We start from the raw sequence: 57,111 nt of genomic DNA on the forward strand, positions 1-57,111 counted from the left end.
TTGATGACATATATTGTAGCATACGTCACAGTATAGCATTCAAATGTCTGAGGACCTTTGAGAGTTTGTTTTTAAAGTACCTACTTTACCAGTTGTGAACAGTTTATGATATCTACTTATGTTTAGCCAGTGTGTGTAGTATACATTAACTCATTCAGCGCGTAAGGTTAAAGAAGAATTACAGTTGAATACATAATGGAACTCGTCACCCATTACTTGGCAGTCACACAATGTTCATATCTTTTGTTCTCGTCATATAATTCCCATCGACCTGTTTCTATTGGTAGTTTGTGCTTCCCAGTTTCAGAAACAGTAAAAGTTTAGAAATATAATCAGTGAAAAGTAAATAGTATATATCATCCTGTTCAAAAAGACAACACTTAATATTGGAAAAACTTGGACACTTTTAATTGACTCAATAGATGTACATTTGACAAAATCGTCAATTCTCACACAAGATCCTCCAAACACAGCTGCCAGATCTCTCAATCCACATTTCATCTTACTCAATGAAAGCTGCTGGCCGAACGACTGATTCTGATTTGGTGTGGTTGTTGTTGACATCCTGTAGGCTGGCGCCAGCACTCTAAGAGTTGCAAAGTAGTTCTTTCTGAAACCAGTTCAGACTTCAGATAAAATAATATCCATTTACTTCAATGAAAGTAGTGAATATATTGTCAACAAGAAAAGTAAAAAAAATACCCAAACATCTTGCAAGTGTTAATGGAAGTGGTTTGTAGTTGTTTGGTAACAAAGGCTTACCTTTCTTATAAACTGGCTTAATTACACCCCATTTAACCAACCATTCTTCTAGTGTCTTACCAGTATGAAATATTATTTTGAAGAATTTAAGCTAAACAGTCATATTTTCGCCTTATAATGCCGACGTGCTGTCAAATTTCAGGTTGACACAAGCCGACTTGTCGAGGTTCCTAGCTGTCGGACGGGCGCTCGTCTGAGTGATTGGACCCAAGCCGGGTCGGCTGGTCCGTCGCCGGCGTTTTCCCTCCCCGGCGTTACCCTCGCCGGGTGCTCCCTGGCGAAAATCCGTCTTTGTCCGGCGCAGGCGCACTCGTGGATAATGGGGTTACGCGAAAAGCAAATGTTTTCCGAAGGACCTTTTTTATTTTCTCTCTCTCTTATTACTCGACAACAACCATCGGTGGTACATGAGTTGTACAACAACAAAAACTACAGTAATAGATGTACAGCTTGATGACATATATTGTAGCATACGTCACAGTATAGCATTCAAATGTCTGAGGACCTTTGAGAGTTTGTTTTTAAAGTACCTACTTTACCAGTTGTGAACAGTTTATGATATCTACTTATGTTAAGCCAGTGTGTGTAGTATACATTAACTCATTCAGCGCGTAAGGTTAAAGAAGAATTACAGTTGAATACATAATGGAACTCGTCACCCATTACTTGGCAGTCACACAATGTTCATATCTTTTGTTCTCGTCATATAATTCCCATCGACCTGTTTCTATTGGTAGTTTGTGCTTCCCAGTTTCAGAAACAGTAAAAGTTTAGAAATATAATCAGTGAAAAGTAAATAGTATATATCATCCTGTTCAAAAAGACAACACTTAATATTGGAAAAACTTGGACACTTTTAATTGACTCAATAGATGTACATTTGACAAAATCGTCAATTCTCACACAAGATCCTCCAAACACAGCTGCCAGATCTCTCAATCCACATTTCATCTTACTCAATGAAAGCTGCTGGCCGAACGACTGATTCTGATTTGGTGTGGTTGTTGTTGACATCCTGTAGGCTGGCGCCAGCACTCTAAGAGTTGCAAAGTAGTTCTTTCTGAAACCAGTTCAGACTTCAGATAAAATAATATCAGTTTACTTCAATGAAAGTAGTGAATATATTGTCAACAAGAAAAGTAAAAAAAATACCCAAACATCTTGCAAGTGTTAATGGAAGTGGTTTGTAGTTGTTTGGTAACAAAGGCTTACCTTTCTTATAAACTGGCTTAATTACACCCCATTTAACCAACCATTCTTCTAGTGTCTTACCAGTATGAAATATTATTTTGAAGAATTTAAGCTAAACAGTCATATTTTCGCCTTATAATGCCGACGTGCCGTCAAATTTCAGGTTGACACAAGCCGACTTGTCGAGGTTCCTAGCTGTCGGACGGGCGCTCGTCTGAGTGATTGGACCCAAGCCGGGTCGGCTGGTCCCTCGCCGGCGTTTTCCCTCCCCGGCGTTACCCTCGCCGGGTGCTCCCTGGCGAAAATCCGTCTTTGTCCGGCGCAGGCGCACTCGTGGATAATGGGGTTACGCGAAAAGCAAATGTTTTCCGAAGGACCTTTTTTATTTTCTCTCTCTCTTAGTACTCGACAACAACCATCGGTGGTACATGAGTTGTACAACAACAAAAACTACAGTAATAGATGTACAGCTTGATGACATATATTGTAGCATACGTCACAGTATAGCATTCAAATGTCTGAGGACCTTTGAGAGTTTGTTTTTAAAGTACCTACTTTACCAGTTGTGAACAGTTTATGATATCTACTTATGTTAAGCCAGTGCGTGTAGTATACATTAACTCATTCAGCGCGTAAGGTTAAAGAAGAATTACAGTTGAATACATAATGGAACTCGTCACCCATTACTTGGCAGTCACACAATGTTCATATCTTTTGTTCTCGTCATATAATTCCCATCGACCTGTTTCTATTGGTAGTTTGTGCTTCCCAGTTTCAGAAACAGTAAAAGTTTAGAAATATAATCAGTGAAAAGTAAATAGTATATATCATCCTGTTCAAAAAGACAACACTAAATATTGGAAAAACTTGGACACTTTTAATTTACTCAATAGATGTACATTTGACAAAATCGTCAATTCTCACACAAGATCCTCCAAACACAGCTGCCAGATCTCTCAATCCACATTTCATCTTACTCAATGAAAGCTGCTGGCCGAACGACTGATTCTGATTCTGATTTGGTGTGGTTGTTGTTGACATCCTGTAGGCTGGTGCCAGCACTCTAAGAGTTGCAAAGTAGTTCTTTCTGAAACCAGTTCAGACTTCAGATATAATAATATCCATTTACTTCAATGAAAGTAGTGAATATATTGTCAACAAAAAAAAGTTAAAAAAATACCCAAGCATCTTGCAAGTGTTAATGGAAGTGGTTTGTAGTTGTTTGGTAACAAAGGCTTACCTTTCTTATGAATTGGCTTAATTACACCCCATTTAACCAACCATTCTTCTAGTGTCTTACCAGTATGAAATATAATTTTGAAGAATTTAAGCTAAACAGTCATATTTTCGCCTTATAATGCCGACGTGCCGTCAAATTTCAGGTTGACACAAGCCGACTTGTCGAGGTTCCTAGCTGTCGGACGGGCGCTCGTCTGAGTGATTGGACCCAAGCCGGGTCGGCTGGTCCCTCGCCGGCGTTTTCCCTCCCCGGCGTTACCCTCGCCGGGTGCTCCCTGGCGAAAATCCGTCTTTGTCCGGCGCAGGCGCACTCGTGGATAATGGGGTTACGCGAAAAGCAAATGTTTTCCGAAGGACCTTTTTTATTTTCTCTCTCTCTTATTACTCGACAACAACCATTGGTGGTACATGAGTTGTACAACAACAAAAACTACAGTAATAGATGTACAGCTTGATGACAAATATTGTAGCATACGTCACAGTATAGCATTCAAAATTTTAATGTCTGAGGACCTTCGAGAGTTTTTTTTTAAAGTACCTACTTTACCAGTTGTGAACAGTTTTTGATATCTACTTATGTTTAGCCAGTGTGTGTAGTATACATTAACTCATTCAGCGCGTAAGGTTAAAGAAGAATTACAGTTGAATACATAATGGAACTCGTCACCCATTACTTGGCAGTCACACAATGTTCATATCTTTTGTTCTCGTCATATAATTCCCATCGACCTGTTTCTATTGGTAGTTTGTGCTTCCCAGTTTCAGAAACAGTAAAAGTTTAGAAATATAATCAGTGAAAAGTAAATAGTATATATCATCCTGTTCAAAAAGACAACACTAAATATTGGAAAAACTTGGACACTTTTAATTGACTCAATAGATGTACATTTGACAAAATCGTCAATTCTAACACAAGATCCTCCAAACACAGCTGCCAGATCTCTCAATCCACATTTCATCTTACTCAATGAAAGCTGCTGGCCGAACGACTGATTCTGATTTGGTGTGGTTGTTGTTGACATCTTGTAGGCTGGCGCCAGCACTCTAAGAGTTGCAAAGTAGTTCTTTCTGAAACCAGTTCAGACTTCAGATTAAATAATATCCATTTACTTCAATGAAACTAGTGAATATATTGTCAACAAAAAAAAGTAAAAAAATTACCTAAGCATCTTGCAAGTGTTAATGGAAGTGGTTTGTAGTTGTTTGGTAACAAAGGCTTACCTTTCTTATAAATTGGCTTAATTACACCCCATTTAACCAACCATTCTTCTAGTGTCTTACCAGTATGAAATATAATTTTTATAATGCCGATGTGCCGTCAAATTTTAACTCATTCGCTTTCAGGTTGACACATATAAATCGTGGACATCCCACGGTATCATTTTATCGAGATGTGAAGACGACATGTCAGGTAGGTTTTGAAACCAAAGAACTACCCGTTTGTTGAAAAGTTTTGGAATCGTTTGATAGATATTCTGATCATTAAAACTTACGTCCTTGTTGTCAAACGGTCCACGTGGGAGGGTGTTTACATGCTGTCACCCGTTTACGCATTAACCAATGAAATGCATGTGTTATCATGACGTCATCTTGTCCTGTCAGATCACTCGTATAAGCTCCGCCCACTAGAGTGCGGTAGTTCCTACCGCAGATGCCCCTTTAAGGAGGATTTTAAGATTTGTATATTTGGTATATTTAAAAAAGCTGTCGCGGGCGGTCGGGTAGCCTAGTGGTTAAAGCGTTCGTTCGTCACACCGAAGACCCGGGTTCGATTCCCGACATGGGTACATTGTGTGAAGCCCATTTCTGGTGTCCCCCGCCATGATATTGCTGGAATATTGCTAAAAGCGGCGTAAAACAATATTCACTCACTCACTTGAAAAAGACGTCACTACTTAATTAACAGACACTTGCAAGTGTTAATACCCACCCCACACTAAATGCCCTGTTACACCCTAGTCCACAATGATTTGACATTAAGCTCATTTTGCTAATTTTGCTAATGAGCTGGTGTTAGTGTAGCAAGGTGATAAACATCAATGGCGGGGCAGGCTTTCATCATCATGTCTTCTGTAGAGCATGCTGAATCATTAGACAACTGTGACCAGTGGACCCATCGTGTATGTAGAATCAGTTTATTCTCAAAAAACACAAAAGGTGGTACAAGAGCATATTACAATAAACAATTATGTATATGTACAAAAAGCAGACGAGATGGCAGTTAGTAAACAACATGTGATTACCTAGCATTTTTAATACTAATGGACATTTTTACAATAAATCTCGATAAATTCTTTAGATCCTGTGTCTTTGTTGTTGATAAGAGGTTTACAAATTTTAGAATATTTGGCCATTCAGTAGAAATGTTTGCCTCTCTCTTTAAAAAATTTACATCTGAATAAGTAGTGAAATTCATCATCAATAGATGGAGAATAACATAATTTACAGGTTCTATTTTCATTTGGCCGATGGAAAAATATTCCAGTCTCATTAGGTAAATTATGATTACCGGTTCGAAATCGTAGTATTGGAATTGCTATTCGTTTTGGCAATAGAAGATATTTATCGAGAACCGGAGTGTCCTTTAAATGTTTATAATAGAATCCTTTAGAACTAGAATTAACGTCACTTCTCCATTTCTGAACAAAATGATCTTTAAGTATTTGCTCTACTTCTGACACTAGCCACTTTGTTGTGCAAATTGATGGATTGTTAAATACATAAGATAATCCAATACTGTCTACTATATTCATAACACATCTAACCGGACTTTCTGTAGCCCGATATCGAGACATTAGCCGGACTGAAGAAGACTAAGATGCTGAAAACTGAAGAACTGTATATATGTTAATATCCGTAGTTATCTGTGAATACCTGGAAAACATGAAATGGAAAATACATCAAATAATATGTAAATAAAGTCATCGTATCCCAATTGCGTGGATCGATGCTCATGATATCAGTCACTGGATTGTCTCGGCCAGACTCGATTATTTACAGACTGCTGTCATATAGCTAGGATATTGCTGAGTGCGGCGTTAAACAACGAATAACCAACCAACGTTATTAAAAATAGAGGTGCCGTTTTCGCCCGACACGTAGTAGCCGTTTTTTCCAAATGCGGTGCCGTTTTCGCCCGCGAAATCGGTGACGTTTTGCTGTCGTCACTTACAGTTCAACCACTCGTGTCAGACCTTTTTCCAGCACACAACCGTACTACAGTCACCCCAAATTAAAATGGCATTGTGATTTAACGTGTGCTTTCCGATATTATGCGTATTTCGCACATGGGCCCGCCAGACCATTTAGTGAGGTGGTCGAAAAGGGTATATCTAAAGAAGGCAACCAGGCGGGGTGTTTAGGGTTTGTTATTTAATTCAGGTGGCATCCTTGGAATTTTGAAATATGCCATACCTAAAAGTGTTGTTCTGAGTGTTTATAGATTTAGTATTTTTGTTTATTTGTAGATTGTTGGGTTATTTGTACGTTGTTTAATGGGTTTAGAAGAGTTGGTAGTGTCAACTGGTTGTTGGGTTCACTCCAATTGCAAGTTGTCAGACATCCCATCTGTCACACGACCCAGTCGTCAGGCAGACCAGTCAAGTGTGAAGAGGGCGCACTGGCACAAAGCGATCTTTGCGCTAACGTGATCGTAACGCCCTTACTTTAACATAGGCTTACGTTAGTCTTAACGCTAAGATCGCTTTGTGCAAGCGGGCCCAGTGTGACTGCTTGGTCTTGCCTACTAATTAATGAGCTGCTCGCAACTGTGGGTAGAGTACTACTCCAACTCGTTAAGTTTTTGTTTGGTTGGTTGTTTAACGCCGCACTCAGCAATATTCCAGCTCTATGGCGGCGGTCTGTAAATAATCGAGTCTGGACCTGACAATCCAGTCATTGATATCATGAGCATCGATCCACGCAATTGGGATCGATGACATGCATCAACCAAGTCAGCGAGCCTGATCACCCGATCCCGTTAGTCGCCTTTTACGACAAGCATAGTCGCCTATTATGGCAAGCATGGGTTGCTGAAGACCTATTCTACCCCGGATCTTCACAGGTCGCCGCTTTAGTGAAAGGTAATCAGGTAACTACTGCTTCATTGACCAACCTTGACTAATCCTGGTTTAAGCTGTCTGACAAATGGGGGGCCTGACAATTGGGAGCTTACTGGTTGTGTAATTGTGAGTATTGTTCTATGTTGTTTTAGTAATACGTGTTCGGGGAATTCTGTTTTCTTAAAAGCTACGTCAACAACCCTCGGCTTCCCGTGCGTACACAGTATAGTGGGCGTTACCTACATGCGCTGTTGAGTACATTTCAATGAGGGAAAAGCGTCGGTGGTGCGTGCCAAGCTCAGAACCTGCCGGACAAATCAACACGTCGGACCTCGACTCGCCGCCATATGACACTGCACTTTTGTGACTGAGGTAGGGTTAAATTTCATATTAGCTACTTATTATCAAACATATTTTATTGTCCAAAAAGTACTGTAAGTCCCCATGGACCCTAGCATGGTGATCTACCTTCAGCTGCTGGCGATCTGTAGCCCATTTTATATATCGTCATGTACTGTGCTATTCTATTCTATAATTCCTTACTAGTTTTATATCTTTTTCTGTGATAAATCTAGGGATTTTACTGTCCTTCGTTGACAGGTTTCTAAATAAGTTTCAATATATGTATAATGTTTAACTATTGATAGTCTCGATATGGCTGAAATATTGCCGATGTGACTTAAAATGTGACTCACTCACACTCACTATTGTCCAAAAGAGTTGCACCCGACTCGCCTAAAAAATATATATAATATTTTCGTATGAGCAAATATAACTTAGGTTAGGCCTAATGATCACAATTACTAGTATATTCATACACAAGTATGGAAATAATGAAAAAACAAAAACGTATCATCCATAGAATTTGTCTTCTGTCATATTTACATCCTAAAAACATACATTAAAAGATCACTTGAGTCTTTACATACCCCATGGGTTCGTTACATCCATCAAATAATAAATCCATAATTTATATCCTGAAGATAACACAACGTACGTTGCAGTTGCACCTCCACATGTTCACTAAACTGACATTTGTATATTTCCCCGGAGTTTCGATCAGTGATGTGATGTCACCGAGAGTGACACCGATTGTATCAAAACAACGCCATGACATCGTTCACTTAATCAGTCAGAGCCCAGTCGGTTACGCTATTGGGACCGACCGACCGACTAACATTGAGGTACATTATGTGTATAAAAACATTACTAATCCCCCCCAATCCCATCGGCATCTATTCCAAATCTCAAAATTCCCAAATTCTATATAAGCAACCCCTAAAACCCCCCTCTTGGGTTGCACAGACCACTTTCGCCCCTTTCGGAAACACATTAAATGGCCTGGCCGGGCCCGTGTGCGAAATACGCATCAGTCGGAAAGCGCACGTTTAATCTCCAAAGTAAGTAAGTAAGTAAGTATTACTATGTATTTCTGATAGTTACATACTTATTCTAAAATACAAAAATCGACCGTAGTTCGCTCAAAAAGTTTTTAGGCGAGTCGGGTCAAAATCTTTTTAGGCGCGTTGGATTTTAGGCGAGACGGGTCAAAATATTTTTAGGCGAGTCGGGTGTATCCCGTCCAAAAAGATAAAGGGATTGGGTACAAGTGCAACACTTATTACCGCCTTCTCCCTATATACAGTTAAACATAATATTGCATAATGGAAATGAACAATTTACAATTGAAGATTGACGTTATGGAAACATAGTGAGCAACATATATACAGTGCTCATATGCAGGATATGTACAATGTGCTGGAAAGTGAAGACAGTGTGTATCTCATCCATATGCAAATGTTATAACTTTAGTGTTTATATGTTGATTTAACAATATTAATGATTAACAGTTTGGAAAGAATAATATGCTTGATACTGAATCTGTTTCTATATATTTGTGTACAGATAAGAATATTTTTGTATTCAGGAAAACATTTAGGTTTGGGTCACCAAATAAAATACTATGTAGAGTCTTTTGTCCTCCAAGATTATCGATAGCTGTCAGTAATATCTCCCTAAAACCATCCTATAAGGTACCGTCGAAGAAATGGAATGAATTTTCACAAAGAGCTCGGCATTTACAGGAAATAAGTATCAGATAAGTTAACACGAAACAGGTCGGAATTTAGTGTGCTACAATTTTGTCTCAATCTAGTGTGCAATATGTTTGTAGATCTCTTACAATAAGAAGAGCAACTGTCCCTGACAACTGAGGCATATTCTAAAGTCGGTCTGATAAAAATTAGATATATGTTAGCCAAGTTTGATCTACTTCACCGATATTTAAGTTTTCTCATCGATGAAACCATGTTTTGTGCGCTTGAAATAATTTCATTGACATGATCGTTCCATTTTGTGTCTTGTGATAATGTAACACCAAGGTGCTTGTGACAGTCTACCCTTTCTATACATGTGTTATTGAAAACTATTGGTATTTCATCTGGGGTTTATGCGCGAAGAATATATACTTGGTTTTGCTGGGATTGAATTGTACCCAGTTATGTAATATGCATAGATCTTTATTTATGGAGTTTTCAATATGCTTAATATCTGGAGATGACATGCAAATGCTAGTATTATCTGAAAAAAACGTGTCACATTTCTCATAGCATATGTTTTTAATATAGATAAAAAATAATATTGGACCAAGGACTGACCCCTGTGGGACGCCAGTGTGTTGAATTGGAGAGACAACCGTTAACATTTACTTTTTGGCGTCTCTGAGATAGCTCTGGAACCATTTAAGCTGATTATCACTACTACCATATTGTCTTAACTTGTGTAATAAACCATTGTGCCACACTCGGTCAAATGCTTTAGAAATGTGATAGAAAACCATGCCAAAAATATTCATGCTGATCTTTCATGATGAAATATCTCGTGTGGTTGCAAAGTAGTTAAGTGTCCTGGTACAAATCCAGATTGGTATTTACACAGCAAGTTATGATAAATAAGATGATTATACAACCGCTTGAAAACGATTCGATAAAAAACTTACTGATGCAGGACACTAGTGGTACAGGTGCACACTTGGAATGGGAAGATGTATCCCCGTTCATATAGAGAGGGATGACATGTGCCAATTTCCACTGGTGTGGAAATTCGTGCTTAAGCAAAGATAAATTGAGTGAGTGAGTGAGTGAGTGAGTATGGTTTTACGCCGCTTTTAGCAATATTCCAGCAATATCATGGCGGGGGACACCAGAAATGGGCTTCACACATTGTACCCATGTCGGGAATCAAACCCGGGTCTTCGGCGTGACGAGCGAACGCTTTATCCACCAGACGACCCGACCGCCCCAAAAAGATAAATTGAACAATAGATACCATGGCGTGGCTATTGAATGGTCAATATGTTTCAATAAGCGATGATTAATGTTATGTGGAACACTAGCCTTGTTCACTGCAGGTGGCTTTATCAAATTGATTATTTCGTTATGTTCAACATGAAAATCTTGAATTTCAGCATCACATTTGTTAAACGTTTTCGGAATCTGAAAAAGCGGTAGGCATACTTGAAACATCAGTGACCAAAGTGGATATAGTTGTTGTAGTACCAGAATCTTTCAGAATAAATCTAAGTAATTTCCAATAGTTGGAGTTATTTTCTTTGGATACAGTTGATAAAAACCCATCTAAGTTACAATGGAAGTCCTATTTGGCTTGTTTGCGGAGATTATTAACAGTATTTTGTACCTTAGAAATTCATCTGGTTTCCCGGGTAATTTTGCCTTATTTCTGAGTTTTTCTTTGACACGGATTACTCGTCGAATTTCACTGTTAAACCAGGGTTTATCGCTTGGCCTCATTACTACTGGTGTAGAGGGTACGCACTCTTTTACATAATGACTCTGTGCTAATGTTAGGGCGTCACAAGCTTCGCTGACCGAATTGCAGGAGTCAAACATTTTTTCCCAATCGGTGGAAGAATAAGCTTGTTCAGGCGTTGGTAATCACCTTTGTGGAAAATAAAATATCTCTTACATAAGACTTTGTAAAGTTGATACAATTGGAAAGAGTGACAAAATACCCTTGTGGTCACGGATAACGACGCTAAAGTCTAAAAGGGGAGGTTCTCACTTTGCCAGCAGCTATTGTTCTAGTTTTAAAAAATCAGTAGCCCGTGATAATCCCTACAACAATGGGGATTAACACTATAGACTGTTTCACTTTCACAGACTGACTATAGCCAGACTACAGCCTGTTTAGGTAGAAATAAATGTATGTAGTACTATAGGTTTTTATTAATTATTAATTAAAAATTACATTTATGTACATATGTACAATTTTTAAAGACAATATAATACAGTAGTTTGTATTGATACAAAAAATGTATGAAGTAGTATGGGTTTTTATTAATTATTAATTACAAATTCGATTTATGTTCAGATGTACAATTTTCAAGACAATCTAATACAATATAGCTTGCAAAATCACTTAGAGTAAAGTTTGGAAATCACCTTTTCGGCATATCGGAATAAAGACACTCTGAGGTAACACTTGACTGAGTGATGGTTTTGTCGTTGTGCACATTGGGAACATCTCTTCCTTACGTACATACTTCTCTATATCTTTCTATGGTTTCGTTTAGTGGTGAATAAATCTGAGCGTCTTTGACCATTCTGAACACTCGCTGGAACCAGACTATGAATTGATTAGTTGTTTAAAATAGCTATATTAAACACCGGTGATGTATTAGTATGCTAAGGCAAGAACAAACTATATGTATATTCAGATACGGAGGTGTTCCAGTCAGGAAATGGCTGAAATACTACCGATGCGATTGTTTTAATTTTAACTTCATCAGATACGGAGGAACATTTCCGTTTCAGGATAAGTCGCATGGCCATGATGGTTTATGTGGGCACACAAACAGGTACTTTGCATTTAAACATAAACCGTCAACGCCAGAGGATATTCGGTCTCGATTTTCTTCCATAACACATTAAATGAGGGTTTAAAAAGCGAAATACTTGTGGAAATTGTGCGACTAGAATGAAAAGTACGGGGTAGAACAGGTCTTCAGCAACCCATGCTTGCCGCTTGCGATTACGCTTGTCGTAAGAGGCGACTAACGGGATCGGGTGGTCAGGCTCGCTGACTTGGTTGATGCATGTCATCGATCCCATGTTGGATCGATGCTCATGATATCAATCACTGGATTGTCTGGTCCAGACTCGATTATTCACAGACATTTAACCATAAAACGTAAACACCAGAAGAGAAAAGTCTCGATTATCTTCCCAAACAGATTAAATTAGAGTTTAAAAAGCGATATACTTGTGAAAATTGTGTGAATAGAATGAAAAATACACCTACTTGTTGGGAAAACAAATATATTTTTTCTGACTCACTACTATTTCCTAATTTACAATTTGTTAATCTAAGTGGCCCATCAAACCATTTCCTTTGTGTGATTATCCCTCATTGGTTCCTAGTGTCACGCTGGAGCACCCGAAGAGAGTATTTACTGATACTTCCACTGAGCTGTTAAACCCCAGGACAAGCAACAGCAGATGGTGTGTTGTGCCACGATGCCGGGGAACTGCATCAACTCCCGACGTAAATGTGCAGGGTTTATGATGACCTTTGTGGCGACCCTGTTCGTCACCTGGTTTCTATACAGCAGGTGAGACACATGGCTGTGAATGTATGTAGTCTGTGTGACGCTCCTGTTGGTCCCATGGTATCTATACAACAGGTGAAACACATGGCCGTGAATGTGAGTCAATGTATATAGTCTGTGTGACGCTCCTGTTGGTCCCATGGTATCTATACAACAGGTGAGACACATGGCCGTGAATGTGAGTCAATGTATATAGTCTGTGTGACGCTCCTGTTGGTCCGCTGGTTTATATACAACAGGTGTGACACGGCTGTGAATGTATATAGTCTGTGTGACGCTCCTGTTGGTCCGCTGGTATCTTACAACAGGTGAGATGCATTGCCGTGAATGTGAGTCAATGTCTGTAGTCTGTGTGACGCTCCTGTTCGTCCGCTGGTTTCTATACAACAGGTGAGACACATGGCTGTGAATGTCTGTAGTCTGTGTGACGCTCCTGTTGGTCCGCTGGTTTCTATACAACAGGTGAGACATATGGCTGTGAATGTGAGTCAATGTCTGTAGTCTGTGTGACGCTCCTGTTGGTCCCCTGGTTTCTATACAACAGGTGAGATACATGGCTGTGAATGTATGTAGTCTGTGTGACGCTCCTGTTGGTCCCCTGGTTTCTATACAACAGGTGAGACACATGGCCGTGAATGTGAGTCAATGTATATAGTCTGTGTGACGCTCCTGTTGGTCCGCTGGTTTCTATACAACAGCTGTGACACATGGCTGTGAATGTATGTAGTCTGTGTGACGCTCCTGTTGGTCCGCTGGTATCTTACAACAGGTGAGATGCATTGCCGTGAATGTGAGTCAATGTCTGTAGTCTGTGTGACGCTCCTGTTGGTCCGCTGGTTTCTATACAACAGGTGAGACACATGGCTGTGAATGTATGTAGTCTGTGTGACGCTCCTGTTGGTCCGCTGGTTTATATACAACAGGTGAGATACATGGCTGTGAATGTATGTAGTCTGTGTGACGCTCCTGTTCGTCCCCTGGTTTCTATACAACAGGTGAGACACATGGCCGTGAATGTGAGTCAATGTCTGTAGTCTGTGTGACGCTCCTGTTGGTCCGCTGGTTTCTATACAACAGGTGAGACATATGGCTGTGAATGTGAGTCAATGTCTGTAGTCTGTGTGACGCTCCTGTTGGTCCCCTGGTTTCTATACAACAGGTGAGACACATGGCTGTGAATGTATGTAGTCTGTGTGACGCTCCTGTTGGTCCCCTGGTTTCTATACAACAGGTGAGACACATGGCTGTGAATGTATGTAGTCTGTGTGACGCTCCTGTTGGTCCGCTGGTATCTTACAACAGGTGAGATGCATGGCTGTGAATGTGAGTCAATGTCTGTAGCCTGTGTGACGCTCCTGTTGGTCCCATGGTATCTATACAACAGGTGAAACACATGGCTGTGAATGTGAGTCAATGTCTGTGTGACGCTCTTGTTGGTCCGCTGGTTTCTATACAACAGGTGAGACACATGGCTGTGAATGTGAGTCAATGTCTGTGTGAGGCTCCTGTTGGTCCGCTGGTTTCTATACAACAGGTGAGATACATGGACGTGAATGTATGTAGTCTGTGTGAGGCTCCTGTTGGTCCGCTGGTATCTATACAACAGGTGAGACACATGGCTGTGAATGTGAGTCAATGTCTGTAGTCTGTGTGACGCTCCTGTTGGTCCGCTGGTTTCTATACAACAGGTGAGACACATTGCCGTGAATTTATGTAGTCTGTGACGCTCCTGTTGGTCCCCTGGTATCTATACAACAGGTGCGACACATGGCCGTGAATGTGAGTCAATGTCTGTGTGACGCTCCTGTTGGTCCGCTGGTATCTATGCAACAGGTGCGACACATGGCCGTGAATGTGAGTCAAAGGATGGAGTCTGTGTGACACTCATGTTGGTCCCCTGGAATCTATACAGCAGGTGAGACACATGGCCGTGAATGTGAGTCAGTGTCTGTGTGACGCTCCTGTTGGTCAGCTGTTATATACACAGCAAGTGAGACTGTGTAGTCTGTGTGACGATCCTGTTGGTCCGCTGGTTTCTTTACAGCCGGTGAGACACATGGCCGTGAATGTATGTAGTTTGTGTGACGCCCGTGTTGGTCCCCTGGTATCTATGCAACAGGTGCGACCCATGGCTGCGAATGTGAGTCAAAGGATGGAGTCTGTGTGACGCTCCTGTTGGTCAGCTGTTATATACACAGCAGGTGGGACATATGTCCGTGAAAATGACTCAATGTCTTAACATTAGTGTTGCAGTCACTGGGCTACAAGTACGAAGGTGGCAATTAGATCCACAGAAATATAAAGAAGACTTTTGTCGTTTCATTTCACATCATTCTGGTAGTACGGAATATCCCCGAAACTGGTTCATATAATTTGTTTTGTGAGATGTTTAACGCCACACCCAGCAATATTCAAGAGGTCTGATGATAATCGACTCTGGACCATTCAGTGACTGACAATCATGAGCATCGATCCACGCAATTGGGTGATGATGGCAGACCACTCGATCCATTTAGTCGCCCCTTACAAGCATAGGGTGCAGGTGACTTTCATTCATTCCCCTGTGTGTCGACATACAGTATAGCAGAGGCCAAGTTTACCAAATATTCAAACTGTGATAATCAAGTCACAGTGTTTCTTCCTTAGCTAACTATTTGTATTTTCATTTTGTTATTTACAGCAGTATTGATATGGCACCAACTTCCATGTCATACGGTACGTCAAATACCTCAAAAGCGAGAGAAACTGACTGGAGAAGATCAACTTCAGCAATCCTCACACAAGCAAAGAACAGATCACAGTTACAGAATTCAAGCTACACCCGTGTTGCTGATCCCCGTTTTTCCGAAATACGCATCAATGGAAAGTACCAGTTCCAAGTCGGGGACGTCATAAATGTCTCCATCATCCTGAAGGACAGAGAGGGCAGGATGATTGTCACAGGAGGAGATGACATCAGGATATGGATGAAATCTACAAATGGCAGGAACAGAACTTCCGGTCACGTCATTGATCACGGAAACGGAAGTTACACAGGAGTTCTACGAGCATTCTGGGAAGGACATCCTGTTATCACGGTATCCATTGCCTGGACAAGACAACATCTTAACATCAAAGACAGATTTCTTTCATCACATGTTCCGTACAATTTCTTATATGCTTCATTTGAAAGCGGGTCTCTAAAGGAAGTAACTCGATGCAATATAACAAAGACGTCAGAGAACATGTGTGATTTTACTGCACAAAATGGCGGACATCCATGGCTGTGTGAAAGACCTAAGGAAAAACGTCTTCCATGTTCGTCGCGGAAAAGCCACCACTCGGCTACCGCTGGTGATTATCACACACCTGCTGAGAAACAATTTATCAAAAGGTTAGTCTGGCATGATCTGGCTTTTTAATCAATTTATATTTGATTTCCGATTACAGTAATTCATTCCACCTTTTTAACATATATAGCAGCATAACTGTATCAGTAAGTTTATTATCTGGCATGAGTACGGTCTCTGGCAACACTCAAACTGGAGTGAGTGAGGGAGTGAGTGAGTCTGGTTTAACGCCGCTTTTAACATTATTCCAGTTATATCATGGCGTGTCAGCTTAATGTGGGAGGAAAGTCCGAAGTGATGCAGGTCTCAGACGTTTACAACTTTGGTGAAACCCACGAGCATGGGTATGGTGCTGACAAACCTAGAAACATAATTGGGGCGAACCGGGATTCGAACCCACAATCATAGGTTTCTGGCGTGTCCAAGGGACGCAACTCTGCACAGCGAATCGCGGCGCCTTAGACGACTGGGCCACCCGTGTCCCCCACTCAAAATGGAACCCCATAAAGATGTCATACAGTCACGACGCTGAAAATATATAAATAATTCAGACATTGTGAAACAGCAAAGTTCACCCCATCATTTTATTTTAACCTCGTTGAAATTGTTAAAGGATTCCAACCCTTTTCAACTGAAATGCTGTTTTTGCCTTTGACAGACATCCTCCTCATCAGTTTCTACGGACAATTACAGCGTCCATAAGTCGAGGTTAGTAAAGTTATCATCCACGATCACTGGAGTAGATCGCACACATGTTAATTTGGCTTTAGTCAGCCTTGTCCCAGTGGTCTAGCACTTTATAAAGGGTTAAGTTCAATTATCCACCACACGTGGATTCACATCGTTATATATAAGCGAAAGTACTTCTTGAACGGAACTTTAAGCCAAAGCACCACCGAACCGAACCCCGTCCCAACTCTTCAAAGTAATGTAAGATTTTTAGCTCATCTTTTGTTTCCACTCAAGTTCACATACCACATGTCACATATCTCAGTATCCTCCACCGGGATATTGCTGGAATATTGCTAAAAGCGGCGTACAATCCTTCGTCTGTTGATATGAATATCTCAGTTACTTGTTAACATAATAACATCTATCTGCAGGTAACTTTCGTCCGGTAACACGGATCAGCTGTTCGGAACTACCAGTTAACCAAACCTGGAGGGACGACTTTGCATCGGGATACAGCTCACAGGAAAGCAACACGCGAGTCTGGCATCCTCAACTCTGCCGGTACCCGATACAACAGACAGAACAAGCCTATAAGCGATGCCTAACAAACAGGCGCCTGTGGCTGTATGGAGATTCCACAACCAGGCAATGGTTTGGATATCTTTCACGTTTGCTTGGGAGGGAAATGGTTATACACGGGAAATACGAGCCGAAAGTATCTTTTATAAGCGATACAAACAGTTCTATTTTCTGTGGACCCCATGAATATCCTTTCAACATTGGGAGTGTCTGGACTAATGCAACATTTAACAAACCCTTGAAACAGTACCTTGATAAGATTCCCAACCACTCCACGGATATTGTAGTGTTTCATCAATTAGCTCACCTGGTAAATTTTGGACCTGATGTTTTTAGAGATCATATTCGCAGGAACGTAAGAAGCATCAGAGAATTTATTTTCAGGGTCCCAAAAGCTATCGTGGTTGTCAAAGGGACGACCACTTTCAGAACTTTTGTCTTAGATAAATTCGGAGACATGAATGCTATGTCGTATGATCCAATCTTGAGAGAAGAATTTTCTTTGATCAAGGACAGGGTTATCTTTCTTGATTTTATTCCGATGACCTTAGCATCTGAAGTTCAGGAGCTCCACCCAGACAAGGAAGTGGTGAAACTAATGGTCCATCACTTGATGGGAAATGTATGTGGAAGAAACTAGTGTCTTTGTTGTGTGACCATTTTGGCAAGAATAAATACAGGCAATATTTGTATTACTTTTTTAGTCAGCACATCATATATGTGTACGTTGATGAATGATTGAGTTTGGTGAAACACTCCTAGGAGTATTTCAGTTATACCACGGCGTGTCTATTGGAGACTTGACAAGGAGGCCCAGTCCAATGTCCGTATGCCTTCTCGTCATAGCTAATCGGTGACGATTTCGGCACTATTTGGTCTGGCATTGGCATCTTGCTGTTAAAAAATTCTGCCGATATTTCTAGCGAATGGAACAACGACAGGACATATTGCAGGCCAGTCAAATGTGCATTCACGTTAACCAAATCAGTTCGCTTATCATGTGTGATACCGCCCCATACCATGACACCCAGACCCGGGGTAGAATGTTTCTCCATCAACCCATGCTTGCCGTAAAAGGTGACTATGCTTGTCGTAAGAGGCGACTGACGGAATTGGGTGGTCAGGCTCGCTGACTTGGTTTGATGCATGTTATCGTATCCCAATTGCGTGGATCGATGCTCATGATGTCAATTACTGGATTGTCTGGACAAGACTCGATTATTTACAGACCGCTGTTCTATAGCTGAAATGTGACGTTGAACAAGAAACAGACACTACCGCCTCCACACCGATCAAGGTCACGAATTGTTACCCTGGCATATCGCTCGCCGCTACGTCGCCAAAACATTTTCTGCCATCTGCGGATCGGAGGCAAAATCTTGATTCGTCTGTAAACATTATGTAAAGCCATTGGCGCACAGCCGTTCTTGGTGTTGCCTGGCACACCCCAGTCTTTGTCGCCTTTGGTAAGCTGTTAGAGTCACACCCTTCACAGGACGCCTTGCACTTCAGGCGGAGTTGCATGGAGCCGATTTGTAAGGGTATATGTTGAAATTCGCCTACCTGTTTTTGTATGTAATTCTCTATTTGAATCTATTGCGTAGTGTTTCAACAGAAAATAACTTGTAATTAAACAATGAAGCAGATGGCAACTTGACTTCGTTTACGGTACAAAAGATACCGAACATAGTTTATCCCATGCACAAGGAAATAGGATAATATATACTATTAGATAGTGGTTTTAAAGCAATATCAATATGTATACATATTTTCACCCTGTTAATAAGGCATTTTTGTATTGAGTAATGAACGAATCATAGTCTTTAAAATAAGTTGGTCCTTTTAGAATGTAGAGGAAATTAATGTTCATTAATTTATATTTTCAATGTGAATGTTTTCCCGATATGGGGTGGTGAAGTGCCTGATCACATTCAGTCCACATTTGAGTTCTATACCTCGAAACAGCTGTGGGTGAGATACCCATTTGAGATAACTCGTATCTGTTTTTGCATCAAATCACCAATGATAATCCTGAAACGCCGCCGATAAGCCTGGAATCGTTTAGTTGGTTTTGGAAATTAGGCTAACACGAACGTTGACTTTCCGCCATATTGGATCGTGTTTACAAAATCACGTTTCCGTTATGCCTGTTTTGAGACGCATAGTACATCACGCATATTTCAAACTCAGCTGCGATACATACATCCCTGAATTCCTCATACATTTTAAAATCAAATGACAAACTGTATTTGTCACCAATACAAATTTTCAAGACTTTTCGGAATTTTCGGAAGACTGTACTTGTTTCAAATGTAAACAAAGCAAAATTCAGATTTTACGCTGTGTGGCATTTTCTCCTATTTTGAGAGATCCATTCGTCTAATTGTTGCATACTTTTGTGTTTGAGAATATTCATGGGAAGAGTTTCGTAGCACGAATTACAATGATCAGGTACATGACTTTTATACTCAACAGAAATCGTATGTTTCCGTCCTGTGTGACGCCCTGACTGACGCAAAATTACGCTCAACCACGACGGTAATTATCTGCATTTCTGACTAAAATACTTGGTTACTTTGGAAAACATGTAAACAGATAACAGTACGCAGATTGTCAGATTGTTTACTTACATGACACATTTATGCATAAACGATCCTCAATCAACGAAAATACTCCTGAAAATCCCGCGTACTGTTGTCATTGAACACGCCATTTCGTAAATGTCGGTCACCGGTAGTGATGTCATACGGAAGTGAGCATTCTTATATGTATTTTGTAATTTCTTTGAGGTGAAACGAATAATTCTTATGAAAATGTGCGTCAGAAAAATAACTTGACATCCATCGGGTTAATACATGTTGTTCGATGTTATCTAGTTTGCATTAACATTAACATTATCGCATTGATATAATCCAAAGATGTGTCGGAAACCTGTTTGTGTATGGTCACATTAATTATGAGTAGTACAGTACGTTGGATGACGCCACTCATGACCGTTATGTATTAATGCCCCCTCTGCGATCATGAGCATAGACAAAATGCATCAATTCGATGCTAAAGTGGTGCGATATGAGGGTGTGCAAGAAACAGATTACCGCACCCCTGCATTCAGATACCATTGATTTTACTACGAGTTGTTTCAAAATGTATCTGACTCGCTTTCGCTCGTTGTAAGATAAATGCTATCTGACAGACACTCGTGTATAAATCTGTATCGACATCAGTTAGAAAGAGATGTCTTTCCATATATACTCTTTAAGATAAAGTAGGGAATCGTGAACTATAAATGTAAATACGTGTTGACGACAACCATCCAATGCGGTTGGGTTTGTGAAGGGCGATGGTTTCTTGAGATAGGCTAGAGAGTTGTCACTTTAAATGCACTGATGAGTAAATAGAGATATTTTGGATGCTTGATTGAACGTGAAGCCAATGTAAGTCACTGAGGATCGCATTGATTTGGGTTGCCCTGGATATCTTAGTTTCATTTAAACATATCTTATTGTATCCAATTACAAAGGGATCAGGGAAACGTGTCCTACCCCTACACACATTGTTGAATTAATGTAGTGTATTGTCATTGTGATTAGTGCTATAGTAAATAGTACCAGCTAGCTCATGCTATGACGTAGCTGATGACGTCAGCGCAGACCGATGTACTGACGCCATGATAGAAGAATGAACCCATGATCGTATCCCAGTCTTCGTGTTATAGATACGGAGACAGTTCAACGTGAGAACCACAGGAAATACATCACACTGGCGACGAGGATTGGATCAGGATGCGTTCACAGTTATGGTTGATTTCGGGATGAAGTGTTCGGATAGGAATGCTTCGTGCAGGCGTCAGTACATCGCTCCAGCAGGCGGTCAAATATCGCGCACCAGCTAACAGGCTCCCTAAATGTCAGTGTGTTGACATGAAATACCCTGTACTAAAGGAAGACGGATCATTATTGTGCAAATTGATACAACCGGAAGTTATTAACTTTTGGAATTGGGTGCAAAATAGCAGTTTGAATTGGAAAGATTGTCGCCTAGCAACTGAACGAGATCTTACGAGAAACACAATGGCCACCCGCATAGGTTTCATTACTGGGTTTGATTCAGCGAAGGAAGACTGGTCTAGCTACATTAAACGCTTTGAGATGAGGATGGCAGCAAGTAAGGCGAGGCCGGAAGAGAGAGTAAACACTTTCCTTGCAACAGTTGGGCCATATGCCTTCGAACTTTTAGTATCGCTCGCTTAACCAGCCCATGTTGCCGGCTTGTAGTACGGAGAGCTGACAGGCTATTTGACGGAATACTACAAACCCTACAGAAATGAAATCACTGAAAGGTATGCATTCAGTAAAAGAAATCAATCACAAACTGAATGTGTGCCAGAATATATACTGGCACTAATGCGATCGAGCTAAAATGGTAACTTTGCAAAATGAACATTTACAAGATAGACTAGTACCAGGGTTACGAAATGAACACATTCAGAAAAAGTTGTTGACAAGACAAGGAATTAACTTGGCAAAATGCATGTGAAATTACTATTGAAATGGAAACAGCAGATAAGGATACAGTCATTCACGCCACAAGTGACACAACTGATTTAAGATGTGTCAAATAGACACTAAGATAAACAGACTGCTGTAGCTGAAGGCAGAATATTTATCCACTGGCATGTCTTGGTTATTTCAGTGGCTCCCATGATTGCGCAGCCAGGGATTGTGGATTCACAGGACGAGTAGAACCTAATGACATGAACTATCGACACTCATCCACCCAGTTAGTGATGTAGTTCTAATCAATATACCATATGCTTCTGTTACCTACACGACCCGTAAAGATCCGGGGTAGAATAGGTCTTCAGCAACCCTTGCTTGCCGTAAAAGGCGACTTTGCTTGCCGTAAGAGGCGACTAACGGGATCGGGTGGTCAGGCTCGCTTGGTTGACGCATGTCATCGTATCCCAATTGCATGGATCAATGCTCATAATGTCAATAACTGGATTGTCTGGTCCAGAATCGATTATTTACAGAACGCCGTCATATAGCTGGAATATTACTGAGTGTGGCGTTAAACAACAAACCAGCCAACCAACTGTTACCTACACAATATCTCGAACAGAAATTGTGTAGTGATATTGTTTGATTCACTGTTAGATCCCTCCGCATATAGTTCGTGCAACATTGCGGGCGATTTAATGCAAAACTTGTTCGTATTACTTACTATAAATTATGTACAAAATTTGATGTTGATGATATGGAGAATCTCACCCAAGTGTCTTTTGATATCAAATATATCTACACGAAAACTTTAAAACTCCGAGGCCTGCAGCCAAGCAATATTTCCTGGGAGCCAGTTTTGGATGATAAAGATATATATACCTAGGAATGGACGAATACATGTTGTTGTATATTGCCCTTCATATTCATGATCACACATGGGCATCAAAGAACAGTTTATCTGTGCGCAGATGCAATTGACTTTCTTGTCAGAGTCCTGTATCAGACCTGATGGTGAGTAGAACACCCCCATAAACCCAAGTCGGACACCAAAGTAGGGATGAATACATTACATGAAATTAAACAAACTATCGGTTACACCAACTTGTGTCTTCAGCAACCCATGCTAGACGTAAAAGGCGACTATGCTTGTCGTAAGAGGCGACTAACGGGATCAGGTGGTCAGGCTCGCTGATTTGGTTGATGCATGTCATCGTATCCCAATTGCATGGATCGATGCTCATGATGTCAATCATTTGATTGCCTGGTTCAGACTCGATTATTAAGAGACCGCCGTCGTAAAGCTGGAATATCGCTGGGAGCGGCGTTAAACAACAAACAAACACATAAATATTAACGTACGCACACACACAAAAATAAATCAGTCTATATGTTAAGCAGCAATGACTGAAAGAGGAGCCAATTAGACAAGGAAAAATATACTAAATGTGACGTTCTGGAATAGAACGTGTGTGGCGTTTGGGGGTGGCTTGGAGTTTATAGTGGGAAAAAAAATTGCACCAGAAAGTGCTTGAAAAAGTAATTATGCTTCAGACTGTTAGAAATAGGCTAGAAATTGTTTGCCACAAAACTTACGCTGTTGGTAGGTTTCAGTAAAATAAATTGAAGGTTTTGCAGCCCTAATCGAAAATATGTGTAAGCTCCCCACACCTCCCACACCCACACCCACCCCTCTTCAACATCAAATGCCCGTCAGTAGCAAGCATACCAACACCTCCCATAAACATGCGGGCATTTATTAGGTTGTGTCACCCACATTTGTTGAGTCAGAGTCAGCACACTTACTTGTGACATTCATACCGATGTGTATAGAGCACAATTATTATTTATTGTTGGCATCAAGCAACGTAGACACCAACTATCACGAAATGTGCACCATTTGCGTTTTTTATTGCCACCTCATTAAATTATATATTAATTTAGTTTATAGGCATATAAAATGTAATATATCGCAATTCTATTGACCATAATAACAAAACATTAAACATTTCATCATCTATAATTTATATCACTTCCATAATTTTTTTGTCATCTGTATATGGTCAAAATGTATATATCACTTTTAAGGGTACGCCATTTCAAAGAGTGAATGAATGTAGAGAGATCCTTTACTACACAACTTTAGAACCCATTTCAACATTTACCTGAGATATTGGTCTTGTCCGCTATACAAAATAGTGACAATAATAACGTGCCATTTATGAAAGAAATGTTTGATTTTGCTGTAGCATAATTCGTGTAACTACGTTGCAGTCAATTGCAGTGGAGTTAAAATTCGCATTGTCATATGTAGAAGATCAATAATGCATGTTTGTTTGTTTGGTTGTTGTTTAACGACGCACTCAGCAATATTCCAGCTATATGACGGTGGTCTGTAAATAACCGAGTCTGGACCAGACAATCCAGTGATTGACATCATGAGCATCGATCCACGCAATTGACGTCAATTGCTGACGTTTGTCTGGTCAAGACACGATTATTTACACAGACCGCCGTCATGTAGCTGGAATATTGCTGAGTGCGGCGTTAAACAACCAACAAACAAAATAAACAAAAAAGTCATGCAATAATGCAGTGGCAAGGGCAACTACATCACTGTCCATAGTTCTATGCAAACAGGGGCGGTCGGGTAGCCTAGTGGTTAAAGCGTTCGCTCGTCTCGCCGAAGACCCAGGTTCGATTCCTGACATGGGAACAATGTGTGAAGCATTTCTGGTGTCCCCCGCCGTGATATTGCTGGAATATTGCTAAAAGCAGCGTAAAACCATACTCACTCACTCACTCACTCACTCACTCACTCACTCACTCACTCACTCACTCACTCACTCACTCACTCACTCACTCACTCACTCACTCACTCACTCACTCACTCACTCACTCACTCACCGTTTGTGTCCATGGTGCGACAAATCCAAGGCGTGCGGCGTTAAACAACAAACAAACAAACACAGAACAAGAGTTCTTTATTCCAATCTCTGAATGTCAGCATCCCTCCTCAGGTGCAGGCCGCTTCTAAATCATGCATTGTGTGTCAGTGGTCCTTGAGGGCTTTTAGTGGCTTCTTCCAATAAACTATTCCTGCTGGGCCTGACAACTGCACTCTTTCCCCGACTGCTTGCATTACAGGTCTGCCTGTGTATGGAACGTGAGTGAAGGAATGACGTTTTTTTACACAGCCTTCAACAGTATATCAGTAAGTTCTTTGACGGCATGTCAGCTTAATGTAGGAGGAAAGCCCACTCAAGCTAAGGTGTGTGAAAAATACTGAAAAAATATCAATTTTGACATGTCCTATCCATCTGTCAAGAGAAGAAGTCATATCCACTGGAAGGTCAAGAAAATGTGCATTCACTGGATCAACTGTTTCAACCAATGGGATATTTTCACACATTTCCATCCTTTTTACAATGAAATAGGAACTTGAATTGTGCAGGTCGGCTCCAAACGTTCTAGGCTGACAGCCATAGTTCAAATCTGACACATATCCATAACTCCTCGGAGACCGTTGGTTATTTTCAGCGTCAAAGTTTACCATTGGGCCATCATTGTAACATACAAGCCTTCAACCAGCCTTCTGTTTACCACATGTTAATAATTTGTAATGTTTGTTGGTTTGTTGATAGTCCCCTATTACGTCTATGTGTTATTATTAGCATAATGTTTATTATTTATGTGAAATGCACAAACATGTACTGTACTGTTTTTCCCAGCATAAAAAGGTACCATGCTTTTATATAACCTAATTCATCTCGCTTCAGCCGTCATAATGTTCGAATATTGCTGAATGTGGCGTCACACAAAAATACAACAATACAACAATAAAAAATATAAATGAAAAAAATTATAATAAAAAAATCGACCCGTGAAGATCAGGGGTAGAATAGGTCTCCAGCAACCCTTGCCGTAAAAGGCGACTACGCTTGTCATAAGAGGCGACTAACGGGATTTGGGTGGTCCGGCTTGCTGATTTGCTGGACATCGTTTCCCAACTGCATGGATCGATGCTCATGATGTCAATCACCCCCGTCATATAGCTGGAATATTGTTGAGTGTTGTGTTAAACAACAAACACAGAAACAAACAAACGAACTTTTAAAAAATCCTACCACGGTAATATAACAATGTATCCTACATGCGGTTGTGACGGGTGCCACCGGTGGGCAGAATACGCTCACCATTTAGAACACCTGGTATTATCACTATCTGACAGTTATTCAAAAAACACATTTTCGTGATACAGTCTCGTGGGTATTGTCTTGTCGCCTTTCTTTACTCGGGTTTCTTTTCCCACTATAAACTCCAAGCCACCCCCAAACGCCACACACGTTCTATTCCAGAACGTCACATTTAGTATATTTTTCCTTGTCTAATTGGCTCCTCTTTCAGTCATTGCTGCTTAAAATATAGACTGATTTATTTGTGTGTGTGCGTGCGTTAATATTTATGTGTTTGTTTGTTGTTTAACGCCGCTCCCAGCGATATTCAAGCTAATAATCGAGTCTGAACCAGGCAATCAAATGATTGACATCATGAGCATCGATCCATGCAATTGGGATACGATGACATGCATCAACCAAATCAGCGAGCCTGACCACCTGATCTCGTTAGTCGCCTCTTACGACAAGCATAGTCGCCTCTTACGGCAAGCATGGGTTGCTGAAGACCCAAGTTGGTGTAACCGATAGTTTGTTTAATTTAATGTAATGTATTTATCCCTACTTTGGTGTCCCACTTGGGTTAAGGGGAGTGTTCTACTCACCATCAGGTCTGATACAGGACTCTGAAAAGAAAGTCAAATGCATCAGTGCACAGATAAACTGTTCTTTTATGCCCATGTGTGATCATGAATATGAAGGGCAATATACAACAACATGTATTCGTCCATTCCTAGGTATATATATCTTTATCATCCAAAACTGGCTCCTACAGAAGATATCGCTTGGCTGCAAGCCTCGGAGTTTTAAACTTTTATCGACTCGTGTAGATATATTTGATATCAAAAGACACTTGGGTGAGATTCTCCGTATCATCGACATCAAATTTTATATATGATTTCTATTAAGTATTACACAAAATCGCCCGCAATGTTGCACGAACTATATGCGGAGGGATCTTACAGTGAATCAAACAATATCACTACACAATTTCTGTTCGAGATATTGTGTAGGTAACAGAAGCATATGGTATATTGATTAGAACTACATCACCAGCTGGGGACGAAGTAGGCGGATGAGCGTCGGATAGATTGTTCATGTCACTAGGTTCTACTCACTCTGTGAATCCACAATCCCTGGCTGCACAATCATCGGAGCCACTGAAACAATCAAGCCATGCCATAAATATTCTGCTTTCGTTGTCTTCGTTGTTTTTCAACGGTAGATGTTGAAGTGCGCCTTATTGTATTTGCACGGAATTCTCAAATGATAACAGGAACAAATCTGAATCTATTGCGTATTGCAATTAATCCAAGGAGACGATTTTGCTCAGGTGTCGTACTATTAGGCCTGCCACGCCCATCTCTCATTGCAAACCCATCGGTTTAACGGTACTTGACCGACTGTCGAGAATTACACTCTTTGATTTGCCCAACATTTGCAACTTGGGGTTTGATGTTAATGATGGGAACGCCACGGTATTGTACATTTGCACCTTAACATTCAAATCATTAGTTCCCTTATTTGTATATGTGGATTATCAAGGCGATGATGATAATGCAAACTGGATAAGATCAAAGCACATTTATTAATGGGTCCTTAGGTCATCACCATGTAATAGCCAATCACGGACCTAAATACCAATTATATCCAACGGGTTTCTCAGCCAAAGATGTGTAAGGAACACTCCACAGCAATTGCAGACTAAGCGGATAACATCAGGGACTCAACGGGAATATGTGTTAGCAAAGTCCGTGAGCCTGACCACCCGATCCCGTTAGTCGCCTCTTACGATAAGCATAGTCACCTTAGCAGATAACATCAGAGACTCAACGGGAATATGTGTTAGCAAAGTCCGTGAGCCTGACCACCCGATCCCGTTAGTCGCCTCTTACGACAAGCATAGTCACCTTAGCAGATAACATCAGGGACTCGCTTTAAATAACCACAACGGGAATATGCGTATCTGTGAATTTTGCCTTGGGAAAATACTGAAGTCTGTAATTTCATTATTCATATCATAAATAATTTAATACTAAAGTTGAGAAAGTAAAGACGATAGGACACTCACTAAATACTATATTCGTGATAGAATGTGAGGACGGGATTTTGTCTGGGGATCAGATATTTTTCAGCTACAGAACCAGATATTGTTTTACTTAAAAATCCCAATTTGCGTCTGATATTTTATATACATCAATCAGAAGTACAGCTGGGTGAGGATATGCGTCTGATATGTTATACACATCAATGTTTGTTTGTTTGTTTGTTGTTTAACGCCGCACTCGGCAATATTCGAGCTGCATGATGGCTGTCTGTAAGTAATCGAGTCTGGACCAGACAATCCAGTGATTGATGCAATTGGGATACGATGTCATGCGTCAACCAAGCGAGTCTGATCACCCGATCCCGTTAGTCGTCTTTTACGGCAAGCATGGTTTGCTGAAAAGATTGTCTAAACTCTGATTTTCACGGGGCTGAGAATTTGTAAGGATATATTATATTCATTCATTCATTCACAAGTATAGCTGGGTTTTGCAAAGGTTAAAACATTTAGGGAAGAAGTAGGCATCCCCATGTGTAACAATTGCGCTTCCTTTTTGCTGATATGTTTCTTTAGGCAGATGCATCGAACTTGGCTAAAACTTCAGCTTCGGGTGGTTCGATGTTCTCATATCGTTCAATAACCTCCAAATAGCCAATTCCCTTCCACTGATCTACCCACCTGAACTAGAAATAAAGCAGACCAGTGAGACCGCTTCATCTGTTTTATGTTTAGATCTATGCATAAAGATTGATTCGGAGTCAAACCTTCCAATGGTCAACTTTCCCTTTATGTCTAGCAATATTCCTGCGGCTCCAGCCCTCGGTGTCTCGATTTAACAAGTTTTGAGGTACAATCGTGCATGCTCTTCCTACCTAGATTTTAAAGAGCGCCATGTGACTCTTGTTCCGAAGTATTCAAGGTCTAAGTACATCTATCCAAACATTTTATGGTTGACATGTGGAGGACAAAATTTGACAAAATGATGTCCGATGCAATTGAAAAGTTGACTGTACAATATGACCCCCCCCCCCGGTTTTTTCAGGTGCCTTTGCATGTGTTTGTGACAGGTGCCACTGGTGGGACAGGCCTAATTATCTTTTCGAGAACTCCTGGTATCATCACTATTTGATAGTGATTCATAAACACTTGCTCATGATATAGTTTGAATCGTGCAATCGGTATGTCTTATGAAAGGGTTACGGTTACGATTCGCGACATGAGTGGTTCAGCCACCAGATTCGGCTGTTACAATGTTTGGTTAGTTTGGATGTTTACAATGCGAAGCCATATTAGTTGTCTATCAGTATAGAGAAGAAGGTGATCAAGGTATCAGCCACCAGGATAGGCGGTTGTAATGTGCGGCCATGTTGGTTTCTATCACTATAAAGAAGGAGGTGATCAAGGTATCAGCCACCAGGATAGGCGGTTGTAATGTGCGGCCATGTTGGTTGTCTATCCGTATAAAGAAGAAGGTGATCAAGGTATCAGCCACCAGGATAGGCGGTTGTAATGTGCGGCCATGTTGGTTTCTATCACTATAAAGAAGGAGGTGATCAAGGTATCAGCCACCAGGATAGGCGGTTGTAATGTGCGGCCATGTTGGTTTTTATCACTATAAAGAAGGAGGTGATCAAGGTATCAGCCACCAGGGTAGGCGGTTGTAATGTGCGGCCATGTTGGTTTTTATCAATATAAAGAAGGAGGTGATCAAGGTATCAGCCACCAGGATAGGCGGTTGTAATGTGCGGCCATGTTGGTTGTCTATCAGTATAGAGAAGGAGGTGATCAAGGTATCAGCCACCAGGATAGGCGGTTGTAATGTGCGGCCATGTTGGTTTTTATCACTATAAAGAAGGAGGTGATCAAGGTATCAGCCACCAGGATAGGCGGTTGTAATGTGCGGCCATGTTGGTTTTTATCACTATAAAGAAGGAGGTGATCAAGGTATCAGCCACCAGGATAGGCGGTTGTAATGTGCGGCCATGTTGGTTTTTATCACTATAAAGAAGGAGGTGATCAAGGTATCAGCCACCAGGATAGGCGGTTGTAATGTGCGGCCATGTTGGTTTTTATCACTATAAAGAAGGAGGTGATCAAGGTATCAGTCACCAGGATAGGCGGTTGTAATGTGCGGCCATGTTGGTTTTTATCACTATAAAGAAGGGGGTTATCAAGGTATCAGCCACCAGGATAGGCGGTTGTAATGTGCGGCCATGTTGGTTTTTATCACTATAAAGAAGGAGGTGATCAAGGTATCAGCCACCAGGATAGGCGGTTGTAATGTGCGGCCATGTTGGTTTTTATCACTATAAAGAAGGAGGTGATCAAGGTATCAGCCACCAGGGTAGGCGGTTGTAATGTGCGGCCATGTTGGTTGTCTATCAGTATAGAGAAGGAGGTGATCAAGGTATCAGCCACCAGGATAGGCGGTTGTAATGTGCGGCCATGTTGGTTTTTATCACTATAAAGAAGGAGGTGATCAAGGTATCAGCCACCAGGATAGGCGGTTGTAATGTGCGGCCATGTTGGTTTTTATCACTATAAAGAAGGAGGTGATCAAGGTATCAGCCACCAGGATAGGCGGTTGTAATGTGCGGCCATGTTGGTTTTTATCACTATAAAGAAGGAGGTGATCAAGGTATCAGCCACCAGGATAGGCGGTTGTAATGTGCGGCCATGTTGGTTTTTATCACTATAAAGAAGGAGGTGATCAAGGTATCAGCCACCAGGATAGGCGGTTGTAATGTGCGGCCATGTTGGTTGTCTATCAGTATAGAGAAGGAGGTGATCAAGGTGTCAGCCACCAGGATAGGCGGTTGTTAGTGCGGCCATGTTGGTTTTTTATCAATATAAAGAAGGAGGTGATCAAGGTATCAGCCACCAGGATAGGCGGTTGTAATGTGCGGCCATGTTGGTTGTCTATCAGTATAGAGAAGGAGGTGATCAAGGTATCAGCCACCAGGATAGGCGGTTGTAATGTGCGGCCATGTTGGTTGTCTATCAGTATAAAGGAAGTGATCAAGGTATCAGCCACCAGGGTAGGCGGTTGTAATGTGCGGCCTTGTTGGTTGTCTATCCGTATAAAGGAGGTGATCAAGGTATCAGCCACCAGGATAGGCGGTTGCAATGTGCGGCCATGTTGGTTGTTTATCCGTATAAAGAAGGAGGTGATCAAGGTATCAGCCACCAGGGTAGGCGGTTGTAATGTGCGGCCTTGTTGGTTGTCTATCCGTATAAAGAAGGAGGTGATCAAGGTATCAGCCACCAGGGTAGGCGGTTGCAATGTGCGGCCATGTTGGTTGTCTATCCGTATAAAGGTGGTGATCAAGTTATCAGCCACCAGGGTAGGCGGTTAGGGAGGCGATTTTGTCTGGAGATCAGATATTTTTTCAGCTGTACGACCCTGTAAATGCTTACATTCTTTCCGTCAGTCTCGCTGACTTGCTTGATGCATGTCATCGATCCCAATTGCGTGGATCGATGGTCATGATATTAATAAATGGATTGTCTGGTCCAGGCTCGATTATGTACAGACCGCCGTCATATAGCTGGGATATTGTTGACTGAGGCGTTAAACAACAAGCCAACCAACCCCAGTGATAACCGACCACTTACAATATGGCCTTGATCTTGCGGCTTGTTGCGGTCCTGTAATTCGTTCCTAACGCGAAGTATAGATCATATTCAGATACAGATAAGACCCGTAAAGATCCGGGTAGAGAACAGGTCTTCAGCAACCCATGCTTGACGCAAGAGGCGACTAGCGGGATGGGGTGGTCAGGCTTGCTGACTTGGTTGATGCATGCCATCGTATCATCCTTGTGAAGATCGATGTTCATGATATCAATCACTGGATTGTCTGGTCCAGACTTGAATATTAACATATAGGTGGAATATTACTGAGTGCGGCGTTAAATAACGAACTAACTACAGATAATTGCAGATCATTATTGTCATCCTACATCTATTTCTCCGCTAATGACCCGACCTCAAGACACATGTATCGGTAAGGCATATAACATGTCCAGAGCTCCCATTTACATCTTATTCTATGATAACACATGACTGCATTCAAAGGAAAGTTATCTTACCAAGGATCATCAAAAACAACAGCTTCATGTTGAAACGTCTCCGAGCCAAATGCTCACTGCTGATGAAAATGATCTGCCTGGTTGGTAGATGTATCTTCACATAAATACTTTCCCCACCAGGAAAGAGAACATTTCCATTTGCTGCAGCTGACACACGCGAACGTGTCGTCAAGCTTAATAAATCGTACTGAGCCATTAGATGACATGAGTAAGTATGAGAAGCACACATTTCCTCAACCAACCAGCCTTTGTTTGCTGACGATCTATAGCCCGTTTTTATTATGTATTGTGTTGTTGAGTAATGGTTTCCTCTTGAAAAAAGTTTTCAAACTTGTTTTTAAAATATTGATGTGATATATTGCTAGTTATTTCATTGTCCATCCTTGACAGCTTTCAAAATACTATTAAAGTCTAACTTTTTCTAATAAGGATAACTAGTGGTAGAATGAATGGAAGATCGGGGCTTCGATCCCTGGCTGCGTCATACCAAAAGACGACACAAGATGGTATGTGTTGTTACCCTGACTGGCGCTCGGCATTAAGGGACTAAAACAAGGACTGGTCGGCTCGGAGTTAGTATGCTGTGTCTGAGTGGGGTAAACTGCGGAATGGTATCTCAGTGGGGTTCACTATAAATATCGTCATTAGTCCTGACTAGTACCAGCATCCACACACACGTGCATGCACGTCCCTATATAAGTGCAATAATCTTGGACGCGACATTAAACACCATTTTACCGCTTACCTCAAATCAGGAAATGGCTGGAAAACTTTAAACTCACTCAACCCACTCCACGAATGCCATGACAGGTAGAGCTGCTATACAGTAGGATTTTAAAGACAACAATCAAAGAACCACGGCCAAACATGTTCTTCGTGACTGCATAGATCTTTCCATAACAAAGGATAACTATATCCAGGTTTCATCCATTAAGGATCTTTAAAATGTAAATCACCATTTAATTCTTGGTTTGAGACATTGAGTTGATTGATAACTTTTGATAATAGTATGTATTGTATAAAGTAAGTGAGTTGGTACAATGAAATCATAATTGAGATTGTTAGTGGCTGTATATTCAAATGGGGTTGAAGTATCGTACTTGTCCTCCGAAGAGGGTAGGTAAGTCTCATTTCATTACAAGTATTTTACATCTCTGCATGGCTTTAATCATAGAATACATGTTGGTTTTAAATATTTGGCTCAAGTTACTAACAATCGCCAGTAGCCAGAGGGATGGTGTAAATCACGCTGGCTAAATACCAATGGCTCCTAGTATTGTGGCAACTTTGGTTGCTGGTGATCCATACCCTGGTGCATAATGTAGAGTTATGAATAATCCAATAGTTATGGTTACATTCTAGTTTTATATCTGTATCTGTGATAATCTAGTTCTTTCACTATCCTTTGTCGACTGGTTTTACAGTATTCTGGATTATTTATGTATAACTTGATTTAGTCACGAGACCCATGAAGATCCAGGGCAGAATAGGTCTTCAGCAACCCATTCTTGCCCTAAAAGGCGTTATGCTTGTCGTAAGAGGCGACTAACGGATCGGATGGTCAGGCTCGCACTTGGTTGACAAGGAAGCCAATGAAACCCCTTTAACATACTTACTGAGTGGAAACTTGATGAGTTTCTAGTACGCGCATGGGATGAAATAGCATTGATCTGTGTCTTGTGTCTTGACTGATTCTGCTAGTTTTCTTTCAGTGCGGTTGTTGGAGAGGATTTTGATGTTTTCCCAATTGGTGTTGTGATTGGGACAGTTGCTGGTATGGTCAAAGATGTATGATTTACGGTCTGTCTTGATGGTTGAAGTTTAGTACCCTTTGGTTCTGGTGTGCATGGGCGGAATGTTTCACCTACACAGAATTGTCCACAGTTACAGTCAATTATATAAACTAAGTCTTTTGGTTCATCTATACTTGTCGTAAAAGATGACTAACAGGTTCGGGTTGTCAGGCTCGCTGACATGGTTGATGCATGTCATGGTATCCCAATTGCGTGGATTGATGCTCATAATATCAATCACTAGATTGTCTGGTCCAGACTCGATTATTTACAGACCGTCGTCATATTGCTGGAATATTGCCGAGTGCGGCGTTAACAAATAAACAAAGAAACAAAGAAACAAATCGTTAAGAACTACTGCAGTTTTCTTAACTAATTACACATTGCAGCTTACTGTATATGATTTACAAACAACTATGACTGTTCTGGTATATGTTACACTAGTATGTCGTTGAAAGTTGTCACGTAGATTATACTCTTAAAACAACTGTAAAGCGTTGACTATCTGAAAGTAGTCACAACATACACTAGACTTCTGCCATCTATACTATGTTAGAGAAAATATATTACATGCATTATTGATCTTCTACATATGACGATGCTAATTTTAACTCCGCTGCAATTGACTGTAACATGGTTAAACGAATTACGCTGCAGAAAAATCAAACATTTCTTTCATTAAAGGCGCGTTATTATAATACCAATGTCTCAGGTAAATGGTGAAATGGGTTCTAATGTTGTGGAGTGAAAATTCACTCTACATTCATTCATTCTTTGAAATGGCGTACCCTTAAAAGCGACATATACACGTTGAACATATACAGATGACAAAAAAGCATGTTGACCATATACAGATGACAAAAAACATGGAAGTGATATAAATCATAGATCATGAAATGTTTAATGTTTTGTTACTATGGTTTGGTTAATAGAATTGCAATATGTTACATTTTATGTGCCTATAAACTAAATTATATATACTAGTAATTTAATGAGGAGACAATGAAAAACGCAAATGGTGCACATTTCGTGATAGTTGGTGTCTACGTTGTTTGATGCCAACAATAAATAATAATTGTGCTCTATACACATCGGTATGAATGTCACAAGTAAGTGTGCTGACTCTGACTCAACAAATGTGGGTGACACAACCTTATAAATGCCCGCGTGTTTATGGGAGGTGTTGGTATGTGTGCTACTGACGGGCATTAGCTATTGAAGAGGGGTGGGGGCGGGGGTGGGTGGGTGAGGTGTGGGGAACTTAGACATATTTTCGATAAGGGCTGCAAAACCTTCAATTTATTTTACTGAACACCTACCAATAGCGTAAGGTTTGTGACAAACAATTTCTAGCCTATTTCTATCAGTCTGAAGCATATTACTTTTTCAAGCACTTTCTGGTGCAATTTCTTTTCCACCAAAAACTCCAAGCCACCCCAAAACACTACTGTACACACGTTCTATTCCAGAACGTCACATTTAGTATATGTTTCCTTGTCTCATAGGCTGCTCTCTCAGCCATTGCTGCTTAAAATATAGACTGATTTATTTGTGTGTGTATTTGCATGCGTTGATATTTATGTGTTTGTTTGTTGTTTAACGCTACACTCAGCGATATTCCAGCTTTACGACGGCGGTCTGTTAATAATCGAGTCTGAACCAGGACAATCAAGTGATTGACATCATGAGCATCGATTCATGCAATTGGGATACGATGACATGCATCAACCAGTATGGGTTGCTGAAGACCTATTCTACTCTGGAATCTTCACGGGTCCAATAATGCATGTAAAATATTTTTTAATAATGCATGTAATAAATTTTCTCTAACATAGTATAGATGGCAGAAAGTCTAGTGTATGTTGTGACTACTTTCAGATATTAAACAATAGTCAACGTTTTACAGTTGTTTTAAGAGTTTATTCAACATCACTACATTCAGCGACATATTATATACCAGAACAGTCATAGTTGTTTGTAAATCATTTACAGTAAGCTGCAATGTGTGTTTAGTTAACAAAACTGCAGTAGTTCTTAACAATTTGTTTCTTTGTTTCTAGTCAAGACTCGATTATTTACAGACCGCCATCATATAGCTGGAATATTGCTGAGTGTGGCGTCAACAAACAAACATACAAATACAATACTAGGAGCCATTGGTATTTACCCAGCATGATTTATCCCATGCCTCTGGCTACTGGCGATTGTTAGTAAGTTGAGCCAAATATATAAAACCAACAAGTATTCTATGATTAAAGCCATCACTTGTAATGAAATGAGACTTACGTAACTCTCCGAAGGACAAGTAGTTTACGATACTTTAACCACCTTTGAAGATACTGCCACTAACAATCTCAATTATGATTTCATTGTACCAACTCACTTACTTTATACAATACATACTATTATCACAAGTTATCAACCAACTCAATGTCCCAAACAAAGAATTAAATGATGATTTCCATTTAAAGATCCTTAATGGATAAAACCTGGATATAGTTATCCTTTGTGATGGAAACATCTATGCAGTCACGCAGAACATGTTTTGCCGTGATTCTCTGATTGTCATCTGTACAATCCTACTGTATAGCAGCTCTACCTGTCATGGCATTCGTGGAGTGGGTTGAGTGAGTTTAAAGTTTTTCAGCCATATCCTGATTCGAGGTGAGGTGAGGTAAAATGGTGTTTAATGTCGCGTCCAAGATTATTGCACTTATATAGCGACGTGCATGCACGTGTGTGTGGTACTAGTCCGGATTAATGACGATATTTATAGTGCACCCCACTGAGATACCATTCCGCAGTTTATCATGAATACCCCACTCAGACACAGCATACTAACTCCGAGCCGACCAGTCCTTGTTTTATTCCCTTAATGCCGAGCGCCAGGCAGGGTAACAACAAGTTCCATCTTTTATCGTCTTTTGGTATGACAGATATCCTGATTAGAGTGAGTATGGTTTTACGCTGCTTTTAGCAATATTCCTGCAATATCAAACCAGGGGACACCAGAAATGGGCTTCACACATTGTACCCATGTCGGGAATCGAACCCGGGTCTTCCGCGTGACGAGCGAACGCTTTAACCACTAGGCTACCCGACATGGGTACAATGTGTGAAGCCCATTTCTGTTGTCCCCCGCCGTGATATTGCTGGAATATTGCTAAAAGCGGCGTAAAACCATACTCACTCACTCACTCACTCACTCACTCATGAGGTACAGATACAGGTACTCTGTAATTACGAGTACTGAAGTAGGGAATGGACAAAATGTACACATGTTTATATTTGACGTGTTTCAGTCATTTTAGCCGCTCAGTCGAGTGCAGGTCCTCAAGTGCCACTGTCAGCATATAGTCCTGTTAATGCATATACCGGTGAGTGGAGCCTCCCTCTCTTCATTTCATGTGATAGTAAAGTTGAAGAATAGATCCTTTTTTGTATTTTCTGTGTCAACATTTCACGAACCAACCCCTAACCAGGCGTACTGTGCATATTAAAGTGATAGTTTTCTCTAAGAAGGGCGTGATAATGTAGAAACTTTATCATTCTAAAACGTAATACACACAACCAGTTAAAATGAATATTAAATACAAAGTAAAGTTGATGGTTGCTTTGGGTTTTTTTAACTCTTGAATTTCCCCGTGGAGGTCATCATGCTCTCTTCCAGAAAAATATAATTGATTCATTAATTTCTATTCCGTGTCTTCCCTCCTGCTATATCACGCCCTGCAATACGCGCCGTTGGTAATTGAAGGCAACCCTAGCAACGGAAGGTATTGTCGCTCTACAGAAGGCAAAACACCGCCACGTTGTTGACCATAAGATTGAAAAACAGTTGTAAGTGGATATCTATTCTTTGTCGTGTAGCATATTTCAGCTTAATTGATGCTATATCTATCCAATTATTGATTCAAATGTGAAAAAGTACTATGTTTTATGTCTGTAATTGGCCATTATATGTCAGAGATTGGTTTTTAACACCCCATTTGTTGATAATATTCGAGATTTATGTAACTAAACAGTTAAATATTATAATTTTCACAGTGTTTGAATATTTTTTAGTAACACGTAATACCTCTGTTGTGAAGAAGGTGTTACGAAGCTACCTGTCCAATTTTCATTTAGCACCGGAAGGCAAACCAAAAAAACAAAAAAGTGATACGGAAGGCAAACTAAATCATTGAAATTTCTTTGTAATTACTTGTATAATTAATGCGTCAAAATGGTATGTTTTAATGGAGATGACAAAAATAATTAAGCATAAAAACATACCATTTTGACGTATTTTTTATACAATGAAGTTTGGATAGTTTTAACTTAGCACTTGTGAAACTTTGGCGTTGCTAGGGTTACCTTCATTTCCCAACGGGGTGTGTTACAGGGTGTGTATATACAAAGTTCCTTTTTCGGACCATTTAATTATTATGGTACATGAAACAGAATTGCGGGCTGAAGACGGTATGGTTGCCAGGGCGAAAAAGTCTGAAAGCGGCATCAGAGAGATGGACATCTCAAAAGTCAACGGCGGCGTGGAGTAGTCAACAACCTTGCAGAAATAGAATGGAATAAACGTTAAACAACCCAATTGCTTTTGTTTTATCTATATTCGAAAACCACCGTGGTCTTGTGTGGATAGAGTGACTGCCCGGGGAGAGGAAGGTCGGTAGTTCGATTCCCGGGCGCGTCATACCAAAGACATTCAATATTGTACTTGTTATTACCCTTCCTGGCGCTCGGCATTATTAAGACAAACTCTCACACTTTCAACGCGGGAAAGGCTTTTGTAGATTTAATCATTCTCGTTTACGCCGGAGACCCAGAAAATGTCCAAACTCTCAAAAAGTCATAATGGCAACAAAAAAACAGTACAATCATGTACATACTGGTGAAGATCAGATGTTTTTGGAAGTATTAATACTCATTATTCGCAGTACGACAATTGCATTCCTTTCTGTCAAAAAAAGGAACGTGAAAAGAAGAAAAAGACTTGACTGAAATATTACGCCGCACTCAGCAATACTCCAGCTATATGCGGAGGTCTGTAAATATGTGACATTTGCAAATGACCAAGATTGGTTGGTTGGTTTGTTGTTTTACGCTGCACTCAGCAATATTCCAGCTATATGACGGCGGTCTGTAAATAATTGAGTCTGGACCAGACAATCCAGTGATTAATATCATGAGCATCGCTCCACGCAATTGGGATCGATGACATGCATCAACCAAGTCAGCAAGCCTGACCTATCGATCCCATTAGTCGCTTCTTATGATAACCTTAGTCGCCTTTTACGGCAAGCATGGGTTGCTGAAGACCTATTCTATCCCGGAATCTTCACGGGTGACAAATGAGCATGAGAAACGACCACGAGAAACGACCCGTGAAGATCCGGGGTAGAATAGGTCTTCAGCAACCCATGCTTGCCGTAAAAGGCGACTATGGTTATCATAAGAAGCGACTAATGGGATCGATAGGTCAGGCTTGCTGACTTGATTGATTAATGTCTTCGTATCCCATTTCCAACTTAAACTGTCAGAACACTATAATGTTACAAAATGTGTAGCTGCTATGACAAGCAATATTGATAATTTTTACAAGATCTGGTTTGGTTTGTTGTTTAACGCCGCACTCAGCAATATTCCAGCCATATGACGGCGCTCTGTAAATTATCGAGTCTGGACCAGAAAATCCAGTGATTGACATCATGAGCATCGTTCCACGCAATTAGGATCGATGACATGCATCAACCAAGTCAGCGAGCCTGACCACCCGATCCCATTAGTCGCCTCTTACGACAAGCATAGTCACCTTTTACGCAAGCATGGATTATGAGTCACCACCTTCTGGGCATAGGTCTCTAAGCAATTTATAGATTCATGCATATATGAAAGATATTTAGAATATTTTTAAATACCAATAGTTTGTGCGAAATAGTGTCTGCATAGGGCATGACATGACCAGCCGATTGACTCGACTTGGCAAAGTTAGGGTCGAAGTGGTGTGTATGGCTGAGGAAACAAACCAGTAAGTGGTGATTTGTTTTCACAGTGAAAGGAATGACAAGAAAGGATACGCAGGATTGTATATGTGAATACCACGAGCACGGGTGTGGTGCTGACAGACATAATCAGGGCGGACCGGGATTGGGACCCACGATCATAGGTTTCTGGCGTGCCCAAGGGACGCAACTCTGCAAAGCAAATTGTGGCGCATTAGACCACTTGGACCCGTGCCCCTGAATACCCACGCAATTGGGATCGATGCCATGCATCAGTCAAATCGAGCCTGACCACCCGATCCCGGTAGTCGCCTCTTACGACAAGCATGGGTTGCTGAAGACCTATTCTACCCCGGATCTTCACGGGTCTCTACGGAATTGGGATCGATGACATGCATCGATCAAGTCAGCGAGTCTGCCCACCCGTTCCTGGTAGTCACCTCTTAAGGCAAGCATAGTCGCCCCATTTACGGCAAGCATGGGTTGCTGAAGCACTATTCTACCCCGGATCTTCACGGGTCTCAACTACATGATGGTTTGTTTGTTGTTTAACGCCGCACTCAGCAATATTCCAGCTATATGACGGCGGTCAGACAGTCTAGTGATTGACATCATGAGCATCGATTCACGTCCTACCGCAGTTCAATTTTCAATGCCGATTATTGTTATTGTTTCTTTCATCGTCATTGTTGGTGCAGTTGTAGGCTGTACATTCTCTGGGGTGACATTTCCTGCATTTACGACGATATATGAGGTGAAAAATGATGATGTTTTATGGTGGGTATATTTTGTGTAAATATTTACAAATACATTTAGAAATGAGATGTGTTCATTAGATAGGCCTACACATTTAGGCAGACGATATTTTCGTTTGATTTACTTATTTTCACGATGTTAAATTATGCTGAAATTTCTGAGTTAAATTCACCTGTTGAACTCATCATCACTGAATTCTGCCAAGACCAGATCATATACATCGGAAAAAAATTCCGAAATTCATCACGTCTGTTGCGTTGCTATGTTGGTGGTCAAACTGAAGTAGTGCGACAATGGTATGTAATGCCTACTGAAGCGGTCATAAAATCTGACGCATTTTTCAATTCAAATAGATTTTGTCTAATTTACGTGTTTGAGTATTTCACGAAGTCATGGTGGAATATCCTGTAATATGAAAGAGGCTAGATCCCTGATGACTAAACTCGTCGAAGGTTGACCTTTGTATTTATAAACTCAGTAAACCTTAACCTTAAGTTAAATTAATCATTCATTCTATTTTGGCGCTTGTTTTAACAGGTGCTACTTACAACATCAAATGTGAAAGTTTTTGAAAATAATAATATTATCGTAGTGTAAAGATAAACCGAATCGAAAGCAAATGAGACCCATGAAGATCCGGGGTAGAATAGGTCTTCAGCAACCCATGTTTGCCGACTATGCTTGTCGTAAGAGGCGACAAACGGGATCGGGTGGTCAGGCTCGCTGACATGGTTGATGCATATCATCGATCCAAATTGTGTGGATCGATGATCATGATATTAATCACTGGATTGTCTAGTCCAGACTCGCTTATTTACAGACCGCCGTCATATAGCTGGAATATTGCTGAGTGCGGCGTTAAGCAACAAACCAACCAACATTACAGATCAGGCTTTTACGGTTTTTTTCTGCCGATTTACATGAACGTAGGGTCGAGGTTAGGGCGAGCGACGAAACAGAAGGCCGGTGATAGGATAGGATGACTACAAAGAAACCATATACTTCTTGATAGTGTTCGTCTATACGGCAATAAACTATTCTCCTTTGAATAGTTTGTTCGATGAAATTATTGATAGTTTATAACAGAGACGCGTGTACGCTTTTGGCTGTCCAATACATAGGGGTTCCCGTTACTATGTTTTCAAAGCTCATAGATACAATGTGTGTAGCTCATGGTTACAATGTGTGTAGCTCATGGTGACAATGTGTATAGCTCATGGATACAATGTGTGTAGCTAATGCGTACAGTGTGTGTAACTAATGTGTACAGTGTGTGTAGTTCATTTGTACAATGTGTGTAACTAATGGATACAATGTGTGTAATAATTGTGTACAGAGTGTGGAAGTATGGATACAATGTGTGTAGCTAATGGATACAATGTGTGTAACTAATGCGTACAGTGTGTAATTAATGTGCACAGTGTGTGTAGTTGATTTGTACAATGTGTGTAACTAATGGATACAATGTGTGTAATAATTGTGTACAGAGTGTGGAAGTATGAATACAATGTGTGTAGCTAATGGATACAATGTGTGTACCTAATGCGTACAGTGTGTGTTACTAATGGATACAATGTGTGTAACACATGTGTACAGTTCAGGTAAGTATGGATACAATGTGTGTAGCTAATGCGTACAGTGTGTGTAACTAATGGATACAATACAATGTGTGTAATAATTGTGTACAGAGTGTGGAAGTATGGATACAATGTGTGTAGCTAATGGATACAATGTGTGTAACTAATGGATACAATGTGTGTAGCTGATTTGTAAAATGTGTGTTACTAATGCGTACAGTGTGTATAGCTGATTTGTACAATGTGTGTTACTAATGCGTACAATGTGTGTAACAAATGTGTACAGTGTGTGAAAGTATGGATAAAATGTGTGTAGCTAATGGATACAATGTGTGTAACTAATGTGTACCGTGTGTGTAAGTATGGCTACAATGTGTGTCGCTAATGGATACAATGTGTGAAGCTCATGGATACAATGTGTGAAGCTCATGGATACAATGTGTGTAATTAATGGATACAATGTGTGTAACTAATGGGTACAATGTGTGTAACTAATGTGTACCATGTGTGTAACGTATGGTGCAATGTGTGTAACTATCTCTGTACCATGTATGCAAATACGGGTACAATATGTGTAATTCATACATACAATTTGTGCAGCTAAACGATACAATATGTGTAGCTGATGGATACAATATGTGTAGCTGATGGATACAATGTGTGTAGCTGATGGATACAAAGTGTGTAGCTGATGGATACAATGTGTGTAGCTGATGAATACAATATGTGTAGCTGATGGATACAATGTGTGTAGCTGATTGGTACAATATGTGTAGCTGATGGATACAATGTGTGTAGCTGATTGGTACAATATGTGTAGCTGATGGATACAATGTGTATAGCTGATGGGTACAATATGTGTAGCTGATTGGTACAATATGTGTAGCTGATGGATACAATGTGTAGCTGATGGATACAATGTGTAGCTGATGGGTACAATATGTGTAGCTGATGGATACAATGTGTGTAGCTGATTGGTACAATATGTGTAGCTGATGGATACAATGTGTGTAGCTGATTGGTACAATATGTGTAGCTGATGGATACAATGTGTGTAGCTGATTGGTACAATATGTGTAGCTGATTGGTACAATATGTGTAGCTGATGGATACAATATGTGTAGCTGATGGGTACAATATGTGTAGCTGATGGATACAATGTGTAGCTGATGGGTACAATATGCGTAGCTGATGGATACAATGTGTGAAGCTGATGGATACAATGTGTGTAGCTCATACATACAATATGTGTAGCTGATGGATACAATGTGTGTAGCTGATGGATACAATGTGTGTAGCTGATGGATACATTGTGTGTAGCTCATGCATACAATATGTGCAGCTGATGGATACAATGTGTGTAGCTGATGGATACAATGTGTGCAGCTGATGGATACAATATGTGCAGCTCATGGATACAATATGTGCAGCTCATGGATACAATGTGTAAATAACAGATACAATCTGTGAAGCTCATGATACAATATGTGCAGCAAATGACACAATGTGTGTAACTAATGGGTACAATGAGTGTAGCTCATGGAGGAAATGTGTGTAGTTCATGGATACAATGTGTGTAACTAATAGATACACTGGTGTTACGAATGGGTACATTGTGTGTAGCTGATGGGTACAATGTGTGTAGCTAATGGATACAATGTGTAACTAATGGGTACAATGTGTGTTACTGATGGATACAATGTGTGTAGCTCATGGATACAATGTGTGTAGCTCATACATACAATATGTGTAGCTGATGGATACAATGTGTGTAGCTGATGGATACAATATGTGCAGCTGATGGATACAATGTGTGTAGCTGATGGATACAATCTGTGCAGCTCATGGATACAATATGTGCAGCTCATGGATACAATGTGTGTAACTAATAGATACAGTGTGTGTTACGAATGGGTACATTGTGTGTAGCTGATGGGTACAATGTGTGTAGTTAATGGATATAATGTGTTTAGCTAATGGATACAATGAGTGTAGCTAATGGATACAATGTGTAACTAATGGGTACAATGTGTCTTACTGATGGATACAATGTGTGTAACTGATGGGTACAGTGTGTGTTACGAATGGGTACATTGTGTGTAGCGAATGGATACAATGTGTGTAACTAATAGATACAGTGTGTGTTACGAATGGGTACATTGTGTGTAGCTGATGGGTACAATGTGTGTAGTTAATGGATATAATGTGTAGCTCATGGATACAATGTGTGTAACAAATGGATACAATGTGTGTAGCTAATGGATACAATGAGTGAAGCTAATGGATACAATGTGTAAGTAATGGGTACAATGTGTGTTACTGATGGATACAATGTGTGTAGCTCATGGATACAATATGTGCAGCTGATACAATGTGTAACTTATGGGTAGAATGTGTGTAGCTAATGGATACAATGTGTGTAGCTCATAGATACAATATTTTCAGTTAATGATAGAAAGTGTAACTAATGAGTACAATGTGTGTAACAAATGGATACAATATGTGTAGCTCATGGATACAATGTGTGTAACGAATGGATACAATATGCTGCACTTACAGCATGCCAGCTACGAGATCGGGGTATAAAAGGAACGATTAACTGTTCATTCACACCCAAACCGTTGGACAAGAGCATGCTTAGATTGAGGGTACAATAGAGAGAACGAGCAGCTGGCATAATACACCAGGGAGCAACGCATGACAACGTCGCAAGGAGTTGTGGCTGTAGCCGAATGACAATCACCAGGCGCACGGCCTGTTTCATGTGGACTGGGCGGAAGAGAGATAGACCCGCTGTCAATATTATTGTCCACAACTGACAGCTCTCGTAGTCCTTATTATGTTACAATATCCTCACAACACGGGAGCATCATACCTTAAACTCGTAGAGAAACAAATTCGTTTCGGGTATGTTAGCTTTCATGTAGGGACTAGGGGCTGTGATTGTTTTCAACGTCAATGTTTGAATTTGTAACCAAAACAATTATATCTCAACACGCTCACGTTCATCCATACAAGTGAGATTATTGTTCTGAATGCTTCCAAAGTTAGTCTAGTCACCGTGTTTTGAAAGTATTCCATTTCACTTCAAGTCAAGTCCAGTAATATCTTATTGGTAATTCATTGTCTGGTAGACCGTCCTAGGTACGTTTTGTCCATCATCGTGTCTTTGGAACTCGGTAATGCGGACCAATTACACTGTCTATAGAACATAAACCTTGTTTGATTAACAGAGGATAGCAGATTGAATGTGACCAAAATCAATCCATTTCTGTGTATTCTGTAATACGGAAAACAATCACTTGTGATGCCCTTCTGATGTCCTATACAATGTCCAAAGTGGTCATTTTGGATGTAGCATTCTTATTTGCCACGTTTAATGGACACATGAACTTTAACATAAAACCTCCAAGTAGACCTACAGACCTAAATAGAACTAGGGCACAGACACGTTTGCGCTCCTTTATGGAGGCTCCGAATACGCCTATCGGGTTTCTGACTGGACGAAGAGTAAATCAAAGAGTCAATTCTATATGAATGCTGATGCATAGTGCAGCGTGTTGCCCGAACCTCTGATCTGTCTCATGAAATAATGCGCTAGACAGGTTAGGTTGATATATGGCAAATAGGACCACATCTGGCCATCGATCATTTGTGAACCGTGTCATATGTACCACTAACATGGAAACCAACAGTTTTGGTTGGTTGGTTTGTTGTTGAACGCCGCACTCAGCAATATTCCAGCTATATGACGGCGGTCTGTAAATAATCGAGTCTGGACCAGACAATCCAGTGATTAATATCATGAGCATCGATCCACGCAATTGGTTGGTTGGTTGTTTAACGCCGCACTCAGCAATATTCCAGCTATATGACGGCGGTCTGTATATAATCGAGTCTGGACCAGACAATCCAGTGATTGATATCATGAGCATCGATCCACGCAATTGGGATCGATGACATGCATCAACCAAGTCAGCGAGCCTGACCACCCGATCCCGTTAGTCGCCTCTAACGACAAGCATAGTCGCCTTTTACGGCAAGCATGGGTTGCTGAAGACCTATTCTACCCCGGATCTTCACGGGTTATATATTGTGACAAAGACACAACGGCTGTAAAGGCTTCACAGGGTCACCAACTCTGATTCGATAAATGTTCACCTAAAGGGGACAGACACCCCCACGCAATTGACATGAGTGGGCAAACGGTAAATACTGTACTACAAATGTGATGTGTATTGCAATGGGTGGCCTTTTCGTCTATGGCACCGTAATTTGCTGTCAAAAGTTGCGAGCCTTGGGTTCGCCAGACACCAATAACTGTGAAGTTCGCCCCAAATATGTTACTGGTTTTGTCAGCACCACACCAAAGTGGTGAATATCTGAGACTTGCATCACTTCGTTAAGCTGACACGCCATGGTATAACTGGAATAAGCATTAAACCCAACTCACTCACTCACTCTTACACTGTTTTACTGTTTTTCTATTTCAATTACTTTATGCTTAATTGTTGTTTAACGCCGCACTCAGCAATATTCCAGACGGCGGTCTGGAAAGTATCGCGTCTGGACTAGACAATCCAGTAATTGACCTCATGGGCATCGATCCACGCAATTTAGATACGATGACATGCATCAGCCAAGTCAGCGAGCCTGATCACCGATCCCGTTAGTCGCCTCTTGCGGCAAGCATGGGTTGCTGAAGAATATTCCGGTGTAGAATAGGTCTTCAGCAACCCATGCTTGTCGTAAAAGGTGACTATGCTTGTCGTAAAAGGCGACTAACGGGATCGGGTGGTCAGGCTCGTTGACTTGGTTGATACATGTCATCGACCCTAATTGCGTGGATCGATGCTCATGATATTAATCACAGGATTGTCTGGTCCAGACTCGGTTGTGTACAACAGATTTGCGGGCTGAAGACGGTATCGTGGCCAGGGCGAAAAAGTCTGAAAGCGGCATCAGAGAGATGGACATCTCAAAGGTCAACGGCGGCGTGGAGTAGTCAACAACCTTGCAGAAATAGAATGGAATAAACGTTAAACTCCCCATTGCTTTTTTTATCTATATTCGAAAACCACCGTGGTCGTGTGTGGATAGAGTGACTGCCCGGAGAGAGGAAGGTCGGTAATTCTATTCCCGGGCGCGTCATACCAAAGACATTCAATATTGTACTTGACCCGTGAAGATTCCGGGGTAGAATAGGTCTTCAGGAACCGATGCTTGCTGTAAAAGGCGACTATGATTGTCGTAAAAGGCGACTAACGGGATCGGGTGGTCAGGCTCGCTGACTTGGTTGATGCATGTCATCGACCCTAATTGCGTGGATCGATGCTCATGATATTAATCACAGGATTGTCTGGTCCAGACTCGGTTGTGTACAGACCGCCGTCATATAGCTGGAATATTGCTGAGTGCGGCGTTAAACAACAAACCATCCAACCATTGGTTTACACCAATAAATGGCGCCAGCTGCTTGCGACTACGGCAGCGCATGCCCCTCCACACTCTTAAAATACAGCAACTGTACTGTAAATTGTATACATGACCCTCCCGCAACAATTAACTGAACTATTCACCCTCGGAAAAACTCAAACACATATTTACTCCATACCGACATGTATTGATCCCTCTGTCAAGGCCTTTGATAAAGCAAGAACCAAAGAGCACAGTAGTGAACCAGTTATACTTTCGCACGTCTCGTAACACGTTTTGCCTCACATATAAGCCTTTTATTTATTATGCCGATCCATACTCCAAAAGGACTTGCTCTCGACATGTCCAGTGATTGGCACTGCCACGTGTGCCATTAACAATACACATGAATATTTGTGTTAATTTAACTAACAGCTGTTACTCTATTTGGGGAAGTATTACATATTGTGTCCATACCTTTATATCTGATTCTGTTTCACTTTACAGGTCCTCGATCACAGCATCTCAACGGAGAACTACAGGTGAGACAGCATTTTAATTGTCTTTAAGGTATATGTATTATGGGCAGTGTTGAAAATCATAAAACACTTTCTTTTATTATCATCTTCAGCCTTCCCTGGATTTAATTCTAAAGTTTTATTAATATTAACCGTTCAGTTAATCTGTTTCATTAAATTTTATAACAGTTCTATAGTTGGTTGGTTGGTTTGTTGTTTAACGCCGCACTTAGCAATATTCCAGCTATATGACAGCGGTCTGTAAATAATAAAATCTGGACCAGACAATCCAGTGATTGATATCATGAGCATCGATCCAAGCAATTTGGATCGATGACATGCTTCAACCAAGTCAGTGAGCCTGACCACCCGATTCCGTTAGTCTCCTCTTACGAGAAGCATAGTCACCTTTTACGGCAAGCATTCGTGAGAGCGTAGACCCATTCTACCCCGGATCTTCACGGGTCTACGCTCTCACGAATATGTTACAAACGTAATAGCTGTTATCTGACATAATGCAGAAACATCGAAATATAATTCAATAATTTTCTTTTCAGAGATGATACGGCAAGTTATCTTGACGATCTTTTTCTGCCATGCAGGTGAGAAATTATCTTGCTACTAGAAGCTGATTGTGTATACATAATGATCCACTATTTCAGTAACAGAAATATTTCCCTAGCTATCTCCCAGTCTTAATTTTATCTACTTTAAGAGCGAGTTCGTGAGATTACCGGGCGGGAAGTGCTAAGGCCCGTGTCAGGGATTTCGGCCAAAATTAACATAACGGTAGCCGGTGTTGCCAAGTGCCCCCATGTGCAATATCTCGAATGTCCTTCCATCCTTGGCGAAGAAAATGGAAAAAGAAGATTATTCATGGCAAAATTGCCCGAATTCAGTCTTTTGTGAACACGGGATTTTGGTATGGGCTCATTACCGCATTTGAAATAGGATATCAACCAAACTTCACAGAACAGTAGATTCCTTGATGCTTTAAGAGCATGACAAGTTTCACGTATATAGAGGTACATCTACACCGCAAACAGACCTCTCAGATATAAAAATTGCCAAAACTTGCTGTGACGACTACCGATATTAAGACCTCGTGCCAGAGAACGCAGTGCATGTTCATTGAGATGTCCATCCTCCATACTCCAGATAGGTAAAAATAAAATAATTGGAATACATTCAGAAGGACTTAGAAAAAATCAATGAAAAACGACTTGTGTCACAGAAAATGCTTTATGTTAAATCATGAATATTGACAAACGATTCACATCCGATTCGGTACTCGGTATTGTTTTAATCCGTTTCAGACCCGTGAAGATTCCGGGTTAGAATAGGTCTTCAGCAACCCATGCTTGCCGTAAAAGGCGACTATGCTTGTCGTAAAAGGCGACTAACGGGATAGGGTGGTCAGACTCGCTGACTTGGTTGATGCATGTCATCGATACCAATTGCGTGGATCGATGCTCATGATATCAATCACTGGATTGTCTGGTCCAGACTCCATTATTTACAGACATCCGTCATATAGCTAGAATATTGCTGAGTGCGGCGTTAAACAACAAACCAACCATTTAATCCGTTTCACGCTGTGTTTACAATTATCAGGTGTGGTTTAATGCATAGTTTGAGAAATTTGGTACGAAATTCGGTCCAGTGATTACGTGAACCAGCGATTAGATGAAACACATTCATTGCACTGTGTCGTAATGAGAATCATGGATTCAGAAGCATCTTGGAGTGTATGAGTGAGTGAGCTTGGTTTTACGCCGCTTTTAGCAATATTTCAGCAATATCACGGCGGTGGGCACCAGAAATGGGCTTCACACAATGTACCCATGTCGGGAATCGAATCCGGGTCTTCGGCGTGACGAGAAGCATCTTGGAGGGAGACTAAAAGCGCCAGAATATCGAGTTCACAGTTCTTTCTATACGAGGCTAACTGAGAAAGATAACGACGCATCGAAACAAAGATGCAAAAGATGCACCGCAAGTGAGATAGTTCGACATCACTTTTGAATATACTCAAGCGGTGATTGATGCACGTGGTGGGCACAACCGATACTGACATTTTCTGTACCCCTGTGACATTAACTGTATCGTGTACGTGTGTCTGTCTAGGTGACACGATTAATGTTTTGAACATTGTGTACATTGATCTTCAAACAGTGTTTCTGTGTCCTATTTTGAAACAATCGAATTATATTACATTTTGAAAGCCAGTGTCAAGTTTCTTTTTTTGAAGAGTATATATACAAAATTGTATATTTTTGGATATGTTATCTTTCCAAAGCATATACCAGCTGGTATAGATGGATTGTTTTGTGCAGTGTTATGTATAGTTTTATGATCTGGAACAATCAGACTTAATTCAACTCTCTCATGCAAATTACCAGAAACATTGGTTGGCGGTTAACCAGGTCAGTTTGTTGATTATGATTAAACGATAGGGGATATTCTGCCATTTTCCTGTCAGACAATTGCGATTGGACCCCAAACCAATGATTCAGGGGGTGTCTATATGTTTTCACTCATGTCTGATTTTGCCAGATCATACATGCATGTGAAAATTGTCATCAATGTACAGTCATGATATACTTGATTTTGACAAATTTAAACTAAGCTAAAAAATCCTCAATACTCGTAGCCCAGGCAAATATCAATTTCTTCTTTTACGAGCATCAAATTGACAGACCAATTTCATAAACGCATCAAACATGAATTAAGATACACATGCCATTTTGTCATGTAACCCTCGACGGCATGGCGGGGAGACCATTGTACGGAAGCGCAGAGGGGCCATGGTTAATTAGGATATACTTAGCCAAAAAATATTTCACCGTGGCCCTACTACGCTTCAGTACCATAGCACCAATACCGTTGAAAAATTCTAATCATCCGCCTTATCACTTTTCCCGAATTTTGCCTGGTCTTCTCGCGGACGCACTCTTAATATCTAATTTTATTATGTTTATAATGTTATAATTTATAATGTTTATAATATTCATCAAATTCAATAATGATGTTACCGTGTGCATACCTATCCAATAATACTAATGGTATGATCTTACTAAATACTCTGATATAATATAACATATTCATATTCTGATGTTATATCAATATCCCAGCCCACTGTTCCTCCGTGTCCGTCCTACGAAACCCCATTAGGACCATATTGGTATTTTGTTTTTTCTCTTTTGAAAGTTGTTAATACGAGAATAAAGTCGTAATTACGAGAGAGAAAAAGTCGTAATTACCAGAGAAAAAAGTCGTAATTACGACTTTTCAAAACTCGTAATAACGACTTTTTTCTCGTAATAACGACTTTTAAAAGAGAAAAAACAAAATACCAATATGGTCCTAATGGGCTTTCGTACCGTCCTTCAGCCGACTCCAGTCATTCCGCCGACTGAATCCCATACAGACTAACAGTCCTCTCTACTCAATTTTCAGGCTCTGCCTTCCATTATAATACAACGGTCTGTCCTAAAAGAACTGTACCGCCCTCCGTCCTAAACTTTGGTTTCTGCGATGACGGCATCCCAAGTGACCTCCATCGTTTTCTTCCGGTTTTACTGAACTTTGACACCGTCGACGTGTTCGAGGATCTGATGGTGGGCGCTGGAGGACAAGCCCGGCTGTACCTGGGGCGATTCCTCCCCACGGATGAGGACGTTGTCGTGAAGATGCTCCTGGAAGAAAACCTTGAAGAGCTTATGAACGAAGCAACCATGATGATCTACCTGGAAGATATTCCCCACGTCCCACTCTTCCGTGGTTTACTGCCAGTGGGTCCTCTGATATCTGACTTAGCAATCGTCATGGAATTTATCCCCAACAGCACAACTGTACACGACCTTCTGCTCCAAGGAGCTCTGTCTCAGTGTGACTGGTTAAACTTCTCGCAGCAATTAAGTACTGCGTTGTTAGAAATGCACAAACGTTTCGTGTTGTTCAATGACCTTCATGACAGGAACATCATTGTGTCGCGGCAAGGGGCCATGCTGAAGGTGTACGTTATAGACTTCGCAGACGCCTCCTTTCGCCAAGGGAATTCCTTCATGGAGAACTTTACGCAAGGATCTAAAAATCCGTTTCCATCCCCAGAAGCGCACGTTGGCATCACTACCCCCGCAAGCGATGTTTTCTCTCTTGGCATGATATTGGCCCACATCACAGATTACGTCAACAATAAGCATTTCTACAGGATTTCGCAACAGTGTGTAGCAGGCAGTCCCAGTGATAGGCCCCCACTGTGCAATGTTAACGATTTCCTAGTGGAGCTGTACAAAGACACATGCAAGAGTGCCCCCAACACATGGCGCAATCAGAGTGAGTGAGTGAGTTTGGTTTTACGCCGCTTTTAACAATATTCCAGCAATATCACGGCGGGGGACACCAGAAATGGGCTTCACACATTGTACCCATGTCATGTCGGGATTCGAACCCGAGTTTTCGGCGTGACGAGCGAACGCTTTAACCACTAGGCTACCCGACAGCCCCTGGCGCAATCAGAGGTGAAGCTGACTGACCCATATTTGATTATTGGTTTATTGGTTAAAACCTCTGCCCGGACAGGGAAAGGTCAGCGGAAGGTCAGTGATTGGATCCCGGGCTGCGTCATACCAAGAGACGTTACAAGGTGTACCCTGCATGACGCTCTGCATTAAGGGGATAAAACAAGGACTAGTTCTTACACGCCTTTGGCTGAGAAACCCATTGGACATAAATGGTATCAAAAACAATTGTGTGAGATCGAATTCCACGTCCGTGATTGGCTACTCCATGGTGATGACCTAAGGTCAAATTATGACGGACTACTCCCCTGATAGTAATTCACTGATAAGGGTTTTTTTGTTCTTTGGTCGAATTCACCTATGTCTGTGTTGAATGTTATGGTTTTAGAGTGTCAATACATGTTCTTTGATGTTATTTTGTTTTCATTGTCATCATCGCCTTGATTATCCACATATATGGCTGAAACCTCTTTTGTGGAGGGGGGCACGGGTGGCCCAGTCGTCTAAGGCGCCGAGATTCGCTGTGCAGAGTTGCGTCCCTTGGGCACGCCAGAAACCTTTGATTGTGGGTTTGAATCCCGGTTCGCCCCGATTATGTTTCTAGGTTTGTCAGCATCATACCCGTGCTTGTGGGTTTCACCGAAGTAGTAAACGTCTGAGACCTGCATCACTTCGGACTTTCCTCCCACTTTAAGCTGACACGTCGTGATATAACTGGAATACTGTTAAAAGCGGCGTTAAACCTAACTCACTAACTCACTCTTTTGCGGAGGGTCACACTAGGTAGGAGAAGTAAGCAGTACGCGGATGACGTCACTCTTGACCGTTTTGTTATGTATTAATGCGCCACTGATTTCATAGACAAAATATGTATTTATTCGATGCCCAAAATACTGCGATTTTAGGGTGTGACTCGTGCCTTTCACATACAATCTATCATACAACTCGTTGTGAGATGACTATGAGCGGACAATGGCGCACGCACACACACGTACATGCACGTTGGAATGTCGGTGAAAAAATCGGGAGGATGACCTCACCTCAGCACAACCTGATTATTAATGGTGTAATACGTTTCACATTTCCCTCACACCGGGTCTCGGCAGCAGGCAGGAAAGATTAATCTGCACACCTCACCCCACCTCAACACACCACACCTCACTCACCAAACAACATCTCACCTCGCCACACCTCACCTCACCATACCACATCTCACTCACCAAACACCTCACCTCACTCACTACACCTCACCACACCACACTCATCAAACAACACCTCACCTCACTCACTACACCACACCTCACTCACTCACCACACCTCACCTCTCACCAAACCACACCTCTCACCAAACCACACCACCTCACCACACCTCACCACACCACACCACACCACACCACACCTCACTCACCACACATCACCTCATTCACCACACCTACCTCACCACACCTCACCACATCTCACCTCACCTCACCTCACTCACCACACGGGGGCACGGCTGGCCCAGTCGTCTAAGCTGCCGGGATTCGCTGTACAGAGTTGCGTCCTTTGGGCACGCAAGACACCTTTGATTGTTGGTTCGAATCCCGGTTCGGTTTCACCGAAGTTGTAAACGTCTGAGACCTGCATCACTTCGGACTTTACTCCCACATTAAGCTGACACGCCGTGATATAACTGGAATAGTGTTAAAAGCGGCGTTAAACCCAACTCCCTCACCTCACCTCACCTCACCACACCACACCACACCTGAGCATTAAGGGTGTAATACGTTTCACATTCCCCTCACACCGGGTCTAATACTTTTCACATTCCCCTCACACCGGGTCTAATACGTTTCACATTCCCCTCACACCGGGTCTAATACGTTTCACATTCCCCTCACACCGGGTCTAATACGTTTCACATTCCCCTCACACAGTGTCTAATACGTTTCACATTTTCCTCACACCGGGTCTAATACGTTTCACATTCCCCTCACACCGGGTCTAATACGTTTCACATTCCCCTCACACCGGGTCTAATACGTTTCACATTCCCCTCACACCGGGTCTAATACGTTTCACATTCCCCTCACACCGGGTCTAATACGTTTCACATTCCCCTCACACAGGGTCTAATACGTTTCACATTTTCCTCACACCGGGTCTAATACGTTTCACATTCCCCTCACACCGGGTCTAATACGTTTCACATTCCCCTCACACCGGGTCTAATACGTTTCACATTCCCCTCACACCGGGTCTAATACGTTTCACATTTTCCTCACACCGGGTCTCGGCAGCAGGCAGGATAGATCAGTCTGCCAGCCTCTGGCTCCACATCTGTTGTGGACGTAACATGTTTTTGGTCCTAAAGCTACACATTAAATATGTGGGTCGGTATCGACTAGTCGTTCGAGAAAACAACTATGAAATATCGAAATCCATATTCTGTCCCACAGCTACGGTGGAGATATGACACAATACACACAGGGTCCTCTTTCCTGCTTCGACCCGTGAAGATCCGGGGTAGAATAGGTCCTCAGCAACCCATGCTTGCTGTAAGAGGCGACTATAACGGGATCGGGTGGTCAGGCTCGCTGACTTGGTTGATGCATGTCATCGTATCCGAAATGCGTGGATCGCTGCTCATGATGTCAATCACTGGATTGTCTGGTCCAGACTCGATTATTCACAGACCGCCGTCATATAGCTAGAATATTGCTGAGTGCGGCGTTAAACAACAAACAAAACCAACAGGCCGCGACTTAAGCTCACGTGACTTTCATTCAGGTGAGGTAAAAGGATGGGTGTGAAACACAACCAAATGAATTTCTTCTAGATGAAAAGTTTTTACGAGTCATCGTACCCCAAAAATGCTGTATACAAAGTTGTTTTGTACGTGTTGGCGAATGTGCGAAAACCAACGGACCTTGGTCGTTTTAAGACAGGAAGTTTCTCATTCACCTCTGACATCAGAGCGCCAGATTGTATGCCACGGGTGAATGAGGAGGACAGTTAACTATGGGCACCAGCCTGGTGTATTGTACTTCCTGTTACTATGGCACCGACCACCCAGTGCTGGGAGTCCATGCGTCTTTGATGACAAGCCCCCGTGTTTTGTCAGCTTCTCTTGAACGTGAAATGTTTCGTGAATGGACTATACCTGACACACATTTAACTATACGTTCTGCAGGATTGGATTTGAATGCTCTTCTCACGATTTGACTCGGTTTATATTATAGAATATTATTCTTCCACATTTGAGCTTTCCTACCACATTGAACTGACACACTATGGGTGAAATAAATGTTCAAAGCGACGTGCAGCCTCACGCACTTACAATGCCAGGCAACATCGTACAACGAGGACCATACACCGATAAAAAGACTAAAATTGAATCGATGTGGTCCCGATTCAATGATTTCGTTGGTTGGTTTTATGTTTAACGCCGCACTCAGCAATATTCCAGCTATATGACGGCGGTCTGTAAAAGAATCGAGTCTGGACCAAACAATCCAGTGATTAATATCATAAACATCGATTCACGCAATTGGAATACGATGACATGCATCAACCAAGTCAGCGAGCCCTACTACCCGATCCCGTTAGTCGCCTCTTACGACAAGCATAATCGCCTTTAAAGGCAAGCATGGGTTGCATAAAACCTATTCTTCCCCGGAATCTCCACGGGTCCTGTACAAGGTAAATACTTAAAACAAATATCCAAGTATCTAGAGACTCGTGGCTAAAATTCAAAATACAAAAACAACTCGTTTGCAACGTAGCAGAATCAATCATATACTATCACGGTCAATGAAGACGACGTTTAACATGACACGTGCACGGGAATGGCTGGCGGACATTTTGGGGTCAGCATCAATAGACGCAAAACATTTCAATGCCGACATTATGGGGACTGTGAGCTGATATATTAATCAGAAATTTTCTGCTTAACCTGTCAATTGACAAAAACATCCGCCCAACAGACACGAGAAGCTATTAATAGTTTCCACAGTATTATTGGCAACTTGGAGCAGGCATTGCTGACCAAGGTATTTATGAGTGTGGGTGTGCTATATGGGGTGGGGTTCAATGAAGTGATGTTTTTATGTCCTGGTCGTAGGTGACTTCCTCCCTATGAAGTCTGACACTGAATTCGTTATCAATAAGGTTCTTGCTGCTCATTGTCATAAAATATGTTTCGAGTTTATCATTTTCTTAACAAAGACTTCAACATTTGATTACTTTGACTTGGTATAATCTGATTAAAAACAGTTTTT

At 41.2% G+C, this 57,111-nt stretch overlaps 2 protein-coding genes and 1 long non-coding RNA gene across 3 annotated transcripts; 2 read left to right on the forward strand and 1 right to left on the reverse strand.

Moving 5' to 3' along the window:
- Positions 1–7,530: 7,530 nt before the first annotated feature.
- On the forward strand, positions 7,531–16,280 carry LOC124120566 (NXPE family member 3-like). Its single transcript, XM_046483426.2, has 3 exons — positions 7,531–7,625; positions 12,692–12,882; positions 15,560–16,280. Exons 2-3 carry the CDS (start codon positions 12,770–12,772, stop codon positions 16,278–16,280), a joined length of 834 nt encoding a protein of 277 aa, XP_046339382.2. The 5' UTR covers positions 7,531–7,625; positions 12,692–12,769.
- An 8,645-nt stretch (positions 16,281–24,925) lies between these two features.
- LOC124120541 lies at positions 24,926–32,387 on the reverse strand. Its single transcript, XR_006858848.2, has 4 exons — positions 32,272–32,387; positions 27,252–27,293; positions 26,739–26,759; positions 24,926–25,111 (listed from the first exon to the last, which is right to left on the reverse strand). It is a non-coding gene; the product is annotated as an uncharacterized LOC124120541 (long non-coding RNA).
- Positions 32,388–48,169: 15,782 nt separating this feature from the next.
- On the forward strand, positions 48,170–52,707 carry LOC124120558 (serine/threonine-protein kinase PrkC-like). Its single transcript, XM_048383367.1, has 3 exons — positions 48,170–48,353; positions 48,887–48,931; positions 51,789–52,707. The coding sequence occupies exons 1-3, from the start codon at positions 48,218–48,220 to the stop codon at positions 52,673–52,675; spliced, it is 1,068 nt and encodes a 355-aa protein (XP_048239324.1). The 5' UTR covers positions 48,170–48,217; the 3' UTR covers positions 52,676–52,707.
- The last annotated feature ends 4,404 nt before the right edge of the window (positions 52,708–57,111 follow it).

This window comes from Haliotis rufescens, unplaced genomic scaffold, assembly GCF_023055435.1.
Source record: "Haliotis rufescens isolate VD_foot unplaced genomic scaffold, xgHalRufe1.0.p SCAF_47, whole genome shotgun sequence".
NCBI lineage: Eukaryota > Metazoa > Mollusca > Gastropoda > Lepetellida > Haliotidae > Haliotis > Haliotis rufescens.

Coding starts and splice junctions, on each gene's coding strand:
- LOC124120566 (XM_046483426.2), top strand. CDS start 12,770: ATGGTGTGTTGTGCCACGATGCCGGGGAACTGCATCAACTCCCGACGT. Junction 12,883..15,559: donor ACCTGGTTTCTATACAGCAG/GTGAGACACATG, acceptor TGTTATTTACAG/CAGTATTGATATGGCACCAA.
- LOC124120558 (XM_048383367.1), top strand. CDS start 48,218: ATGAATATTTGTGTTAATTTAACTAACAGCTGTTACTCTATTTGGGGA. Junction 48,354..48,886: donor ATCTCAACGGAGAACTACAG/GTGAGACAGCAT, acceptor TTTTCTTTTCAG/AGATGATACGGCAAGTTATC. Junction 48,932..51,788: donor GATCTTTTTCTGCCATGCAG/GTGAGAAATTAT, acceptor CTCAATTTTCAG/GCTCTGCCTTCCATTATAAT.